The 72089-nt window shown below is 36.8% G+C and overlaps 1 long non-coding RNA gene across 1 annotated transcript; it reads left to right on the plus strand.

Annotated features, from left to right (window-relative positions):
* The first annotated feature begins 24921 nt into the window (after window positions 1–24921).
* Window positions 24922–33404, plus strand: LOC147581778 (uncharacterized). The gene is made up of 3 exons (XR_015250241.1): window positions 24922–26676; window positions 28314–28456; window positions 32342–33404. It is a non-coding gene; the product is annotated as an uncharacterized LOC147581778 (long non-coding RNA).
* Window positions 33405–72089: the final 38685 nt, after the last annotated feature.

Consider the following 72089-nt stretch of genomic DNA (forward strand, 5'->3'; position numbering starts at 1 on the left):
CATGTTTTTTCCCTTAAAAAAAAAAAAAGTGTGTGTGAGTGTGTGTGTGTGTGTGTGTGTGTGTGTGAGCATATGTTTGTTTCACTCAATGTCCTTTCCCCAGCTTCTATTTCATCATCAAGTGGCAAAATCATTCTAAGAATACTATTTGAAAACATTTTTCTATCAACTGGGCAATAATTCTAACTATTCAATAGAATCAGACACTGTATATATAACCAAGTACTGATGCATAGGAAATAGTGGGAAATAGTCATTATCTAATTGTACACTTTAAACTGGCTTATTTAATTTTATTTTGTTTATTTACTTTATATTTGTCTCCATAAATCAATGGAATTGTTGTCTTGTACCCTTAAACACAAAAGCAGGAAGAGTAAAAAGAGAGTCTCTCTGCTTGCTGTTGCATAGATTAGTACATGAAAACCGGATAGAATAAAACAAGGGTATGGTAAAATTCACTTAACTTGGAGGTTCGTATCTGATCAAACCCTTAACCTCACTGTTTCCTTTCCTTCTCTGAGTATTTATTTTAACTCTGAATTTTAGTTTTTGGCCTTCAGTGCCAGAAATATTCTTACATGTTCAGATAAGGCACTTTCATCCAGTTCCAAAAATGTTGAGGGTGAGGGTCAGATCTGAATTCCTGCTTATCCTGAGGCAAACATCTCCAACTGGACAAACACTTGGAATGTCTTGACTGACATCCTTGCAGCTGACAGGGGGCTGTTTGCTGTCTTGTTTTTTATCCTCACCCACCCCCCTTTTCTGAATTTACATAGCAACAGAGATAATTAATTGCTTCTAGATTCTTCCCCTTCCCTCCAAAAGTAAGCTGAGGACAGAAGGCCCCCAGTTGATTTTTTCAGCTTGACCCTACCTGTGTTTGGCTTTTGCCACCGGACCATGTCAGCATTCCAGGACCATGAGAGAATGCCATGTTTGCAACCCAACAGGAAGAGGAGTAAGCCAGGCGTTGACATCACCTGACAGATGTGTTTCTCAAGTGGGAAATTTTATTCAAGCCTTTTTCATGGAAATCATTGATACAGAAAAGGAATAAAGAAAAGAGAGGGAGAAAGAAAGTCGGTGCCACGACGGGCATGTTTTGCACCCCATAAAAAGGGAATTAAAGTGATGCAAGCTCACCTCCCTTTCTCTACACCCCCTCCTCACTCATCCTTTACGTCTGGAAGTAAATGTTTCTGAAATACTATAGCTACCGGCAGAGCAGCAACACATAATAACATGGTAGCAACACATAAAACTGTCAGTCTTCAGGGAAAATAGATGGTTAGGTTGAGGGGGTAAATGGACTAAATCAATTTGAACACGCATGTTAAGGACTGTGAAAGGGCAGAGTTTAGTGCTGCTAGGCTGGAAAACATTTGTCTCTGTCTTCTTGTATTTCCACAGCACTGGGCAGAATCCACCCACAGGCTTCTCACTTGGCTCCAGTCTGACTCTGCGGCTGATTAATGGCAGCTGGAGGTGTCCAGTAATTTCCTCACCTAATAATAAGCTACAAACCAAAATGGAGGTTCCCCTCAGGCCCACAGTTAACATACCTATACTTACAACCAGGAGGTAGCCAATTACCCTGCCTCTGTGCCCACTACTTAGGAAATACATGCTCAAGCAAGGCTGAGGCCGTTTTGTTTACCGGGGACCCAGCTTCTGCCTATACCAGACAGACTGTTCTTGTTACATGATAAATACGTATTAAGTCCAGTTAGAGACAGAAAATGCTTACAAAAATCTCTGGCAGTTCCACAAGATACATTTTTAAATAGCTCACTCTTTTCCCAAAAATGTGGCAAAAAAAACGTTCAGATGATAGACTTGGTCTTCAGCCTTTGGGGGGCTTAAATTTTAAATTACCATTACTAAAATGTCAGGTTGTAATTACAAAGCCTGAAGCCTAAGCAATCAATCTAATTCCCTGTTTCCTGAGGCAACCAATAAAGCTGTTTGTGTTCAGGCATCTCTTCCTCTCAGAAGCAATAAGAAGCAGTCTGTGCCACGAACTATAAGGTGATTATATGGATTAACTCTGTGATATTAATTAAGTGGTTAGCCTCCACATTTGTATTTATAGAAACACAATTAATTTAAGCTAAGGAATAATACATATTGTATACCAAGATGAAACACAGAAGTGTGTGTGTGTGTGTGTGTGTGTGTGTGTATCTACACAAGGACTTTAGTTCCACGTGGGTAGAAGAAGTATGGGGTGATGGAGGCATTACACAGACCTGGATTCATATTTCATTTCTGCTGCTTAATTGCATATATAACCTTATGAAATTATTTTAACTCTTATGAACTTCTGTTTCCCCACTCATAAAATAAGAATAAGAATATTTATCAGGAGTAATGTATGTGAAGTACCTACTTCAACATTTGGCACATAGTAGGCAATCTATAATGAGTTTCACATAGTAGAAGTGAGATTTTTTTTACCTAAAATTTTTTAATCGTCGTAAATACGCATCACATAAAATTTACCATCTTAACCACTTTTAAGTGCACAGTTTGATGGCATTAAGTGCATTCACATCACTGTGCTATCATCCTCACCATCCATCCCAGAACTCTCTAAGTTTATTTATTTTTGAGAGAGAGAGAGAGAGAGGGAGAGGAAGAGAGAGAGAGAGAGAGAGAGAGAAATGCAAGCAGGGGAGGGGGAGAGAGAGAAAGGGAGACACAGAATGCGAAGCAGGCTCCAGGCTCCAAACTGTCAGCGCAGAGCCCAACAAGGAACTCAGCTCACAAACCGTGAGATCATGACCTGAGCCGAAGTCAGATGCTTAACTGACTGAGCCACCCAGGCGGCCCTTTCCCAGAACCCTTTTCGTCTTGTGAAACTGAAACTTTGTACTTAGTAAACAATAACTCCTCATTTGCCCTCCCGGCAGCTCCTGGAAACTACCATTCTATTTTCTATCGCAAGGTGTTTGACTACTTTAAGTACCTCATATGAGTGGACTCATAGAGCATTTTCCCTGTTGTGATTGGTTTATTTCAATCAGGATGGTGTCCTCAAAATTCATCCTTATTTTAGCATGTGTCAAGATTTTCTTCCTTTTCAAGGCTGCACAGTATTCCATTGAATTTCTATACCAGATTTTGGTTATCTGTTGGTCTGTCAGGAAACTGACAGTGAAGATGGGGAGATTATACTTGGATGGATGAAGAGACTGGAGAAGAAAACTATAAAGGAATTATGAAAAGATCAGACAAGAAGAAATAGTGGCAAAGTGAACTAAAGATATCAGATCAAAAACATAAGGTTTTAGAAGGTATGTGTTGGATGTTTGTCAGGAGATTCTAAGATAGGCAGGGTCAGGCAAAGGAAGGAAGGACAGATAAAGGACATCTCCAAGTGACAGAATGTGTCACAGAATGTCATATTGTTGGCATCTGGGTTCAAACTTAGAACAAGGATTTTTTTACTGAATTAATGGCATGTGATAGCAAACACTAGCTAATCTTACTACTTTATGTTTCTATACATGTGCCATCACTCACTGTGGCAGTAGTAGGATCACCTCTAAATTACACTCAGCTAACTAGATGTAATCCTTTGTGGATTTCATGGAAGAGGACATATGTGTGTCATTTTTCATAGAAAAATGCTAAGCCTTCTTAACCAATTCCTGGGATCCCAAAAGAGTGGAGGAGACCTTTAGAAATTAAGGAGCTTATGGGATTCTGGGGCATGCAGAGGTACCTCTGCACTGGGAATTGCTTGACTGTACTCTTGAGTAAAATGCGAGAACTGGGTAGATTCATACTTATATACTGGGATTCAAGAGCCTTCCAATGCGGCTTTGTAAGGAGATCTCAGCTTTCCTTGTATCTTCCATTGAGATGTCTTCCCTGACTTCTCTCCCTGGATGGTCTTGCCCAGAGTGAGCTGCTCTCTACCCACATCGATGCCCATGCCTCCCTCACCCTTCTCAAACTGAACTCTTGCACCTAATCTGAGTCTTACAGGCAAACTATCGCTCCTTTATTTTCTATTCACATCCAACTTCTCCCTTCTTTATCATTATAAACCAACATATTATTTTTAAAGGTGTAAGACCAATACCCTTGCCACACCTATGTTTATCAGAAAACCTGAAAAAAATTTCTGTTTGTTTTTGGTTTTAAGTCGAAATTGTATATTGCTGTCAAAGAAATGGACTGGGAGGCAGTCCCAGTGAAAGAGTGAAAATCCTTAAAAGATCTGTATTAAAAATAAAAAGATAAAAAAGCAAAGGTACATGATAGGGGTGCCTGGGTGGCTCAGTCAGTTGAGCATCCGACTTCGGCTCAGGTCATGATCTCACGGTCTGTGGGCTCTGTGCTGACAGCTCAGAGCCTGGAGCCTGCTTCAGATTCTGTGTCTCCCTCTCTCTCTCTACCTCTCCCCTGCTCGCATTCTGTCTCTCTCTGTCTCTCAAAAATGAATAAAAATGTTTAAAATAAAATTTTAAAGATGCATGACTAAATAGGCATGAGTAAGCTATGTTGTCCTCATAAGTAACAATAATACCAGAAGGGAGTATGTGCTGCAAAAGGGGACCTGCTTTTATGCCATTAATAGATTATAGGATACACTTCATTTTATGTTCTATTTGGCCTCAAATTTTACTGTTTATTCAAGCAAAGGAAAAAAGAAAGAATGAATGAAACCTGCAGAGGAAGACAGACCTCAGGAAATAAAAGCCTACAAAAATCATAGGGTTAGAGAAACACATGAAAACCTCTAAGCTTCACTGATAGTCAAGTCTGAAAACAAAACCTTTGTGAAATCTGGAAGGAAAGTTTAAAGACTTGAGCCACTAAAGGGAAGTAGGTCAGTTCTTGGTATACACATTTTCAAAGCAGTGACCCTTGTATAGTCACATCCAGTGAAAATGTTTTCCGTTATCTCTCTGATTATTACCTGGTGATGTTCCCATGGCCACAAATGACCTGTTGCTTTCTTCCTACCAAATTCTCCTCTCATCACTATCTCCAGCTCCATACAACAGATCCCACCCTTTATCAAGGCCTAAGACTCCTACACCATTTCTGTCAGCTCAGTTGTATCAACCGCTGCTGAGTTGAGATTTAGGGTCATATATTCAGTGATTTAAGGACTGCTTGTTGACTACTTCACATCTACCAGACAGTGTGTTAAGTGCTATGGTGAGTAACATAAACACTTATAAAGTAATAATGAAAGAAAAGGAATAGAACTTAGAGACATTATACAAATTGAGCTACACTGATCACTGAAGCAGAGGTAAATGTCCTTTCAGAGTATGCAGATCAATGTGATCTAGAAAGTCCAAGGAGGTCTCCTTGCTATTGAGCACAGATCTAAAGAAAGAATAGGAGTGACCTAGGTTGTGAGGGGAAAGGAGATGTACATGGTAGGATTTTAGGGTGAGAAGGTGACGTTTGCCAGAAATAATAAGAAGCACAAAACCCCATGGTTGAAGGAAGCATGACTTCTCCCCGGACAATGAAATAAAGCCAATGTGGCTGGAGGCCAGGGAGCAATACAAAAAATGACTAAGTAAAAATTTGAGGCAAGGAGGATGTGTAACACAAAGACAATTCAGATTGCATGGAACATGTTGAGGATTTTAAGCTTTCCCCTGAGCTAGGTGGGGTAGTAATATATAGGAAGCACCTGTACAGATGGAGTCACCATGTTCCCATGGAATCATGGAGTGATGGATAATTGGGATGGTGCACAACCCTCAAGAAGTTTGCAAAGTGGGTTAGAGATTAGTAAAGGAAGGTCCAGAAAAATGACAACTTGAAATAAGAAGACCTGAGTTCAAATCCTATCCTTCCACTTACTAGCACTTTGACCTTGGGAGAATTCATGAACCCCTCTTAGTTTCAACCTACTCATCTACTCTTAATGAAGCTGTGAGTCACAAATGAGGTCATCCAGTTGATAGCAGTTTACGATCTCCAGTGTTGTCAAAATGTAAAGTGGCAATGACTGCTGCAAACATTGGAAAAATAGTTGTTATGGCAGCAATATTTAAAATATGTATTAGAATAGTTTTTGTTGCGATAACAAATAACCCCACATCTCAGAGCTAACAATGACAAGCAGCTATTTTTCACATCAAAGGAGGATGATTGGCTGGCTGTGGCTCTGTTGCAGGCTGTGGGTGGATGGGGTCTGCTCCATTTGTCTTCTCACTCTAGAAACCAGGTTGAAGGAGCAGAGCCCAACTTATACATATTTTTCTCATGGCAAGGACCAGAAGTGAAAGAATTTCTCACAGTTGGCATATACTTTGGCTTAGGCAAGTCACATGGCCAAGCCTCAAGTCAATGGCACAAACATGCATTATCCTCTTAGGGGTAAGAAGTAAATGAATAATTAGGAGCAATCGAACAATCTGCCATAAATACTTGTGCGTACCTGTGTTGAAAACTTTCTAAACCTAAAGGGGAAAAAAAAGAGTAGACATTGCATTTGCAGTCATTCTGGTAAGGGGAGATAGCAATGTGGCAAAGAGACATCATCTATTATTACTTTTTGTGGAACTTAACAAACCAAACTTTTTTAAAGCCAAACATATTTTAACTATTACATGCATTCTTAAACTGTTTTGTAAACTAACTAATAGGAGAGATCACTTAAATACATAATTTTATGCCTTACTTTGAAGCACATAAACTTCCAAAATGAAAATAACCATCCCTTGTTTATCAATTTAGTATGTTGAGTACAAATTTGAGTGATATATACAGTATGCTTTGAAGAAAGATGAGCAAAACCAGACAAGATGCCATCAGGCCTGCTGTTAGGAAACTTGGTGCCATCAAGGCCACCGATGTGGTTGTGCCGGCTGTTCACTGAGCAAGGGCACCAATCAAGAGAAAGTAGGAGGCAAGAGCCAATCCATCCTTCACTCCCCAAGCCATCGTCCCTGGTGAAAGGCTATGTTTAGTCAGAGAAAAGCACAACATTTTTCAACTTGCACAAATGTGTCATTTAGCCCTAGATGAGGTTTCATAGAGTAATCTATGGGGCCAGCTCATAATACCATGTGTAGTTATCATGCCACTGTCAAAAGTTATCTGAACTACAGATTAAACCCCAGACTAATACAATTCAAGAAACTGTAGAGTCTGTACTTCTTACTGTAGTAACATACAGTAACAAATAAAGCTGTAAAAAGACTATATACTCATTTCCTCTGTAGTTTTTCTTTTTTAATTAGCAAGTGCATAGAAGTCATAATAGAAGTCATAATAGAAGTGATAATCTGAAGATGATCAAAGAACGAGATTAAATAAAATTAATTACAATAAAACCTTGGTTTGTGAGCAGAATCTGTTCTGGAAACATGCTTGTAACAAAGCACTTGTATATCTAAGTGAATTTCTCCATAAGAAATCATGGAAACTCAGGGGCGCCTGGGTGGCTCAGTCGGTTAAACGTCCGACTTCGGCTCAGGTCATGATCTTGCGGTCGGTGGGTTCGAGCCCCGCGTCGGGCTCTGGGCTGACGGCTCAGAGCCTGGAGCCTGCTTCAGATTCTGTGTCTCCCTCTCTCTCTGACCCTGCCCCATTCATGCTCTGTCTCTCTCTGTCTCAAAAATAAATAAACATTAAAAAAAAAAAAAAAGAAATCATGGAAACTCAGATGATTCATTCCACAACCCAAAAATATTCATATAAAAATGATTACAATACTGTAACATAATACAAAATAATAAAGAAAAGACAAAATATAAAGAAAAATAAACAAACTAACCTGTATTACCTTTTTTTAATTTTATTTTTAAATGTTTATTCGTTTTTTCAAATATGAAATTTATTGTCAAATTGGTTTCCATACAACACCCAGTGCTCTCATCCCAACAGGTACCTTTGAAAACCTTTGTGGCTGGTGTGAGGGAGACAAGAGAGAGGAGGGTTATTGTGTAGGGCGACTTTCACTATCACTAATGGAATCACTGCTGTCTATTGGCTCAACGGAATCTTTTTCTTTTCGTGCAACTTTAACAAGAAACATATCCAATGACACTTGCTTTTGCCTCCTTTGAGAGGATTTTGCAGAAATGTGACATTGCGTTGTTGTTAAACAGATTCATCCTTTGCACTGCTACGGCCTTATTCGGGTGGTGTCTTGTACAAAATTTTGCACTGTTTCCCATATTTTATACAATTCCTTAATCTCATCTGAAGTGAGGGATTCCTCCGCCTTTTTCTCCTCCTCCTCCTCTGCAAATGAGATGCAGATGTAGACTTCTTATAAAATCTTGCAATTTCAGCCACTCGCATACCTCGTTTATATTTCTTGATGATTTCCTTCTTAATTTCCACCATAATCATCTCCTTCCTTTCACCACTTTTCTTTTCAACCTTTTTCTGCATGGGAGTCATTGTATATGCTCACACAGATGTTGCCTATAGTACAGTATTAATAAACTCTTGTCATATACTGTACTTAATATAACTGGCAATAGGGCAGCAGAGGAAAAGGTCTATATATGCAGTCAGCCTGACCTAGAATGAAGCAAAGCATTCCCAGGCTTATTCTTGTATGAAAAAGCAAAGGACTGTCCACAGGTGCTTTGCAGTGACAAATAATACACTAGCGCCACTTGTGGGCGCACCTTCCAATGTTCTGAAAAATCACTGATTTCTACCAAACACCACGGCCTGAGACTGAGCATCTGAGCATGCATGGGGAGATGATCACCACAATCCCAGAGAGAGAGAGAGAAGAACCGGTTGTGATTATATGACATTCAGCGTCTCGTACTAGTCATATTACAAGACATCACTCATTTATCAAGTCAAAATTTGTTAAAAATGTTTGCTTTCCTTGCAGGGCACTCGCAGAACGAGTTACTCGTAATCCAAGATTTTACTGTAAATTATTTTCATGTTATTAGGAACAAACATCTCTTTTCATAAGTATAGTATTCCCTGGGAGGGAGCATCACCTCATGCTCTGTGCTGTCTCTGGTAGATACTGGCAATCTACAACTCCTCCGTGTCCACCGATCACCCATGATTAGACATATCCTCTCTTCAGATAGATTAACACCTCAGAGCCTTTCATAAAGGCTAATTCATAAAGCAACTAAAGTTTTAACTAGCAAGCAAGAATCACTGAATTTTGAAGTTCTTAATACAATCCATCACAGATATGGGGTTTCTTCTCTAGGCCAACTGGACTGGTTTCCAGTATCTGAGCTTTACTGTAGGCTTTTACTTTCCACATTTAAAAGTTTTCTCTCATATATAAGTTCTCTGATATCTGTGGATACCTAACGCCTAGGAATTTTATACATTGAATATCTACAGCAGTTTCACCCATGGGATATTTCCAATGACATCTTGTGCTTTATAATTAAAAGTTTCCAGGACCAAGAGGTTTCTGTTTCTTAGTATCTCTCACATAGCTATTTCAAAGGGAATTGCTCACACACCAGAGCTTCTTTCTACTTTGTTTCCCTTGGGAAATTCTGTGTACATGTTATTCTTCCCTCATGATTGAGATTCATTTGAGTTTTTTTGGTTTGGTATATATTTTTAAGAGGTCTGACTCCTTGCAAATGGCACAATGGACTTCTTCTTTAGAGATATGCCTGAATGCCTACCACTCTTACAGGCTGTGTACTTGTAAATTTTGGTATTTTAAGTCCTAAACCCTTCCCCTCAAAGTCATACAGGATCTACATTTAGAAATGTACATGAAGTTTTCCTATGCTTGATAGAATTTCAAGTCCTGATGGGCTAGATCTCTGGGATGATCTTCATATATGGTCCCAAATATCTGAGACACATGAAAGTTCTTGATCTTCCAGATAAGATCACCTTCTTCAGTCTCTCCCATAACAATGTTTTAGTGCCTCTTATTAGAAGTATTTGAGTTTCTCCATACTTCTACATTCCCCCAAAATATGCTATGCTAAAATCTGTGAATTCAAAGACCATTAAGAAAGAGAATATCCTAAAATAAGAGAAAATGTAAGAGACAAGATGATTAAACCAAAGATATCCTTTTAGATTGTTCTTCTACAACTATGAAGTCCAATCCACTTTTAGGATTTCTTTGATGTCTTTTTGCTGAAGATTTAAGTCCTTATCAGAACCTGTTTTGGTACATGGATATGCTGTAGTACTGATAATTAATATCTTCCTCTCACTTCCTTGGGAAGAGACCACTTAAGATATCATGAATTACAGGCACATCTATATAGTGGGCCTCTTTGAAATACTTTTTCCTTCATAGATGAGTGATTTGAGAAGTAATATGCTATTCCATTAAATTAGATATACATATATATGATACCTATTAAGCTTTAAAATAAACAATAAATATATTTTTAAATCAAAAGAGAATTTGAGAAAAAAAGGAAAAAACTGAAGGACAAAAAATGAAATGGAAGAGAGGCAAATGAAATATACAACTGTATTTGCAAAATATTTTTCTCCTTTCCTTAATCACATGGTATCAAGCCACACCTTCCCCCACCCCTCCTCCTGCTTTTCTTATAGTTTCCCTGTTATTAAGAGTGACTCCTTAGTCCAACAAAATTACTCTCAGTGACCACCTCTGGTACATGGCAAATACCTTTTTGTTCCAAAAAGCTCAAAGCAGGTTCAACTTTACCTAAGAGCAATTTATTAGACATGTAGATGAAAAACATATTGGAGCAACATGGGTTAGTTTTTTAAAATAAGTTGGCCCTTAGTGCTCATTTTTAATAATTTTCATTACAAGAGCCATAAAACTAGCAAATTTAGAACAATCCCACTCAATAAAAGAAAGCTGAATTTAGTACCCCACTGTTATTGTCTGAACAATAACAATTTTTAAATTAATAAATAAATTCCCAAACCACATGTGACTGGGTGCAGTCACTCATTACAAGAGATCCAATTAACCTTTCAGAACTTAGGGGACAAAATGACTTTACCAGAATATATTGTAAAGGAGGATTGCAAAAATTTCACTGATTCTTCCTAGTCCTTTAAAAACTTAGGAGCAAGTTGATTTTCCAGACATGAGGACAAATGCATATTCCATCTCTTCAGTGAAATCCTGATCCTTTTCCTTGGTATGCATAAGTTTAATACCACTTTTCAACAGAGACACAAAATGCCCATCTTAGGATATTGTAGAGCGTCAAAGTTGACCTACAACACGGCAGGTCGACATATTCAAAGCACTAATTACACCAGCAAGCTCAAAACAGCTTTGCATTGGACTTTCAGGAAAAAAAAAGCACCCCTTTCAAGAAAGACTGTCTCCATTCTAAAGATTGTTACATGTAAAACTGTTTGAACATAAAATTTGGTCTGATTAAACCACAGTATTTTGTCTGCTGGGGTTTAACCTACCACACCTGGTGAGGTTTAAACACAAACATAAGAACAACTTACAAAATCTCCTGCTTTATTTTGAAAGTTAAGCCGATAAGAATTTTTAAAATATGTATTACTATAGCAAACCCAGCAGCAAAAGCTATTGCACTATGATTAAAAGAAAAAATATGGATAGAGCTTAATATACATAGTCCATGATCCTACCCCTGGCTGGTTCTGTGAATTCCAGGCACTCCCATCCCCGCCCCACCCCCACCAGGCTTCCCATCAGCCACACATAACCTGCCTCACTTGCAGCCTCCTCAGGAAGGCCCCAAAATCTCTTTTGTCCTGAAATTTGTATAAACTGATTTCTCCACCTTCAATCTCAGCCCGACTCCCATTCCCCAAATTTACTCCCATATTTCTTTCTTTGACTAATTCCTCTTTGTCCCTCCAAAATATGTGCAGGCTCCAAAACTGCAAGAATGGATGTGGCATTAAAACAAACATCTTTTTAGCCTCTTTGATGGCATGCTCATATCCTGCTTTTATCACAGGATTTGGCTTTGCACAGATCTCTATTTGGGTAAATTAACAAATAAATGGTCCTGCCTGCTGGCAAAGACATTCATTAAACTCCCAAGACCCCTTCTAGTACATTTCATTTCATCCTAAATATTCCACACCGAGTATCATATTGACATTCTAGTATTCAAAGTTATTGCACTTTTACCATTAGATTAGATTTCATTTCCAAAGAAGTCTCTAATTTCATGGCTTGTGGCATATTGGATTTGTTGCTTAAGCAAACAATAATGAAAGTCACCATCTCCCTACATCATAAAATTGATAAAATTATGTTAATCACAATTCTTGTAGAAACCAAACAAAAACAACAACGTTTAATAAATCCTCTTGCTTTTGTTTTCAGTAAGTAGACAAACTTAAGGAGGTACTGATAAATGACCAGTAATATACAAAATAAAAATGTGAGTCATTTTTTTCTGGCTTTATCCTTTATCGAATTGCAATTTCATTATATTGTTGCTCTTTTATATTAAGTTTGCTAGCAACAATCATCATTGTATTTTTTTTTCCATTAAAAAGATATTCCCCTAGTTTAAAAGCCATACTCGGGAGCAGAACCTAGAAATCTGTGCAACTAGTCGTATATCCTCAACGTAAGAGAGGCGGGTATCGCTTGAGTTATACCCAAAGAAAATGGCACACTGAGTTCTTGTAAAACTTTAACTTACTGGTGAGCCTCGTTGCACCTTTAAAATTCTTCACCTTTAAAATTCTTACACCTCTAAGTGTGTTCTAACTCCTGAACACTATTTCTCTGCGCTGGGATCATATGTTTCCCATCCTAAAAAACAAGAGAACAAAGTTGAAAAAAGAAAGAAAAGAGCCTTTCCTCACTGTCAGGACTCAGGCTTATCTCCGCAGCCTCCTATTTTTAACCAGACTGCAAATGGTATCCGTGATCAAAGGCCCAGAGCCCTGGAGGAACTCGGGCAAACAGCACGCAGCAGAATGCTTCCGGATGATCTGTAAGCAGGAAAGGACTTTTGACATGAAAGACAGCTTAAACATCACAAGAATAGCAATAAACCAGCTGTAAAATGCGTAACGTTGCCCTTGAACGAATGCAAATTGTTCCAAATAATTTTTCCTTTTTTCGCAGCCTCTGGATGCCCCGCTGGGGCATTTAAACAGCCACATGCTCAGTGTACAAAAGCTTCTCTAAGTGGGAAAATACAGTGTACTAATGTGTTTAGAATGAGGGAACCGAACACATCCACAGTTCAGATTTGATGCCTTCTTTTTTTTGTTGGAGAATGAGTTCATTAATGGCAGGCTTGTTGTGGGTACTAACTAAGCTTCCAGTCAGTAATGTTGAAGGGTAATTTATTGGCTTAGAAATACTCAATTAACCGTTGAAGTGGTTGTTAATTTAAAAGGTAAATGGGTTGTTGAGCCTTACATAGAATTGCTCATGCAACTGGAATGTATATTTACCTAAAGATTAAGAAGTACAGCGCTTACTTTTTAAAATTATTTTCCATTAGGCAAATGTATGTTATAGAAATGCTATGAATACTACGATGTTTAAATATTATCCATTCTAAGTCATGAGAATAATATTATTATATATTTCATATTTGCAGTTACAAAGCACTTTCATATATATGGCTTCATTTGATTCACAGAAAACATTCTCAAATATATTAAAGTTCTCCTACATAATCCTTTAAATAAATACATAAAACAAAATGATACCTGTTCTAATCAATTATCTTAATTCTATATTTAAACTAAAAATAATAGATTATAAATAAATTTCTTAATACTTGATTATTTACAAAGTCATAGTAGCAAATAGAGTAGTTTAGAAAACACTAGGTTTATAATTAAAAGATCTGTTTATGCCACAAGAAAAAATTTATCTTCAAATAATTTGGCAACTTACTGATAAAATTTAGGCTGAAAGATTTATTTAAAATCAAATGATCAAAAAAAACCATTTAAAGTTACTTAGATGGATACACATATGCTATATTTGATAGAGTGGATGTTTTGCTGTAATATTAAATTTAAGTAAAATATTTATGACTCAAAAAATATAAATTACATTTAGGTTATAACTAATCAATAGGCTATGAAACCAAACTCTTCTACAAAGAATATTTTCCAATAGTAAATTATTTCCTTAACTTTATTAAGTCTCTATTTCCACATTTGTCTAAAAATAATAAAATTGATACAGTTTCTTTTTGTTCTCCCTTAGAATAAACATCCCCACAAAACCATGTATGTATATTGTATAACCAAGGAGGCAAGATATCACTCTGCCTAAATATCAAAAATCCCTTTAAAAGTTAATGTTTTAAAATCAACAATCATGGAAAAGAGAATTTTTCTACAGCCATACCAACTATATAAATATTTATGTTTAGAAGCACCCCATTGGAGACTTCAGATAGGGTCAATTATTACATATTCAATTTCTACATGCTTTTGTGTGAAAGTAGTAACAATTAGTTATCAAAACTAATTTGTTTTTCAGTCATAGAAAAGTGGTACTTTTTAAAATCAGTACTTTTTCGTGTAATGTCATGCAAATCTATAACATTGATCAGTAAGAATACAGTGTGTATTAAAAATGTAATCCCTTTTCCCTGGAGATTTATTTCATATTATACTTTGTTTTTACTTTTATAATTATAAATATGGACACAATGAGTACACAAGGACTTACTGTGTTTCATCGGGAAACTAGCTAGACAACTAACACAATTGCTCTGATTTTAAACCATATTTTATTTAAAACTAATTTTTCATCAGTGTTAAAGGTTAATAATACTGTTATTTCCTCTATTACCTGGATTTAATAAAAGCAGTGAGGCATAACATTCTGTAAAGTCAGGCAATAAGAGGAAAACACAAATGTTAACCTCTAACATAAATGTAATGGTAATTACTCTGGTATAGTTTTAAAATTAATGTTTTTGGTAGTCTCCCAAGTGGCCAAAAAGAAAAAAAAGCTTTCTCTTCAGTCTTCCAGCAACTACCAAGATCCAAGGTCAAGAGCAAATAATGTCATCAGTTAATATGCTTAACACCTTTTGTGCACCATATCACCCTTTAATATACAAGCATATTATATTAGAAATAAAACACTATAGTAAAGTAGTAAAACTGTAATTATAAATTAGCTAAACTGAAATTACTTGTTGAAAATTTAACAAAAAAGAATGTTGAAATACATCTGACTCCATGTCAGGTATAAAATCGAGTTACACAATAGGGTAGATAAATCTCCAAATTAAATACTTAAAAGAGAAAAGCATGCAAAACAGTTTCATCTATATCTCAGCGCTCTGTTTAAAGAGGCACTTAGGAAATTTCCATGGTTTAGTTTGCTATTCTCGGTAAAACTCCATTTAGGTATTTTTACATACATACTTCAGTAATTATTGCTATTTGATAAGCATCCTTTTCTAATCTTTGGCAGGCAAGGTTAACTTTAGTTTTATTACTTGTCAGCTGTATCTTCTACAGCACCAAGAAATGTCAGCAACCTCCTTGGAAACTCCTTGTAGGCAAGTTGATTAAATTCTGTTAATGATCTGGGATCCTCAAGCCCCTGCAGTGAGAACCAAATTGCAGATTTGGCTTTTGCAGTTCTGCTTGGTCCTTCAGCATTTTGTAGGTCTACCAAAGCAAACGTGTTCCGAGTTTTCATCTTTCAAACACCACCACTCATCACAAATTTCAACTATTGTTTCCTGTCATCTTTTCATATTCAGTTTACAAAAGCAAAAATGTGTCTCCAGACTGTTGATGACCAGAGCTTGTCAGAATCATTTCTTCAAAACAAATTCCTGTGTACATGGCTTAGGTCATTCCTTTCTTTTTTTTTTTTTTTTTTTTTTTTAAGTTTATTTATTTTGAGGGAGACAGACACAGCGCCAGTCAGGGAGGGGCAGAGAAGGAGAGAGAGAAGACCTCAGGCAGGCTCTGTGCTGCCGGTGCAGAGCCCAATACGGGGTCGAACTCACAGAACTGTGAGATGATGACCTGAGCTGGCAAAAGTCGGACACTTAACCCAGTGCCCAGGCACCCCTGTGATTCATCTCTTTCATTCATTTCATTTTTGGGCACCCAGAAATACTTACTGATTGACATTCATGCAATAGTAGAACGAGGAAGGAAATATCTTTGCTCAATCTGACATAGCCCAGCCCTACCATATAGTTTTCATCACGTACCAGAAATCTAATTCCTGATCGGCTTCTTGTTGAATAGTTGTGAATGTCAAAGCCAAACACTGAATTTATCTTGTCCTCTGACAATTGGCAGGTAGGGTAGAAACAGCAGTGATAAGTAGTTATCTTTAAAAGACAATTCTAGTAAGACCAATATAATTATAATGACTGTCATCTAAAAAGTACATATCAGCTTTGTCTTTGAAGAGCTTGAAATTTTTATCACTCCTTAAAACACAAGGCATGGGGGGGGGAGGGGAGGAATGGGGTGGACTTCAAACATGTCTACAGGAAATATCAGAAAGGGAAATTTAATATTTGACTGATGAGAAGGATCACCAGTGGCCCAGAGCCATGAACAAGGTCACTTAAACAGACAGCAAACCCTGGGCAGGTGTGGTCCCTTTGTTGTGTATTTACACTGGCTTCTGTGTTGAGAGGAAGCCTCCACGGTCCTAAAAACTGCCAAAAACTCCTGGCTGGGTGAAGCAATAAACACGATCTGTAGTGATAACCCCTGGTGCACTCCATGTGCACCAAGATCTGCTAAGACCGATGCTCCACTCTGCAGCAAGGTAGAATAACATTTGAGGTCAATACTTTGAGGGGGTGCAGGGAGCAACGAGGGAAGCACACAGGGATAGTAGCTAAGGGAAGTGAAGCTAATTGTTTAAAAAGAATGGGCTATGTTGCATCCAGCTGGATCACTTACCAGCTACATTACCAGCTAATTATTTAACTTCTCAGAGTTTGCTCACTCATAAAATTAGGATTAAAATTGTATCTAGCTCATAAAGTCAATAAAATAACCTATGCAAAGCAATGACTGGTATCCAATAACCATGCTCATGCATTGAATGCCCACTAAAAACTATCAAGGAAATCAAGATTGCAATGTAAAATGCAAAACCGAAGTTGTACGTTAACCTTTTACTATCCAAACTAAGAATTCAAGAATAAGTTACTCGATTGAGGAAGATTAGAAGAGCATGTGCTTCCTTGATACAAATAGTAAAGAGTCTTAGAAGACAAAAGCCATTCCTGCCCCCACTAAAAGAATGCTGATTTACCTAATGAACTATCAATAACCAAATGTATGAAGAAACTAGATGTATAGTAACAAATTATAGTTTCCTCTTATAATTTTTTTCTACATGGAAATAAAGTCAAGCCTTTAAAATTTATTATAGATATTCAATTCGGTATGTATTTTTGAGACTATAATAACAGCATCAAAATAAAACAAAGACAAATGATACATGGTCATATGGCTGGGTTCAGAGTCTAATGGGAGAAAAAGCACTTGCATTAATAATAGTAATGATGATAGCTGAAGGCTATAGCAAAGATGTTTTGAAGCTTCTAGAGGAGAGAGTCCAAGGGATGAAGAGGAATTAATGGTAGAGGGAAATATTCCCTGGACTTAGAAAGATGACTTGGGCCAGAAGAAAAAAAATATTTTTTTCATTCCCTGAATGAGAATTTGTATGCAGACTTTTGAATGCAGATTCTAAAAATATAATCAAATAAATGGCTGACTAGGCCACAACAACAAATTACCCAAGTGACAGGGAAAACCTCTCCCATACATTCCACCATTGTCATTATTATTTGAGTATCCAGAAAGAATTTCCGAAAGAAAGATTAATGCTTTGCTGCCTCCATGTAGATTAAAAACTGCTTAGAGTGGGATCGTTTTTTATTCAGCTTTGTATTCTTGGTACATAAAACAAAAATTGTAGACCACTTAAAGAGCTGGTCTCTTGGTCAGAGATTAGAAGTCCTCTAGTTTTACGGCATGACCTCTAAATCCAGAAGTTAATCTTCACCAGTCAGAACTATCTCTGAGGGGCACCTGGGTGGCTCAGTGGGGTAAGCATCCGACCTCAGCCCAAGTCACAATCTTGTGGTTCATGAGTTCAAGCCCCATGTCGGGCTCTGTACTGACAGCCCAGAGCCTGGAGCCTACTTTAGATTCTGTGTCTCCCTCTCTCTCTCTCTGCCCCTCCCCTGCTCACACTCTGTCTCAAAAATAAAAAATAAATAAATAATAAAAACAAAACAAACAAAAAAACTACCTCTGGCCTTTGGGGAACAAACTCTTATTTTAGGAAGACTTTTCCCCCCTGGGATCAAGGTATCCCAACAATCAGTGGCTTTTTTATGAATAAAATAGTCCTCACCTCTACTGGTCCCTCATTTTCTATAAAACTTAGTAACTTTGAGAAATTTAGCACTTTTCCCAGTTATTAACATCCGTTTTCTTAATGCTGTCACTTTAACATGCTGATGGCTTATGCCACTAAATTATTTAAGTTCAGATAAGTGATGAATCCAATGTTATATAAACATTTCAATTTTTATTACTCAAGCTACAGAAATCAAGAGGCATTGATATTAAAATGTTAAGACGTTAGGATGTTATTGTGATGATGGGCAAGAGACGATACCAACTAAGGTGGCCTATAATCAGGATGTAATTTACCTTGGAAAGTTATCTAATTAAAACAGTATAGGAGATAATCCTAGAGAAATTTGTCGTCAATGGACCTTCTGCTATACACTTTAGGATAAGAGTATGCCTAACCCTGGGAAACTTTTGGTTCAGAAAGATTGAAGTCATTCTAGGATTCACTCATTGTTTTAAGCATTTGTCTGCAGTCTTAGAAATCTGCTCTAGGACCTAAGTCCTAGAGCAGTTCATGTATCTAAATAGAGTAAGCCATATCTTTGCAGCCTGAAACAGTCCTGAAATCAGAGGCCAGTCTTTTTTCAAACCTCTATCTCCCAGGCTGGTTGGCAATCAGCTAGGATCCGAAGGAAATAGACTAAAGGCTAATTAAGGCTACTAATAACAGAAGGTTTTTATATGCATAGCTTAAAAAGAGGGAAGAGCAATTGGAGACTAGAGATAAAGTAGGACATTTCCCAAAGGGTTATCTGTAACCAAAAGATGTATTAACTCTAGACAGAAGACTTGACAAATACTAACATGTAACTTAAAAAAAATGAGTTACTTGAGCTTAAAATAAATTAATATCCTAAAACACATGAAAAATTTAATTGTATATAAATATTATTAACAAGCAACATTTGAGAATCAATAATTTACTACAAAGAATTAGAGAGGATATTTGCCCATTGGGCTTAGAATTTCAAGATGAAAGCAAAATGATTACTTTTAAGAAAGAATCCAGAGAAGTTGAAGAATTTCTTTTCATTATGGGTGGGGAAAGAGATGATATTTTCATTTCCTACTTTTGATTCATTTGAAAAGTCTAATGCTTATAAATACATTCATTAAATAAGGCTATCGAAAGCCATTGCCACCACTGGCATAGGGTCTTCTAAAAAGAAATTTAAAGAGTTTAGAAAATTAATTCTGTTAAATATTGCTAATAGAACTATAGTAGCTCATCTTGATGCCACTGTCCCGGGCTTTCCCCATACCACCCAGCCAAAGCAGGTAAGGGATCACAGAGCAGACATCTACTGGGGATGGAAGAACTCACAACTACAAAACATCATTATGAGACCTCAAATTTGTATCGCTCTTTAACTTCAAAAAACAAAAATAAAATGAAAAAGGAAGCTTCCTTAATTTCTCAGATTATTAAGAAAGTAGCACTATGAGACAAAGAGGACACCAGTTATTTTACAGAGCAAGGAGACAAAGCTCACAAATTTACACAACTCGTCCAGAGCTCCAAAACGTAATAACTAGACATCTTGGGACTGATACTGACGTCCTTCAACCTGAAGTCAAAGAAATCTTTCTGCTCTCCCCAACCACATGCCATCTTGTTCATATTCTTCATTTCATGAGTAACTGAATTGATTGGCCTTCTCCCGGCAGTGCTTTCACGGAATCCTTCTATCATTTCAAACAAATGTATTCAAACCTTGGTGAAAGCAAGATAGAATAAACTTGAAATTATTCTGCATCTGTTTTTGTTACACATGATAACCAAGGAGACAAAAACACTCCAGGCCCTACTTCTGCTACCAGTAGTTGAGTATTGGTATTTTGTATCCTTGATGGCCATATTTGATTTTTTTAAGAGACAGAAAATAAACAAAAACTCTATGTGCTGTTTCCTGTGTTTGCAAGAACTGTGACCTTTGGCTCTTATAAATCTATTCAAAGCCCAAGTCTGGAGATTGGGTGTTTCAGGAATGTTCAAAATATAGCTTGGGATTTATAGAGCTGCAAACTTTTCTTGGCTTTTCTTGGTCCATTTCATTTGATAAAACTTAACTGGTAAACAATGTAGCTGTACATCCTCTACAAAACATCCATTAGGTTATCTTGCTTTCTACCAAACTAGAGTTTGTTTGCACAAAGAATTAATGAGAGGGGTTACTGAAGGACTCCAGTCTCTACTTTTCTTCTACTTGGACAAATTGTTTGCAATACCAGCACCGAAAAATGCAAATACAAGTAATTGACATCCTATCGTATAATCCGCTTTCAGGGAATATAGCTCCACTGTTAAAACAAACAAACAAACAAACAAAAAATGTGTTTTCTTAAAGGTCCTTTCCGGGGGCTTGATGACAGAGCAGTTGAAATTTCTATTAGTGACCCAGATCTCTGAAACTTGAATCCAGCAATTTCCTTAAGTCATGTTTCAGCCTTGCTATTTAAAATAGGGTCTCTTAACGCTGAAGATCGTAACTTTCATAATGAAAGTATGGCTGGTATTCAAATTAGTTGGAATTAACATAATACATTTCTGTGTCTAGAAACTTTTCAAGCCTCAGAATCTAACACTTGAAATATATTTCAAGAATTTATCATTAAGCCAGAACGCTTGAAGTAGTGTTGCCTCCCAGGCTACTTGGATAGAAAATGGCCGTGCTGACCTTTCTCGCTGAAATCGTTACTCCTCAAAATAGAGACAGAATATCTCACTCTCACCTTTGGGGTGTCATCCTAAACCCTCATTTGGTAGGCAGCTACTCTGAGCCATACCCAGTGTGGGAAGCTTTCTGATGACCCTATTTCACAAGAGCAGCAGTTTCTAAAGTGGACTTCTTGAGTTCCAGAGGATATACAAGATAGTTCTTTTATATTAATTTTTAGTTTAGAAAATAAGATAGCAACTAAGTCTACTAATATTTAATATCCAGATTGAAACTGGTTACGTCGTTATGGTTATAGGCTGGAAGAGTTTAGGGATTATATTATTTCAGGGTTGTATTACATTGAGTAGAAAACTATTTCCAAAAATGTGTACTAAAATGAGGAGACAACATGAAAATCCTAAGTACCATAAAGAGAGACTGGTTTTTCTCACAGAGAAGTCCTTTAAAAAGTTGGAGAATTTGAAGATGAGTGCATGTTTTTCTCTTGCAAAAAAAACAACTGTCCCAAATTTCTGAACTTTTCTATGATTAAAAGTGTCTGTTAAGCAGTATTTAAATACACACACACACACCCATAATATGTCCCAATGTAAAAGAGGCATTTTTAATAAGAAGTGAGAAAATGATCAGTTTGGAAAATAATTCTTGCTATCAAGACAGAATTTTGAAAACAGATGTTTGGCAATGTTTTCAACATTATGCAACTTTGTTACTGAAAACAATTTAAGTGTGTCAATTATAAAACACCCATCTGCATACTTTGAAAATTAAATATTATATACCTTATAAAAATATATAATATTTGTTCATTTGTGTTAATGCTTTATTTAGAATATTTGCATCTCTGCTTATAAAAGAGATCGGCCTTTCTACCTGCCTTTGGTGAGTTGGTACTTTTCCCTATTCCTCAATTTTTGAAAGTGTGCCCCAAGTCAATGTTATCTCTGCTTTGAAGATTTAGTAAAACCTGTACTTAAAAATGTCTGTTTTTGTGCCAATTTTGTGGGTAGGTTCTTGACTACTGATTAAATGACTATAATGGCTTTAGATTAATTAGTTTTTTTTAATTTCTTGTTAATTTTGGTAATATACAGTTTTCCAGAAAATTGGCCAGTTCACCCACGTTTTAGTATAAAAGTTCCTTATAGAACTTCCCACTCATTTGTAATATTTCTAGTCTACATATGGTCATGTTCTTTTTTTATTCATAATATTTTTGTTGCCCTTCTTAAAAATGGATTTGTCAGAGAAACTTCCTTCTAAAGAAACAGATTTTAGGTCTTTGTTTCTTTGTTTTGTATTTAATTAATTTTTGTTCTTTTTTTGTTGCCTGCATTTACTCTGCTCAGTTTTCTTTGTCAGAAAGATTCTCCAACTTTCTCTGAGTTTTTGGTGAACTCACAGAACATTATTTTTTACTGTATCTTCTGCACTATTATATGAATTACAGATAAAACTCTACAATCCCCTTCAACTGCCTTCCACAAGTTTTGGTATATAGTGTCTCATCGCTGCTTAATTCCACCTTTGATTTTTAATTCTTCCATTGGTCATAGCTGAAAGCACAGGATCTGAGGTCAGATTGTCTGGGCTTTCAGCCTTAGCTCCATCATTCATAAAATCTGGACTTTAGTTTTCTCATCAGCAAAATAATAACAGTAGAATCTGCCTCAAGGGTTTTATAAAGTGTATATACCTCATATGGCACAATACATCATCTGTGCGAAGCATTCTATCGAAATTGGCTGCCACCATCATTATCAGCTAAACAACATCATTATTAAATTAATGAAATTATGTCGGAGAGGGTTGCTTTAAAATTCAAAATATATGAGTTATATTGATATATTCAAAATATATTGCTATGTAACTTCATTGCCTATGATCAGACAATATCATCTTTATTCATTGATATTTGTTGTGATTGGCTTTGTGACCTAGTATATGGTCAATTTTTGTATAATTTCATGAGTGTTTGAAAAATAATCTCTTAATTCTGTAATTGTTGAGTGCAGGATTCTTGATACGTGAATTAGACAAAATATGCTAACTGTGTTATTTAACTTGTCTATATGTGCAATACAATTTATATGTTTGGTATCTATACTTCATAGAATTGTGTTGAAATATTCTATGTGGATTTGTTAATTTCTTCTCAAAATTATTTCAATTTTCTTTACGTGTTAGAGGATATGTTGTTAGTTGCACACAGGTTCAAACTGCCACATATTCTTGGGAAATAGTAGCTTTATCATTATAAAATGCTTCTCTTTAACTTCAGGAAAGGACTTTTAGCTTCAAGTCTATTTGGTACAAAGGTTATATAGTATTTGTCTAATATATTTTTCTATTTGTTTACTTTCAACTTTTCTGTGTCATCGTTTTGCTCTCTGGCTCACAGATAAGCACATGTTTTAAAAAATAAACAGTAAAAAATCTCTGTGCTTTTAACTAGTCCTATGTCTAATTAGTTCGCATCTACTGAGTATTTTGTATATTTGAAATCCTTTCTACCATTTAGTCTTGTGTCATTTTCCTGACATCTGATGAATTGATTGAATTATCTTTATTCTCTCTTTCCAATATTGGAAGTTCTTTCAGTGGAGACTTTTATGTTTTATTTTGCTTTTAAATTCTGGACATATAAATTTAATTATTTGCCTGACCATTCACATGGAAGTATGTGGTAAGTGAATAGAGACAAGGGCCATAAACTTAAGAGGGAGGTAAGTATTTTAGACCAGTATTTTTTATTTAAACCAGTTTAGGTTTGGACATTCACCAGATTGGACCAATTTTTTAGCATTTAAAATAAAATTTTGTGCCAAAATTAAAAAAAAAAAACAATTACTAAAACTGGTTTCCAAAAATTGTCCGTGTAATTTTTAAAAACATAATTCAAGGTTTTTTTTCCACATTTTTTTTTTGAAATTTCATGCTTTCCTTGGCAAATTTATCTAAAATACTACATTTTCACTTTGGAGCTTATTCTTAATATTTATGTAACAAAGTACCCTGAATCAATGTTCATAAAGATACCTTTCTCTAAACTCTAGCGGTTTATACCTTTTCTTTAACATGTATAATGTCTTAATTAAGTTGTGATTCTAAAAAATGTTTTTGAGAAAAATTTATGAATTATGCAACTTAAATTCTTATCCTTTGCTTTCTCTTTCCCCTTTGTACCATCTGGATGAAGAATTGATGAAGTACTAAGGAAGATGAAGTTATCCAGTAGAAAGACCTTGGGCCCTGACACAAGTGTGGAAGACTTTGGATCTTGAAGCTACATGGGACTACCTCATCAACTTTTCTGTGAGCAAGAAGAAAACTTTGTATTATGTTAAGCCATTAAAATTGTGAAGGCCTATTTATTACAGCAGCTACCATGATCTCACTGATACAATTCCATATTTATTTTTAAATTCATGGACAATTTGTCTTTAAATTGATATATATAAACACTTAGAGTGATTATTAATACGGTTGAATTAAAACCCACTATGTTTAATGTTCTAATTATTATATTTGTTCTTTGTTTCATTTTATTTCCCTCTTCCGCGTTCTCCAGTTTCAAGTGAGCATTTTATGCGATTCCATTTTATGTCCTCTCACACCATATCAATTATACTTCTTTAAAAAATATTTTTAGTAGTTGACTTGAAATTTCAAACATGTCCTTTTAACCAGTTTAAGTCCACCTTCAAATAACTACAATGCTTCATGTGTATATAATGCAGTTACCTTATTATAGAGTATTCCCTATTCCTCTCTCCAGTCTCTTATTCACTCATTCATTTATTTTACTTATCCATGTGCTATAATAACCCAATATAACTATTATTGCTATTATACTAAAAATGGAAAAACGATTAGAGACATCATTTTACCTTGATTTATTATTTCTCCAAAACACTTCCTTTCTTCGTGTAGGTCTGAGTTTCTGACCTGTATCATTTTTCTTTCACCCTGAAATGCTTCTTTTAACATTTCTTTCAGGTCATGTTTGCTGAAGATAAAGTCGTTCAAACCTTTGAGAAAGTCTTCATTTCTTCTTTATTTTGAAGAATAATTTTACTGGCAATAGAATTATAGATCAGTGGGTTTTCCTTTCAAAACTTTAAATATTGCCTTCCATTCTCTTTATTTGCATAGTTTCTAATCAGAAGACCATTGTAATTCTTATCTTGTTCAACTGTAAGTAAGGTATATTTTTTTTCTCTGTCTTCTTTCAAGATTTGCTCTTTTTCTTTGATTTTTCTACAGCTTTGGTTATTGTTGTTATTGTTTATGGGGGTGTAATTGATCTTCCTTGGTGTTTTCTGAGCTTCCTAGATCTGTGGTTTAGTGTCTGATTAATTTTGGTAAGTTCTCAACTATTATAACTTCTGCTCTGTTTCCTCTTTCTTCCCCTTCTGGTTTTCCAGTCATGTATATGTTACTTTTTTTTTTTTTATGCAGTTATCTTACTTCTCAAATATTGTAGGGATTTTTTTATTCTTTTTTTTCCTCCTTTACCTTTAATTCAGTAATGACCTATCTTCATTCTCATTAGCTCTATCCTTAGGCATGCCCGATCTATTGATGAGCACTTTAAGACACTTCTCATTTCTATCTTTGATTTCTAGCATTTCCTTTTGATTCTTTCTTACAGGGTCCATCTCTCTGCTTACATTGCTCATCTGTTTTTTTACATTCTCTACTTTTTTTCTTTAGGGTCTTTAATTTGTTAATAATATGTATTTTCAATTCTGGTAATTGTAACATCTGTACCATATCCAAGTCTGATTCTGTTTCTTGCCTTGTCTCTTCAGACTGTGTTTTCTTGCTTTTTGGCATTCTTTGTAATTTTTTTGGTTTGTTTGTTTCAAGTTTTTATTTAAATTCTAGTTAGTTAACATATAGTGTAATATTAGTTTCAGGAGTAGGATTTAGTGATTCATCACTTACATACAACACCCAGTGCTCATCCCAACAATTGCCCTCCTTAATACCCATCACCCACTTAGCTTTGTACTTATTTTAAAAGCCAGATATATTATGCTAATATTTGCTATAAATGTAGGTACCAAGTATTCAATTTCTTCCAGTACTCTTGTTTTTATCTTCCCTGTTGACTTTGGGCTACCCTAAGTACTCTTCTTCAGAGATAGTCTGCATTTTACAGCTCTTTCCATTCTAATCCACTATCATGACATCGGAGCCCTGTTGGTGTGGTGATGAAGTGTGGGAAAAGGGAAGCATTCTATCATCTTATGATTACATCTCAGTTCTTAGTAAGTCTAAGTTCCTGGGCTGTGACCTTCACAAATGCTTCTCCATGGTAAAAATTTTTCCCCCTTAGGTGATCCCAAAAGGCTAGCTGGAGTGAGAATGCCCTTCCTTCAGTTGGGGTGAGGCTCTGGTAAAGTCTTTTGTCCTCAAGCATGTGTCTTTGTTATGGAGAACTCTCTGGGAATATTTCACAATGATTATTCTTTGCCTGTCTATGCCAAAGCCACAAGAGCATCTTTCTTGGCTCTTCCCTGTGAGAATCTGGTGGGATTCCTGGAGTTTAAATCTCATGGGAGACCCATAAAACTGAAACCTCCACAAGTGTCTCAGTCTCCTGCTAGTCCATACTCAACCTGCAGCATTTCCTCAAAATTACCATTCAAGTATCCATGCCAGATTATGGCACCAGCAGCTGCTTCCCTGGGTAAGTGTTGTGACCCTGGCTTTGCCCATCTCCCCAAAATTTGTGGTGGGAGTCTGACCTGCAACCTTTGTTCTCTGCTGGGTCCAAGAAAAGTCATCAATCTTAAGTGTGTTTAGCTTCCTTGTTGTAAAGACAGGGGTGACAATTTCCAAGCTCTTTGTATGTTGGAATGGAAATCACAATTCCTAGTTTTAATTTCTATTCAGTTGATAATTCTTCCCATCCCAGGAACTAACTACTCTCATCTATCACCTCTGTGCCAGCCTCACATGTTTCTAATGTGTCACAGAGTAAGAATACATACATTAAGAAAACATCTCTTAATGTGGAACAAAATTCCCCGCATTGGTCCAGCCTGTGGAGATTTTCTAAAACACAAACAAAAAGCTGTGTCTAGAAAGCAGGGGTGACCAAGAACAAAGCACATGGCCCTGTGAGCCCAAGAAAGAGAAGTGTTGTCTTTTTAAAAACCTTTTTCCTAACTGAGTTTGAGATATTCACCTAGACTGATTTATGAGAGTGTAAGTGGAAACAAGAGCAGGGATTGGATTTCCTCAAGCATATTCCTTGTGCCTTTATATGTTGCCCTTGCCACATTGATTCAGAGCTAAGGGTGTGGCTTACAAATGCTTAAGGCATGTTCCCGTAATTCTTCATTACGTGCCAAGGCAGTCATCATCCCCTGCAAAGTAGCGGTGTCTGGGAACAAGTTATCATTCTGGAATAATAAAGGCTATTCATTTTATTGACATTTAAAATGCATGAGAACATTTATGACCAAACTCATATACATTTCTCACCATGAATATGTGGCATTAATTATCAATACTGCTCCAGGGAAGGATATGTTTGTAACGTTATGAAGCAGATCTTTCTTTCAAGCTAAGGATGGTTACATTTGGTAGGAAATTACCGTGTTGGTTAATTTGGCCTGGTCTCTGATGACATCTTTCTGCAACATCAACATGTTTCTCCACGAGTTACATTTCAAAATTATTTGATATTACATTCTATACCATGCTAGTATAAAGTTATGTTTAATATCATAAACAGTGTAGGCATTACTTGACTAGAACTGGCTGGGTTATATTTCATTTGAAAACAAATGTGGCACATAGTAAAAGAAAAAGAATATCACTTAACAATCCCTGTTACCTCATGCAAGATAAAATGATCAAGTAACTGTATTAGCAAGCATGCCTATAAAGACAATATAATATTAATATTAATAAAGTGATATTTTCGGCTAGCCCTACACTGGGGTGAAAGACCTTTGTCTGCTCTTATTTTTGTAACCCTTTTTAATCGGATAATTTTGTGAGAAGCATTATAATTGCCTTACAGAATAAACTGATCCCTTCAAGTTGACTCCTTTGTGGATTAAAAGGGCAATGACCCTGTATTTATAGATCAGGTGAGAATGATGCACTCTAAAATTTTCAATCCACACAGTAGGATCAATTATGAAAAAGATCAACCTTAAGTGCCAGGACTTGGAAAGTTTAAAATAAAAAATGAGTTGCAAAGCATTATTTTACTTCACTAAAATCCGCCCAATAGAAAATAGATATGAAGATGTTGGAATTGGCTGAGGGCACAAATGTTTCCTGTCATACATTTTTTGTTTCTTGTCCCAGTGCTTCCATTTACTAATTACATGTCTTAGACGAAGTCTCTGAACTCTCTGAGCCTCAGTGGAGGAGATGTCTCCATGTCCTCATCTCTGAAAAGAGGTTTAACCGTATATCTCCCACGTGGGTGGTGATGAGACTTATATGAGGTAATGTGTAAAAAAAAGTTCAGTATAGTGTTCAGCACGAAGCAAACCTTCAACAGCTATCTCAATGCTCAGACTGAATCTCTTTTTTTCCCCTTCCTTTTAATACAACTAATAAAAATTATTTTCAATGTACTAGTTAAGATATTAGTATAAAGTTCCGCTTGGGGCTGCATCTATTTAAAAATGCTCAGATACATACATATTTTGATTAGTGTTTCAGGGAACACAGTCAGGACTACACGTGGTCTCAGCTGCATGTGCCCTAGAGTCTCATTCTACCTTACGATTATCTAGAACTCTCAATCGTCAACACTGGAGCCCATCTTGAGCCAGAAGTTACCATTGCTACAGGCTTTGTCATTTCCCTTCTCTCCATTCCATCAAGTTGTGCCTGTCCTGTGTTCAAGTACAGGATGTGCAAAGTACAACTTGTCAGCTCCTCTAACATCATAATATTTACTAATATAAGGTTAGTGAATGATGAAGTGCAAAATCCACATCATCCAAAAAAAAAGGAGCACTAAAATTTCAACACGTTTTCCTACAGCTATCTCAGAATCCACTAAGCAGAATAAACACAATAAAAACAAAAATCAAAAATTAAAAACTAACATTTTCCATTCCAAATAACAAACAAACACACACTTGAGTTATATGATAACGATGACAAAATAATTGCACGTATACTTATTTAAAACATTATTGGGGCACCTACCCTGCTCAGTTTGTAGAGCATGCAACTCTTGATCTCAGGGTTGTGAGTTTGAAACCCACATCAGATGTAGAGATTACTTAAAAATACAATCTTAGGAGTGCCTGGGTGGCTCAATCGGTTAAGTGTCCGACTTCTTCTTAAGTCATGATCTCACAGTTCATGGGTTCGAGACCCACATCAGGCTCTGTGCTGACAGCTCAGAACTCAGAGCCTGGAAACTACTTCAGATTCTGTGTCTCCCTCCCCTGCCTGTGCTCTGTCTCTCTCAAAAATAAATAAACTCTAAAAATAAATAAATAAAATAAAATTTTCAATAAATAAATAAATATTAATTGAGTTGTATTATAATCTAAAATTATACAACCATTTACTTAGATAACAAAATCTTAACTGTAAAAAATCTCACCTTTGGAGACAGTTTATAATAATTTATGACACAAGCAATTCAAATCACAGGCGGTATTAAATAATCAAATGCAACAGTATTTTCCCTTGAATTTTTAGACTGCTTCAGAAACAGAGGGAGGAATTAAGTTCTATTTCTCAATGTCTATACTGAAACATCATGCTTGAAACTATCTACAACTATTATCATAGAGTACCATTATCTCAAAACAACACGCTTGGAACTAGCTACAACTATTTTGTATCCAAGAAAACCAAAGAATACATACTCTACACGGCACCAAAATGTGAAAGGCTAGAGTTGCAAAAAATAAACATATATGCATTTTTCTCTTGAAAAATATGTTTATGTTAGAGTGTATATTCTTTTAAAAGATGCACGCAAGGCTCATTGAATTTAGTATTTTCATTATACATATCCAGTAGCTGTTAGTAAGCCAAGTTTAAAAACAGTAACTATTACTTATTCACATATTAATAAGTAATCACACACAGAAAGAAAACTCAAACATGAAGTAGAAAAATCACAATGTCCTCTAGCAAGCAACAATATTTGTTCTCTAACATCTGAAGACTTCTAAGTTCTTGTAGAACCATAAATCCATTTTATATCTATGCCGGATTTAGCAAATGTGAGTCAGAGATCTCTGGAAGGAGATTTAAAGATGTGACAAAATCCACCCCCTGATGCCACTGCTAAATTTAGGATCATCAGCTTTTTGCCCCTGAGGGATAAAAATGAGGCAACATCCAACTCAAACGCTTATTTAATACAACACTATTTAATATATTTCAGGAAATAATAGGCATTCTGTGTAGATGCTAAGCCACTGTGACTTTGTATCTTGCAGATTTGGCTTTTTGTGTTTTTGTTTGTTTGTTTATATACTTATTTACCCTTGACAATTTTAAAGTCCTGCAGCACTGAATATAAACTACAAATTATGAAACCTGGGACAAAAAGTAAGTGTTGGTGGTAGGCCCACTGTGTATCAAAATGTCTTGCAGAGATGTACATTCTTTGATCCAGGAACTCCACTTCTGAAAATATAAAGAAAATAATTAAATATAAGCATGTGATTAAATTACATGGATCTTTATGCAGAATATTTACAACAAAGAAAATTTGTTTTCAACGTGTCCAAAAATTAATGATGAATAAAATGTCCAAATATATGAGATAAATAAAACAGACTATTTTGCAACCCCCCCCCAAAACTATTGTAAACATATTTGTTCACATGGGAAATGCCCATTTAATAGTTATATGAGGAGCTCCTGGGTGGCTCAGTCAGTTAAGCGTCTGACACTTGGTTTCAGCTCGGGTCATGATCTCATGGTTTGTGAGTTTGGACCCTGCATCGGAGTTGAAGTACCGCATCAGACTCCACCCTGAAAGCGTGGACCCTCCTTGGGATTTTTTTTCGCTCCCTCTCTCTCTCTGCCCCTTCCTAACTTCACTTGTTATCTCTCTCTCTCTCTCTCAAAATAAATAAATATACTTTAAAAAAAGTTAAACAAAAATGAAGTATAAATAGTTTTAAATGTGATCCCATTTTTATTGCAAAGAATATGTACATAATAGAAACATATTTTATATATGCAATAATAATTTTATAATATATTTTATATTATTTAAATTAAATATTAATTTATAAATATATTATAAAATATTTTAAAATATTTATATAAAATATAAATGTTAATATATAACATAATAACTTAAAAAATATACACTATATATAAAAGAGTGTTTCTCTCTAAGGGATTGGATTATAATTGAATTTAATTTTATTGTTTTCCTTATCTATATTTTCTAGTTTTATTCTATTAACATATTACTTATATAATAAAAAGTTCTAAATAGGATGAATAGAATGTGAAAAAATTAAAGTTCAAAATAGAGAAGTCTTCCTCTTGCCTTTTCTCCTGTACCTTAAATAAATTACTTAAATAAATAAAATATATAATGCAGAGAAAACCAGATTAAGCCCATTTAGAATCAACAGAATCAACAATAAGCACTAAACTAATACAAGTAAAGTTAAATTTGCATTGGACCTAATCAAATCAGTAAAAATATATATGTCGTATCATTTTTTAAAAAACACCAGATTTAAAGGAAAGATAAGTATGTTCATATCTGACTTTCTGCTAAATTTCTGGGTGATCTTGAGTAAGTCACAATTATGGTTATATTCATAGAATAAGATGGGAGGAGTAGGTGATTTCTTGAAGCACTTTCAGGTGTAATAGTCTATCAACTTCTGGAAAATCCTCTTAATTTGGATTATACACTTGACTTCTTTCAGTTATAGCTGAGGCCCCATAACCAGTTTCAGCAATCGTGTGCATGGTCCTCTGGGCAGGAACTATGTCTTGCACAAATACATACCCTTTAAATAAGTCTCCTTTACAAATAACAGCTCAATAAATATTTGAAAATAAATCATTCTTCTTTCTACATTTATATTTTCATGACCTTATTTAGGATACTTGTCCCATATTTTTCCAAAAATTCAATTGACTTGTCTGCATAAGTTGGTCCAAGATCCAGTACTGATCTATAAACTAATTATAGCAAGACACAGTACACAGGTTTTGAGTAAGCTGTTCCCATTAAATTCTCAATGTGAGAGAAGGTGGCCCGCAAAAGTTACTCAACATCGTTATTCTCATACTCTGTAATAGCTCTAAGACATCTCAGAGACATAGCGGCTCTGTTTGATCCATCTTTCTGGTTTTGCCTTCCTTTTGTTCTTCAGAAGAGCAAGAGAATTGTTTTGGTCATTCCATCAGCTTCAGAAGCCCAAGTAAGTGTGCTGGTTAAAATGTTCAGTGCACACATCTGTCAGCATGTTCCACATGAAAAACAAAAGACTACAGCTGCAATCATAGCCTTAGGAGCCAGCAAGCAGAACGAGTAGCCAGAACAACGCAAAGTCAGAAAAGCAGCAAGTGAACTGCATAAACGCTAAGGAGAGAAAGCCCTACAGCAGACTACTCCTCAGCTGACAAGGGACAGAGCAAAGTGAAATTAGGGGAATAGACTGGAAAATGAAGACATACCACTGCTCCAAACTGGTGCAAATCACATTCCTTGTTGCTCCTCTATAACTTGTATGCATTGCTTTAATTTTGGTTTGGTAAATGGAAAATATAATTATCCGGTTCGGTGGAATTTATCAAAACCTTCAAGACTTAGTGTGGTGATCATTTTGCAATGTATACTAATATCAAATTATTATGGCATATGCCGGAAACTAATATAATGTTATATGTCAATTATACCTCAATGAAAAAGAGAATTTTTAAATTTCTAGTTACTGTGTAGTACTTAATGCATTGTTAAATATTTAGTAAAACTAAAAATACTTATTTGACCATCATTATATTTACTCTTGAAAATAAGGATAAGGAAAAAGATCAACTGTTAAAATAGGTGTAGCAAATTATTTTAAGTTGAAAGATATCCTTGCACGGAGGGGAAAAATTTTGTGAAAGTAATTGTAAATATTTGTGGGGACTTTTCATATAAAAATCATGGGTTCAGCTCATGTGTCCCTTTAATACTCCATACTACCTCATGATGGACTTTTGTTTGGCAAACTTTTGTGTTTTAACCATAATCAGCTATGTGAGTCGAATTAGTAATGTCCAAAAATCATCTGCTATTTAATTCTTAACTATTTGTAGAGACTCCAAATACTATCCATGCATATGTGCAAGATACAAATTTTTGCCTTTCAGGAGTATATTATCACTTATAAACTCAAATAAGTGTTCATAATTATGATTATGCAAAAAATATATAATAACACCTCTAATAAAAGCCTCTTTTGAGAAATGAACATTGGTGATTGTATCAAGTTGCATACACATGTGTCTGTTATGTGGCATACATGAGAACATTAAATGCCATGAAGCAAAACAGACTCTAAGTAATCAACTTTAAAATATATTTCATCCTGGGGCGCCTGGGTGGCGCAGTCGGTTAAGCCTCCGACTTCAGCCAGGTCACGATCTCGCGGTCAGTGGGTTCGAGCCCCGCGTCAGGCTCTGGGCTGATGGCTCAGAGCCTGGAGCCTGTTTCCAATTCTGTGTCTCCCTCTCTCTCTGCTCCTCCCCCGTTCATGCTCTGTCTCTCTCTGTCCCTAAAATAAATAAATGTTGAAAAAAAAATTAAAAAAAAAAATATTTCATCCTGGATGCATGGAATTTGAAGACTACAGTTGACCCATGAAAGTCTAGTTAAGATGTCACCTCTTCCATGAACATCCCAATTCATCCCCTGTAAGTGAATTTTTTCCTCCGCTAAGAGCCCTCAAAATTTTATTTTCATCTCCACTCTTCATTTCTAACTATTGTGTTATGCATTGCAGGATTTACTTTTGCATAATTTGTTTTTCAGCAATACCGTAAATTCCTTGAAGGAAAAGAATGTGACTGGAAAATACTTGTCAACCATACACACACATATACACTTTGCTTACCATGTTATAATCACTTAATAAACGTTCATTGGGTGAATTGGTACCTTCTTTTCCTCTGCACAGCTCTAGAGTCAGAGAAGCAATAACCTGTAGAACTTTTATTTGTTCTGATTTTCTCCCCAGGTGGAAGGTCCTGAGATCTCAAGGTCCAGATAAGGACTCCAAAAATCAATGATAAAAGGTCCACAATTTTCCCCTGAGGGATCTGGATAGGAACGGCTCTCCCTGGTCCCTTGCAGTTCCTAGCCATTTCTGTATATGACTTGTGATGAGAACTCACTTTATCATCCAAAAAAGAAATTCCATCACTGTGAAAAATGTGGAAGATGGCAATGACCAATCACCCAGAGCTGATGAGAAGTTTGGCAGAAGGCACAATAGTGAAATAGATCCCATTTCCCCCTGGATTGAGGGCTGGTCCACTGAGGGGTGGAGAGCCATGTTGGTATCCTGATTAGAAGTCAGTGGGGCATAGCAGAAAGAGCCCTGGATTTGGGGTTCAGAGGCCTCAATGCCAGATCTTACTTGGTACTTGACTAAGAGAACATCACTTAACAGTACTGGGCCTCAGAGTGTTTTAAGTCCTCTTATTTTATAAATTGAAGAGGTTACACTCAATATGCTCTGATGCTCTAATAAGCTATTAATTTATTGGAAATCAAATATATCTTAAGACTTGGTGACTATTCAAAGTTAAACCATATTTTGAAGATTTTTTTAAGCATGGTATCTGAGTCTGAAGCAGATGATAATAATAGTGATAATAATAGCTAACATTCATTTATTTAACAGATACTTGTGAGCACAGTGTGTCAGGTGCTGTTCCAGGGAATGAAAATACGTCAGAAAAAAATAGATATCTGGTTTCAGGGAGCTTACATTCTAAGTTTAGGGAGACGACATTTAATAAATAGAATCCAGCATGTCTGATTTCCTTGAGAACCTTGGAGAAAAATAACACAAAGATTGGTAATGGAAAGTGCCAAAGACATTTCAGTGTATACTGTTGAATTCTTATTAGGGGGCACACATTTTACATGTATTCTCTTATTCCATCCTAGCAACAATCCTATAATTATGCCTATTGTACAGATGGGGAAAAAATGAGCACAGAGACAGCAGTTAAATTTCCCAAGATCACAGAAATAATAAGTAATGAAATTCCAAAGCCTGTGCCCTAACCACTAGGAAACACTGTTTTCTGCCAGATGATATCACAGTACAAGTGTTTAATGATTTCATAAGTGAAAATAAGCACACATATCCTGTGCATTTACAGCTTTTCCTTTTTCCCACAATGTTTACCAAATAAAAACCATAGAAAGAATGTCAAAATTTTTAGAAATTACCATCCTGACACATGATTTTGGCTTAAATCCGTGCATCTTGGGCATTATGTTTCAAAGGCAGCATGTGACAACCATAATTAGAAGATCAAACTTGAATAACAGAGAGAAGTTATTACTAAGGTTCCATGTCATGGTCTTCAACCTTCAACCCTGCTAGGCTGGTGTTCTAAACAGACCCTAGAACACCGAAATTACCTTGGTACATTAAGCCTGTTCAAGAAGATACAATGAGTCACATTTCTATGGAACATAACATAAGAGCCTGGAACAGAATCAGATTTCACATAAAGCAGAGACACACAAGGGTCATATTGTAAAGGAGTGGTTAAGTGCATGGGTTTTGTATTCATAGAGACGTGACTTCACATTTGCTCTCTCACTAGCTCCATCTTCTTAAGCAAGCCTACTCACTTCTCTGAACCTTAGTTTCTTTATCTTTAAAAGAGGGATAATAATAATGTCAACATTATATGTTGTGTGAGAGTTAAAAGAGTTCATGTGTGTTAAAGACAACACAGTACTGGCATATAGGAAGTGTACAAGAAATGAGATCTGCTGTTATTATTATGGATAAATGTACCAACTTAAGCAAAAGGGATTTACATATTCAGAGCCATAAGAGGTCTGACACTTAGCAGGACTTAATGTTATTTTTCAAAGAACGCACTCTACACGTGAATATTGAAGGAACCACCCTCTCTCCTTTCTTTCCCAAATTGCTGCTTCAGGAATATGCTTAGACACTAATGGTTATCAGTAGCAGCATTTCCAAAAGGAAAAAAAAAAAAAAAGCAATGACATTACTTATCTTGTTTCTGTACATTTTTATAAAAAACTCAGCCAAGAAGTGCCTTACAAGAAGAAAGAATGAGGATGACTCTACTGGTATGTAAAAATATTCATATAGACTCAGCCCTCATTGTCAACTCACAATAGCCACTGATGATCTGATCATTTCCTCTCGTCTTTGTTTGGATGCCTGGAAGGCACTTCCCAGCAAGTAAACGCAGAACATTAAAGCAGTGTTCATTCCCAATTTATACCAGATTTCATCCCATCATATCAACAGTCCATATAGCCAAAGGAAGGGCTTTCTTACACATTGTTTCCATGGTGTTTATGTGTTTCTACCCTAAACAGACAGATGCAGATTAAGCAATGCATGTCAATCCCATTATGAGGCTGTGAAATGGGCAGAAGTTTTGTTACACACTCATGCAATCACACACATTGGGAACATCCTGTTTATTTGGCTCGTCCTCTGATGATTGGCTGTGGTGTATCAGCACATTACTGACAGCTGGGAATTTCTCCAGTGGAACATGCCTTTCCTATGACAAACATCCAAAGAGCAAGGGGAACACGTGTCTACCCACTGTGTCCATACAAAGCACCACGGTTTCTCCAAATGCAGAGCATGTTGGGTGCTTGGGTTTTACTGGAATGCCACCAAGGGGCCCCCGGTGACCTTTAGAGGCCACATGAGATAATACATTCTTGGACCCCATTTCCGGACTGCTTTGGGCAAGGTCAGGATGGCAAATATCCCACTTCCACAATATCAGATGTTACAGTAATTCCTTTTAGCTAATGTGTAAGAGCAAAGGAATGCCTTCAAACCTCATCTAGGCCCCTGTGGAATCTGTTGAAAATGCATGACAGCTGTGGGCTTTGGCGAGGCCGTCTGTGAATGTATGAGATTTGGAAACAATTCAAAGCTAGAAATAACTATACAACTCATAGCCCTGCACCACGGCTCGCTCGCCCTCTCTCTTCCCATCACTCATTTCGCACACACCATAGCAGGGTCACAATCTCATCCTCAGGACTTTCATGCATTCTTCATGGCCGGGAACCGGGGATAACATCCTCCGCACACAAACACAGATGTGAGGGGAAGAAAGAAGCAGGGGCGGGGGTCAGAGCAACAGAATGATTTTAATAAGGCACAAGAACAGGAAATTGAGAAAGAGCCTTTTTTTTTTAGTATCCAACTGGGAGTTGAGGAGCAGCGGCAACAGCACACCCTTGTTTAAAATCCCATCTGCACTTGGAATCCTCATCGAGGCTTCTAGTGATTTATAGAGGCGCTCATTTTCTTAAACCTGTGTTACTTTTAAAGGCTGTGACTATTTACACTTAGCTCTTGCAACTTTTATATGTATTCTCTGCCCCTCACCATTTACTCTCTCCTAGCCTCTTTTGTGAGTAACGCTTTGAAGAACAACAGGCTGAGTGAGAAAAGGAGCTGAGAGAAATGGGTCCACTCAAACACTATGTTTTCTTAAACCAAATGGCTAATATCCAAATACTTTATTGATTCTGACCTCAGAATTCCGAGCCTTAACATTTGGACTAAATGCCAGCTCAAGATTTCAAAGACATTTCTGACAACCTGATTCAGAAATAAGAGGATATCCTGGAAAACACTGGCTCTTCTCCTGTGACTTCTGCTACTGCTGTGGATATTTAAAATGTTACCTCTGGGCACAATCAAGTTGTCCTAGCAGAGTTTTTCCCTTCTAGTTAACCCTGGCTTTGACACACATGATGGCTGTGTGTCAGTCATTAACAACACACACTCTTAACTAGCCTAAAATAAGCGTCACATTATCATTCTCCAAAGCTTGGCTAGGGTAACTTCTCAAGACGGAAGTTTTAAAAGCGAAGCTAATATTATCCCATCGATGCCGCGAAATGAAACAAAAACATATATATAATATTTAAAAATAACTTGGGGCATGGAAAACAATGTAAGGGGGGAAAAACAATTCCTACTGAGAATTCGCTGGATGCTGACAAGCACCTCATCAGCCAGCTGGAACTATTCAAGTGTTCAGAAGCAAAGAAAAAATTACTCTGGTCCTCCATGCACTAAAACTTGTAACACCTAACCAAAGAATAAATTCTCAAGGAAACTCTCTTGGGGGATGCAGACGCTCACTTGAGGGGCATTCACTCTTACAGTAAGATCAGTCCTAACAAGCTGTATTATTTGGATCCCCGGACCACAATGGATTAGAAACAGTGCATTAAAGAAAGACAGGGTTCTGGTGGAGGAAGAGTGTGCTGGCAACGACCAGAAGTACAGCTGGCCACCACGTAGCACGAGAAAAGAACACTGGTTCAGCACTATGACTGTCCAGGGCATTTAGTAAAGAGGTCTCAGAACATCATAATATCGGTAAGGGATGTGCGTAATATTGATCCTGAGTATTAAGGAAAAGATAGTCTATATAAGAATTAATGGAAGGGATGCCTGGGAGGCTGTCAATTGAGCATCTGACTCTACACTGACATAGTGGAACCTGCTTGGGATTCTCTCTCTCTTTCTCTCTCAAAATAAACTTTAAAAAATTTAACAAAAAATGACTGTATTTAAATATAGAAGACTTATAAGTAAGAATTTAATATCAGTGTCTCTTGTTCTTCTTATGCTCATACTCCACAAAATGTAAATTATATGCCATCTACTTCATTTAAGCACTTTCTAAATTACTTCAAGAATTTTCTACCATGAAAAGAAAATTAAAGAGACAGAGATTATGCTATCACTTAATATCTAAAAATAGAAAAATGTGAAATTATTCTATACACACCTACACACACACATACACACACACACACACACACACCACCACCACCACGACCACCACCACGACCACCACCAACACAAAGGACTGAAAGGAGTGTGTCTTCCATGTCAGTTTCACAGAGAGAAGGGCAGAGAACTAGACAAGAGTGAGGGGACAGGGAAATTTCAAATATGGAGCATCTAGGGCAGAGTCAAGCAAGAAGTAGAAATTCCTAGTAATTTGTTTGTCCTCTTGTTTCATTATCTCTACTTACTCTCTTGTCTGGATTTCGCACTGGTAACTGCCTGACATTGAAATTCCCATGCCTCATTACCACCATCAAGGCAATACATCAACCTGATTCTCATCCTGTATCTACAATGCTACCTGCCTGTAAATTCCTTTCATTAATTCTACAATGGGCACCAGCACTACACCCTCTTCTTCTGATAACTATCCTTTATCCCATTGTATTATTTTCCTAGTGCTGCCCTTACAAACAACCACAACCTGTGGTTAATACAACAGAAATGTATTCTCTTACAGTTCTGGAACTAGAGGTCAGAAGTCAAGGTGTCCGCAGGTGATGCTCTCTCTGAAGGGCTTTAGGAGAGAATCCTCCCTTGCCTCTTTCAGTTTATGGTGACCCCAGGTACCAGGAGTTACTCTGGCTTGCAATAGAATAACTCCAATCTCTGCCTCCACTTTTTCATGGCCTTCTCTGTGCATCTGTGTGTCTCTCCTCTTCTTAAAAAGGACATCAGTCATTGACTCTAGAGCCCTAAATCCAGTATGATTCATCTCAAGATCCTTAACTAATGACACTGCAAAGACCCTATTTCCAAGTAAAGCCACATTCTGAGATTCTAGGTGGAAAAAAGTCAGAGGGCACACTATTCATCCATTACACCCATTCACATAGTTACTTCCAAATCAGCCCCATTTAATAGTATGATTCCAGTACTGTTGGCTGTGCATGAACCTCATTTGTGCATAAACATTCCTCTGGCTGTGCATAAACAGTACCTCTGGCTGTGCATAAACATTCCAGTGATAGACATCTGTGGAAATAAGCTGGTCCTCATTCAACCTCCACTCTTCTCCTCTTTTTCTCTAGTCTTAGATACCTATCTCCAAAGCTAGCCACCTAAAGATCTAGATACTTGCATGTCCAAGCACCTTGCAGCCAGGAGTGACCACATGATTCCATTCAGCCACTGAGACAAAAGAGGAAATACAATACGGACTTGATTTATAAGGGAGCTAATAAAGCTTATTAAGCTTATGGCCCCATACTCACAATGACCCAAGCCAATGTCCTGGGCTTAATTGTGTATTTTTAATATTCTTTTTACTTTCTTAAAAAGAATCCCCAAGGGGCGCCCAGGTGGCTCAGTCAGTTAAGTGTCCAACTTCAGCTCAGGTCATGATCTCATGGTTCATGAGTTCAAGCCCCACATTGGACTTTGTGCTGACAGCTCAGAGCCTGGGGTCTGCTTCAGATGCTGTGTCTCCCTTTCTCTCTGCCCCTCACCTGCTCACACTCTGTCTCTGTCTCTCAAAAATAAATAAACATTAAAAATTTTTTTAAAGGATCCCCAAAATTGTTCAGGCTCCAGTAAACCTGAAATGCAGTAGTTTCCATCTTGACCAAAAGGAAATGTCACACAGAGAATTTTCTTTTCTGTCTCTTTTTGTTCTTTCTTCAGATGTTGCCATAAGGATGTGATTATTATAGTAACAGCAACCATCTTTCTATCATGTGTTCAAGGCTGAAAAAATCCTAGATATTCTGCCCCTTGACATAATTTAGCACTGAACCAGCTCTGGAGCCATCTCTCTCCACATATCTTATTATTTGAGAAAAATATCCAATAAGAGGTTATTTAGATTTTCTCTGTCATACAGCAAAAAGTATACGGATATAGCATTTGACCTAGCCTGGGCCAATTAGAGCCTTGCCCTGAATTTTTGGACTTAAGACCCAGAGAGTCTTATCAGTGTTCCTCTGTAGGCTGAAGTCATGAGCCATAAAATTCTGGAATGTTTGGCCACCTAGATTCTCATCACATGGATAAAACCACACTATAGAAAGAGAGAACTTGATACGTGGAGAGAAGCATAGCTAAAGATCAGAGAAGGAAGCCTGATCCTCTAGGCCCTGATTCCTGATGTTATGAGAGATCATAGCCTTTCTGTAATTATGATTGTCCAGTTATTTCATAGTTTATCCTTCCATTTAAGTCCTCCTTTTTGTTTAAACCAATTCAAGTAGGATTTCTTTCACTAATAATTTAAACAGACTAATTAATAAAGCTTCCTTCCCTTCTCCCAGATGTTACCATGCCCTGTGTCATTTTCTTCTCTTATTTCTCTTTACTGTCCGCCAAGGAGCTGAAATCCAATCTATGGCTTCCAATGCCCTTGGTGATTAAGGGCAAGCTGTGCAGTCAGACATACCTGGGCTTACTTTCTGGTTCTGTTTGTTACATGCCAGCCATGAAATATTGGCAAGTAACCATCTCAAAATCTCATTTATATTATTTCAAAAAGAAGGGCCATGGTAATATCAGTCTCGTGTGGTTCAAAGGAATAAATAAACTGGTATGTACAGAGCTTTCGACAGAATGTTTGACATGTGGTAAACACTTATGAAATATATTATCATCACACAGGCAAATATTATCACTATAATTTCTGAACCACCAAGCAAATATCTTTCATAAACCTCAATCTATACCTTGCATTCTAATCCTACATCTCTTATTTCCTTTTGAGCCTTCTCATTAATTTTCACCACTTTCACCTTAAGCTAAACTGTTTCCTGCTCTTCTTTCCAAAACTGCTGTCCCACCCACACTGCCATTAACATTCACAATTCAATTTGTAACACTATTATTATTCTCTTGGTCACCCAGACTCGGACCTCAGTCCGGTATTGGTTTTGTTAATTACCCTGTCACAGGTATATATAATTTATTCCTAACTAAAACTAAAACAAATAAAAAACCCAAGGATCATGAATTGCAGTTAATTATATTTTTCTTTTATTTAGTTAGCTAGCTGTTCGACATTTTTTTAAGTAAATTTGAGACTTTACAATCTTGAATCTATTGTGTGAGGCACAGGTGGTGGTTTAAAAAACAAACAAGGTATCTTCCGTTGGTCATAAAGAATTTGTTTTCTCTATAAGGAGATGTGACACTGGTCATAAAGAAGTTGTTTTCTCCATGAGGGCAAACTATTGTATTTATTATATTTTTCCAGGCATTAGGGAATAGAAATGCAAAGTGTTTAAGGATTTCAGAATTATAGATCACTCCTATCCTATCACACACTTTCTTTTAGAGAGTATTACATTTGGGTAAGAAGGATACCTTCCTTTGGGCCCCACACTTTAGAAAGCCCTACACATTATAAATATAGAAACTAAATTTAAAAAGGATACATGAATGCCCTGACCTGGAATCTGACAGAAACTGATCCAGCCCAACCTTTAATTTTAAAATCTGGCTCTCAGGTCAAACCTCTCGGTTCCCAAGTAATCATTTCTTCAAATCTCTTGCTGTTTGCCCCCCAAACAAAAGATGACCGCATCTGCATGCCATTGACCGGCATGAATTCAGTTACTGCTGACTTTAGAAATCATACTGCTTCATTACGTGGGAAAGATCTAAGAGAAAATACAAATTAATTAACTTCCCATGTCCTTTTTCTCAGCATGGATGTGAAAGATTCTTGCATAATAAAATATCTTTCTTCAGCTGCTGCTGAGGCATCATTTTCTTTTCCGTATGTTCCAGGTATGGCATGTGGACATTTTTCTACTACAGCAAATTAGCATGTTTGCAATAAGTGGACATGGAAGCTGAGGAACCGTTTGCAATATTAAGCATTTCAATTTTTTTTAATTTAAATATATGTAGGTCTAGAAATAATATGCATGGCCTGTGACACTGATTATTTATATCGCCATATGGATTTAGATATTGCTTTAAAATAGAATAAAATCAATATACTATTGATACTATTTTATTCAAGGAAGTTAAAATACTTAAACAATATTTTCTGTGATGATGATATTTCTCATAAATCTCCCTATTAAAATAATTGAACATATTGTGTAAAATTTTTGGTAATTTAGAATCAAACACTGCTTTAGGAGTTTTATCAGTAGGTCCCATTATGATAGCCTCAATAGGATGCTTCAATTGTAATTTAAAAAAAACAAAAGTCTAAGCACTGTACTATCCAAGAAAGGCTATCTAAATTAGCATCACCCACCAATATAACACAATTATTTAAAAAACAACAAAAACAACAACATAAACTTGATTATAACATTACTGATTTTGCTGAAATGAAGACAATAAAAATAAGTAATTATGTAATAATTTATTATGTTTTTATTTTATTAATCCTCCAAACAATGCCAGATGATCAACACAGAATACCTAGATATGCACAATAATAATAATAGTAAATTTAGCATTGTTGATAGTATGCCAACTTACAGATATATCAACACCATAGTCTTACACATTTTTTCAATTTTGACATTATCTAGCTTTCAAGGCTTTAGCTAGATTTATATCTTTTAAATATTTAGACAAATGGTTTGTGAATCTCATCCATATTTCCGCCCTAGGCCTTGCAAATGCTAACAGCAAGTCTGCTTTCGCAGGTACTTAATGGGTCAAGGGCAATCTGAACTTAGCTTTGAAATGTAGGTACCAGTTGAGGAAATGCCAGACAAAACTGGAATGGGGCAAACATATGAGGGAACAGCACCAAAGACAAACAAACATGCAAAGCCAAGGATGTGCTAGAATACAAGGCTTATAGAACACATAATGTGTCTGTTCTGTTTACTGATATATCTTTGGAGACTTGAACAGCACCAAGCACATAGAAGACATTTATGAATATTCGTTGAATGAAGGAATGAACGAATGATAAGAGTCTAATTTGACTAAAGCATGAGGTATATAAAATAGAATAGTGGGAAATAGGCTTACCGGAAGAGATGGTGGGAGTTTGAAAATAGTTCAAATGGTGTTTTATTTAATGCATCAGAAAACAGGGATAGTTTTATAATAGTGATTGACAGATGTCCTTTCCCCTCTATCCTCTCTGCAAGATGAGGAAACTGTTCTAGGGCGTCGAAGTTTTCATTGAATGGAGTAAAGAGATTATTGGGAAAAAGAGAAAAAAAGAGAAGAGATGAAAAGAAAGAAAAACCACGTATGAGGGATCTTCAGGAGACTTTGGGGTAAGTCTAGACAGACCTCCAAAGGTTTTATTTGTACAAGACCTCAACATGCTTCTCTGCTTAACAGTAAGAAACAGTGAGAAGATGCTTTGGCAATGACTGTGAGCTCCAACATCGGGACATCTAAAGAAGGGAGAGGGATAGAGGCCGCCTCTTCACCTCCTGGGATGTGTTTCCACAGAACACAAGAAGCTCATCTTGCAGCGGGGGCATGTCACCAAGCTGTGACCTTGCACCGTGATCAAAACAGTGTTTACAGGAAGAGTACGTTGGAGTGCAATATTGCTGAATCCATTCACTGAGCCCTCTGATTCAGTCCTCAGAGGAACTCTGCTTAGTTCCCCAGAGAAGAAGAGCTTTGGAGAAAAAAAAAATGAGAGTGATTCAAATTAAAGAGTTATGACATTGAAGGTGAAGGAAAATATTGAGAAGTTCCTCTATAGAGTCTATCAAAGAATTGTAACACAGCATAGAAGAAGAATCTGTGTGCAATCCAGTAGTTAGAACTATGGAAGGCAGAGAAAAAGAGCAAACTTCGTGAAATGTTCACTCCTCCCAAATATTCTAAGTTAGTTGTTTAAGTTTTAAAGTTTTCTGTTCAGCCACCAAGTTTCTGTAGAATTCTCATAAATATTTTTCTTTTAGTTCATAAATATTATTCTTGCTAAAATTGAGGCTTCAGTATATGCCTCTTGACCTGGGTTCACATTTTATAGCTGAAAAAATATATAAAACCTCAAAGGAAATCATAGCCAAATTGTTGAGTTTTAGTTGGTTTTAGGTCAGAGGGCAAGAATCCATTGAATTTTATGTACTTTTCACCTAAAATTAAGAAATACCCAAGTTTGCCTAAAGCTTGGCCATAATTCCCCACTATATCTGGAGCCAAATTTTTCAGTTAATCTGGCATAAATATAGAGTTTTTAATGACACCTAAGACCAGGTGAATTTTTTAAATGATTTTGATGCTAAAATTTCATAAGGCTGTAGAAAATAAAAATTGTCCATTGCCCAAGTATTCACTTGATGATACCAAAGGACAGAAAATGAAGTTTCTTAGAGTAAACTATCATACAGCACAATACCTTTGTTCTTGAGACTGGTTGTTTCCCCAAAGCAGGCATATAATAATTACATGCCTCCATGTGGCCGAGGTCTCTGTTAAGGCTTTGAAACATAGAATCAAAGTTCAAATATTCCTTTCCTAGTTAGTGATTTCTTCCATCCAAATTTCATAAGCCAAGGTCAATAAGAATAAAATGTATGAGTGAATGGAGGTTTTGAAGCAACAGATTATTTATACTGTGGCTGTGATTAAGACATAAGGTAGGGAAGTAAAATGGAATTCTATAAACTGACTTCATGAAGGTTAACAGTTTTTTTAAACCCAGAAACTAGATATTCCAATAGGAACATAATTTATCTTAGTTTTAAAATGTTACTAAATTGCTGAGAAATAGAGTTTTATTCCCTAAAAGGGGGAAAGTAAATAAATTTAAGCCAGGCCATCCTCCTCCCAAGATATACTTATATTCTAGATATTTTCACTGGACATTAAGTTAACAAATCTTCAGAAAGCTATTTCCATATTCCCAACATATATACCATAGGTGACATGAATTTTGTCCTTCAAGGTGTACAATTTAGGTTAGCCAAGAAAGCCCAAGCAAAATAGATAAAGAACTACCAGAACACAAAATATTCTATAATCCAAGCACTAGATTTAACAGAATAGAATTGAGTTTTAAATAATGTAAAAAAAAAATGTTAGCTATATTTTAGTAACAAATAGGTCTTGAGTTAGAGACTCATTGACTCATATCCCACTCTTAATGAATGACTATTATTTACTGGCACTGTGTGAGGTTGTATAAAGTCAAAGATTTTGGAGTCCAAGCCTTGCACATAAAAGATCAATGGGGGGGCACAAGCATATACAGAAGGAGAAAAGACAATAGAATTAAGTAAGCAGTAGTAGCATGTTCATGGAGCAATGACGGGACAGAAGGAATGTACCAGCATGGGGATGGGTGCCGGGTCCACTTGAAGGAAGCTTGGACACCAGACACATAGAAAGGAAAGGGAAGCTGTGTTAAGGGGAGAAAGCATATGAACACCAGAAACAATGGGTTGCAATGAGCAGATTTCCTGGCTAGGAGTAGGGTAGTGATCAAGAAATAAACAGAAATGCTGTTGAGAAGCACTGGGAGGTAAAGATGAATAGTTGAGCTGGGGCCGGATATGGATAGCATAGTGGGTTGAGTGGTAGTTCTTTACAGATGTGTTCGTATCTGAATCCCCAGGATGTGAATCCCAGACATTTGGAAAAATGGTCTTTGCAAATATAATTAAGGATCTTGAGATAAGATATCTTATCTGGATTATCTTATATGGATTATCTGGGTGGACACTAAACCTAAGGACAAGTTTCCTTATAAGAGTTAGGCAGAAGGGTATTTGACACAGAAAAGAAAGCCCAGAGAAGAGGAGAGGGCTATGAAGATTGATGCAGAAATTGTGATTTTGCAGCCATGAGTCAAGAAATGGCAACAGCTACCAGAAGCTGGGAGAGAGAAAGAATGGATTCTCTCTCTACTAAAATCTCCAGACAAAGAATGACCTTACTGACACCTTGACTTTGGAATTCTGTCCTCCAGAGCTTCAAAAGAATAGAATTCTGTTTTAAGCCGCCCAATTTGTGGCAGTTTGTTATGATATCCCCAGGAAACTAATACAGAGGGCCTGGTGTTCTACATCAAATCTAGTCTTGCTATGATGGGCAATTATTTTATTTTGTTGGAGTGGTGGTTTGAAAGTAGAATACAAGATTGATAGCGAATTAGGGCAGTGATTGTAGGGAAGGAAAACTGTTGGTAAGTTATTGTAATAATTCAAGAAAAAGGTCATAAGATTGTCATCAAATGGATAATTTTCAAAAACCTTAAAACAGCAGAATTCTCATACAGATACATACTAAAGTTTTACTGAACTACCGACAAAGAAATAAGCAGGAAGCAAAGCCGGTTTATCTTGTTGGCTCATTATACTGAGATAGACTGCCCAATGTATATACAGTCAGTGAAACAACAATAAGAAATCTGAAATGAGATTGTTAAATTAGAGCAACCACAACAAAAAGAACAGATTATTTCCCTGAAGGGTCAGAAACGATGAATTTGGATTATCTTCTTTACTGGGCCCAAACTATTTGCATTGCAACCAGAAAAATAAAAGGGCGCCTGGTTGGCTCCATCAGTTGAGTGTCCAACTCTGGATTTCACCTTGGGTCATGATCCCAGGGTCATGGGATTAAGCCCCACATCAGGCTCCACACTGAGCAGGGAGCCTGCTTGAGATTCTCTCTCTCTCTCTCTCTCTCTCTCTCTCTCTTTCTCCTCTCCCCCACTCATGTTCTTGCTCCACTCTCTAAAAGGTAAAGAAAAAAGAAAAAGAAGTATGTACACCTTCTCAGTATTCTATAAGTTAATATCTGTGGTTACCAAGTTGTAAAATGTTCTCATGGATACCAGTAAACATCAAGAAAAGTTAAACATTCTTCAGACGGATAACCTTTAGGTGAGCTTATTAGAAAATGCCATAGCTTAACAACAAAAGTCATACAGTTACCTTTTTGCCTTATTTTCAACTTTCAAATAATTTTTCCTTAATATTTGAGATTCAAGTTGAGTCAGGAATAGAGAGTTTAAATGTCTGCATTTTAGAGACTGTACAAAGGAAGAATTTACAAGACTAATCCTTACCTCATCATTAAGGAGAATTAAATAGTTAATACATGCAAAACCCTTGGAGAAGCACCTCAAATATTCTCCCATTATATTAGATTATGTTGATATAATTTGTATGTGAAAACTTCTAGGAGGTATATTTTAATAAAATACATCTATATTCCAGAATTGAATAATATCTGAGTAACTACTGTGTATGAAATTACATGATACTTTCCTTCAAGGCTTTTATCATACTGCTAAGGTCTGAAAGTGTTCAAGGTTTAACACACAAAATAACACAATAATAAAATATAATATAGTAAATGTTAATTTAATTTTATCAAGTGTAAAAATATATTATTCCCTTCTTACCTAGGTCTTAAATCTTTCTTGGAGACTTTTCATGTACTAGGAGAAGTTTATGAGACAAGATTGCAAAAGCTAACAAGATACTAGATGTCATAGTTGACCAGGAAGGAGAATCCTGATTTTGCTTGAGTAGAGCATAGGAAAAACAAAATTAGGGCTTGATGAGTTCCATTCACATAATTTGTCTTCAAAACAGACTTAATAACAACATGAACTTCCTTGGAAATATGATACAAGCAGAGGTCTTTGTTGGCAGCTGATGAAAAAATATGATCATAATTTTTTGTTACATAAAACAGTTCAACAATTTTAAAAGGAGCTGAAAATGCACTAGCAACTTCTATTCTAGTGGCTACACAAAAGAGAACTTTATGTCAACTCCTATAATTAAATTTTGATTTTTAACATTGGAATCTGTCCAGAACTATACATATGATGTGATAAACATGAGAAACTTGTTTCCAGGATGCTGCTTCTGACCCATGAATCCAATGAGAGTGCTTAAATTTAGTTCCCACAGTGCCTGCCTCACAACTATTATAACATTTATTGTATTATATTATAGTTTTCCTTACAGTCTCCCACAATGCAGTGTTAGTGTCAGAGACAGAAACACAAAATTCATAGCACAGCGCATGACCCACCCTAGATTCATAATTAATAAATGTTAAGTTATAAAGGAATATATTCATAAATAAATTAAAGATTTGGGGACATATGCCACAAAATGAAGTTAACTTTGCCAACATTATATATATAATTATACCTCCAAAGGTGATTTACCTCACTTTGTCCCATGACTATACAAAAGTTTCCTCAGAAGAAAATATCATTAGGAATTTATAATTTAAGTGACACCTGGTGGCTTAGTTGGTTAAGGGGCCAGCTCTTGGTTTCAACTCAGGTCAGGATCTCACAGTTTGTGAGTTTGAGCCCCAAACTGGTATCTCCGCTGACAGTGCGGAGCCTGCTTGGGATTCTCTCTCTCTCCTTCTCTCTCTGCCCCTTCCCCCGCCAAAAAAAAAATAAATAAGTAAACCTAAAAAAAAGAATTTATAATTTGAACATCAAAGCATTAAAATTTATGTGTGTGAGGGAGAGAGGAAGAAAGGGGAAGAGGGGGGAGAGATTTGTGAAAACAAGAATATGTTACCCCAAAATACGCCTCCTTGGAATGTTAATTATTTTGAATTAAAAGCACTTAAAGAAACAACATGTTCAAGGACACTCTACTGCCTTTTTTCTGTTGTGTCTTTTGCATATCCCCCCTACTGATGATTTCATGTTCATCAAACAATCATCATGGTTCCAAGGCACATGAAACTGCAGTATGCACTCTGTACTTAAAGAATAGCTGTGCAAGAATGGAGAATTAGGGCTCAAGATGAAGATGTTTAAGCAACAGCCAACAGTCAACATGACTAAGTCAAACCTTAGGGATCATATTATTCAAGGAAAGGTAAGGGATTTGGAGAATTCTTGATTAATCAAGTAGATATTAGAGATCAAAGTAGAACTAGAGAAGTCCCCTGGAATATGCAGGAGGGTCAGAATCGGGAAATCTGGCCGGAGAAATATATATGGTTATTGCTGTTTCCTAAGGAGGCTTTGCTATGTGATGAAATTTTCTTAGAATTTGGGGAACTTGGGGAATCTTAGCATCGATTATCCACAAGCAGGGAAAAGAATGGGTGTATATCTGTGGCAATGTATGCGTACACAGATAGAGAGGGTCCACAACATGAAACATTAAATGAAGTCTAGGATTGAAGGTGAAAGCTAAGTGCTAATTCTGATTCAAGAATACCAAAGCATAGCTCTAAGGAATCTGAATGAATTTTAAAAAGTGATTCTTTTGATTAGCTACATATGTCAAAGTCCAATGAATATCCATTAAAAGATACACACACGAATATTCCAGATCTGGTTTGAGCTACACATACACTCGCCTGAGCTAGACGGGTTGTTATATAAGCTCATCTTGAATCCTCCATCTCATTTTACAAATCAATTCACTCAGCTCAGAAAATAAAGATGACATAACGTGATACAAAATTTTGTTATTTAATCAGGAAAGATTGAAATCCCTTAATGGGACCAGCACAGAACAGGAACTCTTAACTGAGGGACTCCTTATAATAAGGTGAAAGGAAATGGGCAAGTCAGACTTAAAGAGTTTAAGTTGATAGCACAAATTTAAGGAAATTCAATTCCACTGACCATGTGGTAAATACACAACACTTTGAACATGGTGTTTCCTCTACATAGAATGCAGTTCTTGACATACTTGCTTCTCTGTTCAAGTAATTCTTACTTGCCTTCAAATTTCAGCTCAAGCACCTTTCTTTTCCCCAGGGAAGCCTTATCTTATTTTAAGTAAATGTCCTTTTTCTGTACTCTCACACAACCTTATATCCTTTGTATCACTTGTTTCCACTTTTAACTATATAATCCTCTGTACAACTATTTATTAATGTCTTTCTCCCCCACAAGACTGTAGAGACTATGTCTATCTTTGTTCAGCATTTTAACTCTACCACCTAGAATACAGCTTTTCACATACCAGGAATTGAAAAATATTTCCTGAGTGCATGAATGAATCAATGTCATCACCAACGGAAGCCACTACTATACTTTTAAATCCAACGAAAACAAGTAGAATACAATCCATTTGTCTAAAAAGATTGTACAAGTATAAAAAACAGCACAGAAAAAAAATCAGAGGGAAATGAAAAAGAGTCAAATACAGACTATTGCTGAAATTTCCACTTTCAGGAGAAAAAAGATCTATTAAGATTGGTGGCTTCCCTCTCTTCAAGCAATGCTTCCTGTAAACCCAGTTACTGAAACCAAAGCACACAGGAAACAGGGTGGGACAGTACAGTAATTAGCTGTGCCAGTAGAGGATGCTTTTAAAGGTGGTTTTAGTCATGTTCCCATTACATGCAGCAGTGGTGACCCTTCTGAGCTCCCAATAATTTTTGTGATGAGGAGAGTTGGAGAAAAATCAGTGGAAATGAGTCAAGAGCCAGGAAACAGACACCATGATGAAAACCTGAAGGAATCAGGATTATTTCATTCCCAGAAAAAGCTGGCAGATTAAATAATGGAACCGTATGGATGGTGAGCAGCTGTTCTTCATTCCCAAGGAGCATAGGTAAGGGAGGAAGGATTCCAGCTCAGCATAAGGAAGGACTCATTCTCCCTGCTGTTCCGGCCCAACATAACCCGCAGCCCACCGCCATATGTCTCAGGTGGCCTCCACTTCTCAGTGCTAAATCTCTTCTAACTCTTTACTCATGGGTCTCCTTAAAAGTCTTTCTTGTTAAAAACTTCTTCTGACTACAAAAGTTGGTGAAAACTCTCATGCCACTCTCATTCTCTGCAGCAATTATTTGAATCTATTGTCTCTGAAACCTTTTCAAAACATTTGCTTAAGACGAGAAGCCTCAAAGGTCTCAGATTTCTTTAACGTCTTAGGTCAAAACCAAAAATGGATTGGCATAGATGAAACATATATTTTCCATAATATTGGGTACAGACTTGACAAGACAAGATTTTTAAGGGGACAGATGCCAGGTCATGTTGTTGCCTATTGGCTCATATCTAAATCCATTTTTCTATCTTTTTAAGTTCTCCATCAGTTGCAGTCCTGAGTAGAGACAGGTGACTGAAGATGGAGAGGATGAGGTTATACCATCCTTACAGACTCAGAACAGTATGTCCTTGAAATAGCATAGGGTCATCAGAGTTTGCTGAGCTGCACCTGATAACCAACTTACTGCATTAAATTTCTCCCCAAACCTGGGCTTCTTTTCCCCTTGCTGATACTGGCAAGTACCAAAATGACTACAGAGAAGCTCAAAGCAAATGATGAATGGTATTCAAAAGCTTTATCTGGCTTCAGTATTTGTAGCCACTGATAGACCTGAAGGATATTTTCAAGCAAAATGATTCTTTTCCTTTGCTGATTCAACATCCCAAACTATCATCAAAAATCAGTAATCGGGGGCACCTGTGTGGCTCAGTTGGTTGAGCATCCGACTCTTGATTTCATCTCAGGTCATGATCCCAGGGTCATGGCATCGAGCCCCACATTGGACTTGGCACTGACAGCATGAAGCCTGCTTGGGATTCTCTTTCCCTCTCTCTCTGCCCCTCCCCACTTGCACACTCGCACGTTCTTTCTCTTTCAAAATAAATAAATACACATTTTTTAAAAATCTGTAATTTGGGGTTTTATTCATACAGTGTACAAAAGAGTTATTAATAAACTGCATTAAATTCATGGTCTTGTATGAGTTATTTTTCCTATTAAATAATACTACCAATCTCATACTCAATTAGATATAGAATTACTACTAATTGAATCTAATTAATTACTACTAATTTAAATTCATTATAAATCTTATGCCTAGTGCAACAATTTATATAAAGTCCAGCAACATACATGACAAGAACTCAAATAAATTTAATATCAATAAATAAATAACATATAAAACTAGCAGAGAAATAAAACTCTTGGCTACTTTTGTCTAAGAAATTTAAAAATGAAATCCTTAGCAGAGTCACAGTTCTTTATGAGGACAAGCTAGAGGACAAGCTTAACATTTTAAGAAAGATTAATGTCTTGAATTTTAATTGCATGAGTACTTATGTATGTATATGCACGTGGGTTTTAAGTAAAGAGAATAGGTTTTATGTGTTCCCACATGAGTCAAATTAAGTTTTGAAAATACATAAGATCTATCTTTGCACCCAAAAATTAGAATCCAAAGGGGAAAATATGGGGGAAAAATCAATTAAGAGGGTGTTATAGTAAGACCTGATTTACAACCTTAAGTGCACAGTTCAAATATTCTAATAAGCCACATACTTCCTTTGTGTGATTTAATTTCATCACACAGAACTGAATAGAACAAAAGTTATGAATAACAAGAGCACCCCACCATTGCTCAAGTGAAAATAGACACCAAAAAATTAAATAAATAAACAAATAAACACTCCAAGCAAATTTGGGGCTCAGTGCTAGCAATTTATTTCACATGACCAGTTTTATAGCATTTTTTCCTAGAACCAGTGACTTTAGGACTGTCACAATATTTCATCTTTTGGTCTGCGTTTATAGAGCAGATTGGGGGGAAAATGCCTATGTCAGAGTCCAACTAGAAAGAATTTGCACAATGCTTCCAAGTTTCTAATTGTATAAATATTCATGTTTCCATACTGCATGTAATAATTAAAGTAGTGTGTTCTACTTCAAGAAAGCCCATTTTTCATATCGGACGTTACCCATGGTAACATGGACTAAAAGTGCAGTTCTGTGCTCTGTTACACATGCTTTTCATTTAGTGTCTAAAAATGATATAGTCATGTGATAGACAACCAAAAGAAGCAAGCTGATGGAAAAGGGCCTTGGAAGTATAGTATCTCTTATAATAAAGGTTTTTATTTATCAAAATAGATTAAATTTAAGGCCAAGGCTCTTTCCTCAAAGCAGCATAAGGAAGTTTCATCCAAGCTCATATAAGAGTTATAAACGTACAAGGAACACGACTGCCTGCTGGGCTGGATTAAATGCACTTCCCTATGTGAGAAGTCTTCAGAGAATCTTACTGGCAAATAAATAGCTAAGAATCTGCTAATATCCCATTGTTCTCCACAGTTTTTCCCACCCTTGTTATTCTCTTCCCACTCTTCTTCTACATCCACAGTCAAATAAGATAAATGGGAGATGATCAAGCCACCTAGTACTTCTGAATAAACAGAGCTAAAATTGCCACATGTGGGAGAAATGGGACTATTTTTCATAATAGCTTCTGTCAGGCTCCCACCAAATGTCAAGAAAAAGTGCTGGACATATCACACGTTGTCGCTAATTCTCCTTGCCACTAACAACCTTGTGATATACATAGCAGAGACAGCAGCAGGAACCGGGTCCTCCCGTCTTCAAAGCCCACGTTTTTGTCCCTCCCTGCCAAATTTCCGTCTGTGAGACCTGTGCTGGAGCTCCAAAAAAGGCCCAGGTTTCTAATGTTCCAACTGAATTAAAGAAGTGAGCAAAACAGTTGTGCACAGTCAACAGAGCCAAAAGTGGGAGACAATCTCTTGCCTATTTGGAAGCATTTCTCTTCAAGCTCAGTTGTACTCAACACAAATCAGATACAATGACTTTCCAGAATAAGATCCCTTCCACACAGATAAAAGAAGCTAGTTGATGTAAAGGGTCACATGGCAAGACATCACCATGGTTGCAGCTATATACACAACGGAAAAGCAGAACTCTAGTCTCAGGATGCTTCAGTGTGGAAAGGGCAAAGAGGATACACAGGTATCCCCCACGTGAGGCCTTTGCCTGAATCTTGTATCTCAAGCGGCCCACCTCCCAATCAGGTGTCTTCACGATTAGACCGACCCTACATTAAGATAAATTACAGGCACTTCTGTCTACAGCTCTGTCCCTCCAGGGCTCCAAGATTTCTCCCTGTCCTCCAGATGCAGCATCTGACAATTGACCCATCTTAACAGACCAAACAAGTAATTCTTGCATTCCAAACACTTCTGCTCCTATACAAGAGGAGTTTTCTTATTTCTTATTGAGCAGAATCTGGATATTCTTATTAATTTTCTGAACACTAGAATATTATTATAATTTTTTTCTAAGACAAATATTTGCAAAAGAAATTAATGCAAAAGGCAACCTTTCAGTTTGATTTATAAGACAATCTACGAAAACAAGTATGCTTTAATACCACTCTAACCATGTGAATTTGCAGATTATAGTAAATTGGCCCAGTATAATTATTGAGGTTTATTAATGAAATTCCCCAGGAATTGAGCCTTGGTACTATATAATACATAGAATAACCCTGCATATGAGGTTTTTCGTAATTTATTCCACTGTGTTTTTTTAAATCATTCACTGTATTTAATAGCAACATTAATATGTTGTGACAATTTGCCATGTAAATACACTCATTATTATCATATAAACACACACTGAGAGCTAATATTAGTGTAATCTTCTCACACTGAACAAGAATCTATTGTCAATTTTTCAAAATTTTTTTAACGTTTATTTTTGAGACAGAGAGAGACAGAGCATGAACAGGGGAGGGTCAGAGAGAGGGAGACACAGAATCTGAAACAGGCTCCAGGCTCTGAGCTGTCAGCACAGAGCCCGATGCGGGGCTGGAACTCACGGACCGCGAGATCATGACCTGAGCTGAAGTCGGCCGCCGAACCGACTGAGCCACCCAGGCGCCCCAATTGTCAATTTTTTTATAAGCAACAATAAAGACAACAATTTATTTGACCATTAAATGTGTTCCAGCTACATATAGTATTGATATCATGGGTAGAAAATATCTGTACAAAAGTAAGCCAGACAGCAAGATATGGAGTATATTTAAAACTCCATAATATGAAATGCTATGGGAATACTTTTCTTGGACATTGATTTTTATATAAATATTTTCAAACATTCATGTCAAGTATATTTCTATTATCTACATTACTTGAAAGAAGTCCTATATTAACCTCTGCAAAATTTTGAAAAAGATTAAAAAGTTCCTAAGTGACTATGAAAATTAACATAACTTCTGCTGTCTCCAATTTTAACAGCCAGATTCACAAACCTCATCTGATTTTTAACAACGGATTTCCTAGGTTTCAAAAGAAATAGTCCTTATTGTAGCAAAGGTTTCCAATAAGCCGGTCTTTAGAGGTCTGGTTTGATAATTACCCCAAGCTCCATAAGTGCGATATTTCTGGGGCGCCTGGGTGGCTCAGCCAGTGAAGCGTAGGACACTTGGTTTCAGCTCAGGTCATGTTATCTCCGTTTGTGGAATCAAGCCCTGCGCGGGGCTCCTCGCTGACAGAGTGGGGCCTGCTTGGGATTCTCCCTCTCCCTCTGTCTCTGCCCTTCCTCCCCTCAAAGTAATAAATTCAAAAAAAAAAAAAAAGAAAAAGAAAAAGAAATGCAATATTTCCAAGACACATCAAATAGCACACCGCTGTCCTCTGCACAGCCTGGCCTCCTGTATTCTCCATGTGAGTGTTTCCAACCCCGTTGTATCTTTTGCTTCTCCTCCATTCATAGAAGGACACAAATGGAAACGTTTTGATGTATGTTAATTGATGTTTGTCCAAGCATTATGAAGTAATAATCCACAGGAGCCACAGAAGCTTTTACAAGGCAAAGTCAAGGGAACAAAGTTTTGAGTGGATTATTGCAAGTCCTCACCCAGGCAGAGCTGAGTTGTAGCTTTTCATCCTTCTACAATGATACTATAAATAAAGCAAAGAAATTTTTGTTCTCATCTAATCCCCTCTATTATGTGGTCTTGTATGCCGTCTCACGCAATTGGTGCAGTCTACACTGCAGGCTTGCATTGAGTCGGGGGTGGGTGACGTGGCTGTCTCCAGGCCTCACAACGTAACCCGATGGGACCTTGAAGGCCTGGCATCTCTCTGGTAGACAAATCTCTGAAGTATAAGAAAAGAACTCATAAATCCAAAGGGAAAAAAACGGGTTTGGAAAGTTGAAGTTAAAAATGCATTCTCAGGAAAAACAGAAACAACTAAATTTAAGCTGTTGATCAGTGCAGCACTCCGGGTTTTGCTTCCATTTAACAAAAATAAAAATAAAAAGTGCTCATGTATATAACATGGTATCCTATGCTTCTCCTTCGAACTGTACAAAGAACAGGCTTCAGCTGTCCATAGATAAGGAATGAGCAGACTTTAATCATCAGCACGACTGGTGTCAATTGTTGTATAATCATTTTAGCTGCAGCGATCAGTGCTTTTGTTGCATAAACTGGCTCCCTACCATGTGGTCCTTTGTTTACACACAAGGCCTCAAGGCATTAACAACTTTGTGTCTTCACTTAGTTTCTTGGAATTATATAAATATACATATGATGTGGGGAAAATATATTAAACAATACCTCCAGGCTATGCTCATTTCAACTGCCTTCAATCATTACTATTTTGTCCTTTGAAAAGATCAGAGTGTGAGTGCACGCATGTGTGACTGTGTTTTTGTGTTTTTTTTAATATATGAGATTTATTGTCAAATTGGTTTCCAGACAACACCCAGTGCTCATCCCAACAGGTGCCCTCCTCAATACCCATCACCCACCCTCCCCTCCCTCCCAGCCCCCATCAGCCCTCAGGGTGTGTTGTATACAGGCCTTCTACCTGGCAGGAAGCCCACCTCATCATTTATTCGGTCATGATACAAAGCTAACAAATCATGCTTGGTTTAAGATAGACAATAAGGAATCAACATATTAATAAATGGCAAATAAAAGTTGATATGGGAAGTATTTAGCCTGTTCCCATGCCACCACCCTGGAAGAATGGGAGATATTTTATAAAGGTGGTTTAGAAATTGCTCACACCAGGGGTGCCTGGGTGGCTCAGTAGGTTAAGCTTCCACTTTGACTCGGGTAATGATCTCATGTGTTTCACGAGTTTGAGCCCCCACATCGGGCTGAAGCAGAGCCCACCCTCTTTGTCCCCCCTCTCTCTCTGCCCCTCCCCTGATTGCTCTTTCTCTCTATTGCTTGCTCAAAAATAAATAAACATTAAAAAAAAAAAAAAGAAATTACACCATGCCATAGAGGATTAGGGTTTATGACAATAAAGTTAGCACTAGGCACACTGGAAATATAAAATAACTGTTAAATTAATAAATAGACATCAGAGAGACACAACGGTGTGTGTGTGTGTGTGTGTGTGTGTGTGTGTGTGTATGTGTGTGTGTGTGTGTGTATGTTCTCACTCACCTGAGTCTAAAGAGCTAGGATGGAAGACGTTTTAAAAAGATTATTCCAGTGTAAGAGTGGATAGGAAGAATCAATGTGTAAATTACTGTCTATAGACTGTAGCTCTCCTAATTTTAAAAATAATCTGGAAAAAGAGATTTTGCTTTATCACTGATCGGCAAAGGGATTGGTTGTCCTAGGGTCAGATGTGCATCCCGTGACTGGGAAGTTGGGAGAGGTCATGGGGTCATGTGGCTTTCCCAGGACTGTGGTATGACAAGCTTTCCCAAAAAAGATGTGAGCAGGGCAGGCAGTGAAATGGATTTACAAAAACATTATCAAGATCAAGTTTGAAAAAAAAATGGCAGAAATGTTTGCTCATAAGTTTGGAAAGAAAATGACCAACCTTTGCAGGAAATGTACAAAGCTTCTTAGTAGGAGCAGCTTAATACCCAGACAAACATTTGATGATTTGGATTATCCCAACAGTTCAAACACACACAAAGTGGACTGTATTTATATGTCACCTAGAGAGGCCCTCACTTAGAAAAAGTCTTTAGTTAATAAGCACTCATCTTCACCGAACCAGTACTCCATGAATGAGAGTCATACTGATTCTAAAATTATGCAGTAAAATTGGTAGAAAAACTCATCCTGCCTGGCAAATGTTGCCAAAACCAATACTGGTTTATTTGGCAAAGGCCAAGGATTTTTCTAATGTCAAAATGGAATCAAATTTTCTCTTAAAATCAGAAGCTGCCCTGGCTGCTGAGCCTGTCCACCTTCAACTCCCAATTTTATTCCTGAGCAGGAGTTAAAGAAGGATCTGGGAGAGGTGAAGGTATTAGTACAAAGACTGAACCTGGAAAAAGGGGGTCCTTACTGTCTATAGACTTAAACCCAAACTCTTTAGCATGGCATATAAAGCTAGTAAATAATCACTTCCTTCCCTTCTTCTGAATATATTCTGGTCTTTAAATCTATCAGAAATCCATTTTTCCTCCAATGCACCATGTACATTCACAACTCCATGAATTTTTTCAATATAATCCACTCTGCCTGGTTTGCCCTTTGCTTCTTTTTCCAACCAATGAATTCCTGCTCATCTCCCAAAGCCTCAGATCAAGTACCATGTCCTTTCTCTACCTCTTCCTTTTTCCCCAGGTACTTTTAACATTCTTTTAGCATTGCACTTTCCATATTGTACCTGTTATCCATTTGTGTGCGTCTGTCCTCTGAGACACTGAACACTCAAAGATCAGGATGTTTTCTTACTTATCCTTATGTTACTAGCATGGTGCCCACCATATTAGTAGGAGCTCAGTGGATGTTGGTATGATGAGGAGAAGATAGGATAAAATACAGAGAATTGGGAAAATATTCATAATAAAAATTTACATGGAGAGAGGATTTTAGGCAATTTTAAATGTTTGTCAAATCCCTCCACCTCCCAATAGAACATGTCTACATTTCTCAACAGAAAAAGGAAAGTATCTGTTTTAAAACATAATAGTGTGGGTGTGGTTAAAAATTTGTGAAGGGGGGAAAAAAAGCAAAAGCATCATAACACTATAAGGGAGGACACTCCCTCATACCTGTAAGAGTGTTGACCAAAGAAAGGAGTCCTGAAGATAGGTGGTGCCACTGAATGAAGGAAATCCAAGTTAAACATCATTTTAAAAAGATGAGTGTCAAGATGACAATAGGCGTGACAGCAGAAATAGCCTTATAAGACTTCCAAGAGACAGAGAAACTAAGAGCAAGAGCAACAGACAGTGGCAAGGAGACTGAAGCAAAACAGATCCAGTATTGCAGTGTGATTTTCATGGCCATCACCTTACAGGGTTTGAGTTAAAAACACGGAGTCTAAAGGCACCTGAGTGACTCAGTCAGTTAAGTGTCAGACTCATGATTTTGGCTCAGGTCATGAGATCAAGCCTCTTGTCAGACTCCACACTCAGTGTGGATTCGGATTCTCTCTCTCCACTCCTCCCTTTCTCTCTCTCTCTCTCTCTCTCTCTCTCTCTCTCTCTCTCTCAAAATAAATAAACATTTTTTTAATGTGGATGGGGCACCTGGGTGGCTCAGTTGGTTGAGCATGCAACTTTTGACTTCAGCCCAGGTCATGATCTCACAGTGAGTGAGGTCGAGCACCACATAGGGCTCTGCACTGACACTGCAAAGGCTGCTTGGTAGTCTCTCTCTCTCTGCCCCTCTCTCTCTCTCTCTCAAAATAAATAAATAAATAAACTTAAAAAAATAAAAAAATAAGGGGAATCTGTGTGGCTCAGTCAGTTAAGCCTCCGACTTCGGCTAGGTCATAATCTCAAGGTTCATGGGTACAAGTCCCACATTGGACTCTGTGCTGACAGCTCAGAGCCTGGAACCTGTTTTGGATTTTGTGTCTCCCTCTCTCTCTGCCCCTTTCCCTCTCATTCTCTCTCTCTCTCTCTCTCTCTCTCTCTCTCTCTCAAAAATAAATAAACCTTAAAAAAATAAAAATAAGTAAAAATAAAAATATGGAGTCTAAAGTCTGAGTTGAGTTCTATCATTTGTTAAATGTGTGAACTTAGGAAAATTACTTAGATTTTTAAAGTGAGGGTAACTGATAGTATTATCCCATTAACCCTCATCCCATTGCTGTGAGGATAAATGAGGATGTATATGTCAGGACTTAGAACAGTGCCCATCAAAAGTTATTCGGATCATCTTCCTTTAGGAAGGCTTGTCCCACCAAAGTATAGATTGCACGTGTTATAACACCATAGTCTTAGGAATATAAGACAAAGATGCACATCCATAGAGTAACCTCTGCTTTAAACAAACCAACCAGGGATTTGATACCCAGTGAATCCCTTAAAACATGTGCTGATTTTCTTTTGTATGGAGGACTTAGAAAAAGTAAGTTAAGTCACAGGGGCACTTTGATGCCCAAGTTATGAAGCAAAAAAAGTCAAGTTCTTCAGTAGACCTGGATAGGAAATATTAGCAGGCAATGGTGTTCTAATAGCTTTACCATTCTTCCATTGGTGCACAAAATCAACGGTCAGGTATAGAGGGAAAATTTGGGCTTTGAAACAAAGTAGACCTGGATTTAAACACCAGGTCTACCAGTTACTGTGTTTAATAATGGACTTTGAGGGATGCCTGGGTGGCTTAGTGGGCTAAGTGACTAGCTCAGGTCATGATCTCACAGTCTTGGGGTCAAGCCCCTCATCAGGTTCTTCACTACCTGTGCAGAGCCTGCTTGGGATTCTCTCTCTCCCCTCTCTCTGCCCCTCCCTTTATCTCTCTCTCTCTCTCTCTCTCTCTCTCTCTCTCTCTCATTCTATCTCAAAATAAATAAACTTTAAAAAAATAATGGACTTCAGTTCAGTAGGCTTATAGCCTGAACTGTCTATAAGATATTATTCTTGGAAGAGTAACCTTTGATTCACCTGGTTCCACCATAAGCACTCAAAAATCTGCTGGGGTTATTTAGTAACAGTGATTCCAGATTATCACATAGAGTTTTTAGAAAGAAAGAAAGAAAGAAAGAAAGAAAGAAAGAAAGAAAGAAAGAAAGAAAGAAAGAAAGAAAGAAAGAAAGAAAGAAAGAAAGAAAGAAAGAAAGAAAGAAAGAAAGAAAGAAAGAAAGAAAGAAAGAAAGAAAGAAAGAAAGAAAAAAGAAACTCATCTGGCAGAATCATCACACTGTGTAGCATGTATTGCCTGCACCTGTACCTCCATCTGGGTGTGCACTGTGTTACCTCCTGCTTTGTGTAAATTGGTACCATAAGCTTCTACATCCTTTGTGATTAAAGGAACTTCATATCCTTTCACTTACGTCTTTGGTGTTTCTCCATCAATCATTTCAATACAGTGTGATTGCACTATTGTGACAACCACATATTATCTATATGACCCTAGACAAATTACTTAAACTTCAGAGTCCCAGTCTTTCATCTGCACTACCTGGCATGTAATAGCAGCTTGACAAATAATAGCAATGATTATAAAATGATTTTTTTACGATCTCTCAACTTTAACATCTTTTATCTTTGTTTGCACTCTTTCTTACTTCACATATTTAATCAGTCACAGAGTTGCATCAATTTATCCTTCAAGATATGTATTCTATGAGCCTTCTTTTCCACTTCCACAGGTTTATAAAACACTATATACTACATTCATCACTTTCTTGGAAATTTACAATGCATATGAATATATTAAAGATTAATACTTTCTAAAGGAAAAAACTTCATTTAGCTCAATATTCGCCAAATGAAATTGCCTCTGGAAATATTTTTTTTATCTCCAATGATACATCTCCTCAAAGCTTTCAAAACTTATGTTCCCGGGACACAATTTGGGGGAAAAAAAACAAAAAACAAAACAAAACAGGTGTACCTATTGAAGCCAAAAGTACCTAAGCTGTAACCCAGTATCCTTTACCTTGACCCTCTAGTCTGACCAAACTATCCTTTAGATACTTATCTACTTTCCTCCATAAAATCTCTACCAAACTTATTTTTTCTGAATAGACTCTACATATCCTACAGCCTTTGCAACTCATTCTACAAAACCCTCAGCCCCTCCCCACCCAATCCTGGAAAGCCAACACTCCTCTCCCCACCCATTCAAATCCTGCCCAGTCCCTGAGGGTCTGCTAAACCTGACTTCCCTCAAACACTAGAGTCTGAAGGATCTTCTCCTTCTATGCTTGTAGAACATTTGACTCTTGAGTAATTAATCCTTTGTTATTTACAACATGAGCAATTTGACATAGTCTATCTCTTCACCCAAATTATTAACTCCTTGATCACATCTTCATCTTTTGTATACCTTACAGTATCTGACACTGTACCTAATACACAATATTAACTTAAAAATTATCTGCTCATCTGCTTTAAGGAAATTGTCTTCTCTCTTATAATGCAAACAGGTGTGTAAGAACATTTGCTACTGCGTGAAATAACATATTCTTAGCACTCTGTGGTAGCTATAGTAAGACAACAGGAAGATTTGAAAGCTGGGTTGGAAAGCTTTGAGAAGATATTGAATTATTCTGAAGGTTTAGGTTCTTTCATTATCAACTAAGAGCAACTAATGATGCTTCATTATCAATAATAAGCTATGAAAAATTTTGACTGAAAGAAAAGATTCAGGATAAATGAAGGTGGTTTTTTATTTAACTTTACAACGATAAATAATAATACCAAATATTGATGGTAGTGAGAGTAGTAACTGTATATTCCTAAATGACTTTATTTCCTAAAATTCGATTAATTTTTATCTTGATTTAGGTTATAAAATGAAGTACTATACTTAAAATTTATACTTTCATTTATACTGTAAATTTTAAAACTCTGCCTCTGTAGAATAGAAATACTACTATCAGTGTCATTCTTGCTTTTCTCCCCAAACATGGCAAAATTCCAGAATTTTAGATCTAGACAGGAATTCCAACCAATGATTTTAATGTAAGCTATTTGGTCACCAAGACAAATGCAGATCTGTGGCTCCATGATCTGTGGAGTGGCTTCTCACTCCACTATGTGTGGAAAATCAATATAAACCTAGGAAAAGTCAAGATAGCATATTGTCTTTATGTAGTTGCATGTTAAATATGGAGCAGTTATAAAAGTAGATACTATGGGGGCGCCTGGGTGGCTCGGTCGGTTGAGCTCTGACTTCCGCCCAGGTCATGATCCCACCCTTCGTGGGTTTGAGCCTCGCGTCGGGCTCTGTGCTGACAGGCTCAGAGCCTGGAGCCTGCTTCAGATGCTGTGTCTCCCTCTCTCTCTGCCCCTCCCTCACTCTGTCTCTCGGTCTCCCAAAAATAAATAAACGTTAAAAAAATTTTTTAAAAAAGTAGATATTATGCGTGTGGGAAAGTATGATGAGTCCACAATGGAAATGAAGGTTGTTACCATTCAGAGATTTGGGAGAAAAGTCAAAGATAAAAGAAGGTGAAGTAGCAGTTAACTATAAATTAATGGTTAATATATTTGTAGGAAAAGTTAAATAGTTGCAGTTTTTGTGGGATTAAGAATTTGTTTTTGTTTTAATTCTCACCGTTAGCTTATAAGCAGGAAATTTCTGCTGGTTTTTTTTTTTTTTTTTTTTTTTTAGCTAAATTTGCCCTTCTAAATGTGTTGCCTCATCATATAACTAGTTTAAATGTTTCACTACAGATTGGTACACAAAGTTGAAAAAGCAAAATCAGTTCAGTAGTACACTAACAACGAAAGACTGAACAACAAATAAAGGTTGAATATTACCTTACCTTACCCTACACGTGGTACTTGGATATAATCTACACGATACATTACTTAAAATAACTTTCCTCTCATATGTTTGGGAGTGATTCATTTATATAATCAACTTTTACTGAATATATTCTTTATGAGAGCTGTTGTTTTGGGGTTACATGGTCTTAGTAAGTCTGGTAGAGAACCTCAATTTAGCAGCAACCGTGGCCAACAGAAAAGGCTAGTTAAAGCAGGGAATCATAAAAAATGATGCATACATACCTTAAATATTTTGTTCTAACTCAAAACATATCATATAAATGTAAATTCATTTGCCAATCTTTTCATGTTGGGCCAATTTCTTTTTTCTTTTCTTTTTTTTTTTTTTTACTTTAAATCCATCCTTTTTCTTTCCTGCATGAACCACACTCAAAATGCATCATCCAAGATTTCCATTTGTGCTTTTTAAAGTGAAAACTTAAAAATATTTGAGAAGCAGTATAAGTATATATCTTCCCTAGATGTTTACAACATCTTCCAATATTTTACAGTTGTCTTGGTTACAACTAGTTTGGCAGCAATTTTTTAGTATCTGTCTTCATTGTATCTTTCAAAGCAAAACTTTTTTCTTTGTTTTACATTCATATCCCATTAATTTCTTTAATCTCTAATTAAATTACAAAAGAAAATATAACTGAGAAAGGTTGATCTTCAAAGACACTATCAAAGCTGGCATTAGACATGTAGAATGTCATTATAAAGCAGAAACAAGATCCTTTCACGTGTCTACAAAGCTTTTATGTAGGGAGCAACCCTATCTCGCATTTCATGTTTCTTCCTTCCATAACTATTAAATTTCCAGAACACTGGTATTTAGTAAATAACTACTGACCTAATAAAGACACACAGGTATTAGTTACTGCACATGCATGAAACTAATGTGTCTACAGCTGATCCTTTTAGCAGGCAACATGATATACTAAAAAGAGCACAGATATTGTAGTTGAATGTGGATGCCAATGTGTATGACTTCTGGCTAGTTATTTAACCTAAGTCTTAATCTCTCACCTCTATAGAGCTAATAATACCAACTTAAGGGAATTATTATGAAAATTAATGTACTGAGAAGGTAGGTTTTCCAAGAAGCTGACCCTGAGATGGAGTTAGAATGTAGAACATTTATCAGAATGCTCTTAGATCAGCACCTATGGGAGGGTAGGAAAAACAGCAGGATTGGGCACAGGGAAAATTGAGCTTTGATGTGGGCCTGATGACAGCTTTAGCTGGCCCTATAGAGAGCTTTAGAGTTGAAACAGGACATCAGAATTCCTCCAGTTAAGTCCAAAATGGCTAGATTTTTATACCTGCCCCTTGATCAGTCATTGAGTGTGGGTCTCCCTGGAAGGGTGTGTCTGTGAGCAAGGTGGCTCTGTGCAGCCAAACTTGAAGGGACTGACAGCAGGAGGCTGCCTGTGGACAGCTTTCCCACAGGCTGGGCAAACAGACTTTCATCTGCAGAGGATCTCAGCACCCAAGTCCATATTCATCCCAGTGGGCTTGCCAAATGGTAACAGAAAAACCAAAGGTAGTTCTCTTTCTTTCGCTTCCCTCTAGTCATCAATCCCCCCTCCATCTAGACAAAGTACCTATTCTTCTGAGCCTTCTCCCAAGTCACATTCCATGCCTCTGTGCCCTCCACTCTCAGAGAAATTTATCTACTTCTCAGTTTTTTAGCATTGGAAGCATCCCCTCCCTGAACATTTACTACTTTCCCTATCTCGGCTAAAAACATGCACTTTCTCCCTCTCCACTGAACACCTTACTGAAAGCACTTATATATTTTCTCAGATGTGACGTCAATTGTTTTACAAACATATTTACAAACATATTTATATTTTTGCTCCTCTGAATGATCTTCATTTCTCTATTTGTATTGCCCAAGAGGATCTTAAAGGGCAATATTTTCTCTAATACGGGGTAACATTTAAAAATCTTAGCATATGCATCAAGAGGCTGGTACTACTACTCCCGCCCTCATCAAACATCTGGTACACACTCCTTGAAGACCTAAGAGAAGTCCATACCTGAGCCAACAACTTCCAACCAGAATTCACGCTGCAATCAATTTCAGAAAAAGGAATATAAATTGAGCTCTTCCTAACTACACATTTTTCTAATAACTGAATTATCTGAGTTTTTGAGTTCAGAATATATCAGGGATTTTAAGAGTCCTGCAGAAGTTAAGGTTGCATAGTCCTAAGGTGCTTGGGATCTACTGCAGTTTCAGACATGGGTCAGCTGGTCACCTCATAAATGACAACCCTGTACAATAGTCCTCTCCCCTTCTATCCATGGGGCTTTCTCCTCTTATGGCCTTACACTAACTCTGTAATCCCCCTTACATTTTAGTTTTGGGGGTTGAAAAGGAGGGATGAAATGAAGACCATGGAAGCCTTCAGAATAATCAGAGGATAAGAATATTTCAGAAAACTTGCCCCATTCCCCTACAATTGAGATTATGACACCCTTATTTATGTGGGAAAATAAAAATTAAAACCGGATCAAAGTAATCAACTACCATACTATTTCTGAAAATAGTCGAGCATATGGCCGAACAAGAGGTGGTTTGGGGCCTTTCCACAGGTAGTAATGACATGACATTATCCTCCTTTGAATGGCTACTTTGGTTGTAAGGGAGGAGAGTTCTATTTGCTTTTGGGTTACTTATAGTCAGTGGGCTGCTTTAGGACTATGTGTGCTTCTAACGAGGCACTAGACAGCTTTTATTGTGAAAGAAAGATCTAGAATTTTCAATAATGCAGTTAAACATTAATTTTTAATCCTGGTTGCCTTTATGTGTGTGAACATTCCCCATCCTGTCCTGGGAAGAGGAATGGGGGGAAGAAGGGAAGAGGAGGGTAGGAAGGAGAAGGAAAGTGTCAGGGAGGAGAAACAGGGGAGAGGAAGAGAAAGGTAGGAGGAGAGAAAGAAGGTATTGGCAAAGGGAGGAGGAAGGAAGTAGGAGGAAGAGAAGAGGGAAAATGGTCTCAGAGAAAATCAGAAGTAGAATGGAAACTCCATACATGGCCAAAGACTTGGAATTGGCTATGTGTGCCCACACCTGTGTTTGTCTACACATGAAATCTTCTGGATTCCGTATATAATAGAGAGCTAGAAGAGGGTGGAGAGAATGAATATGTAATGGGCTCTCCTGGGTACTCATTATGTGCCATGTGCTGGACTTGGCATTTTATTCTCAGCCCACAAAACAATCCGATGAAATAGGCATTGTTGTTATCTCCAATTTACAAGCAAGGAAACCAGGGCTCAGATAAGTAACTTGCCAAGGTCATCGAGATTGCAAATATCCAGTTCTTTTTGACTCATAAATCTTTGCTCATAATGAAGAATGACTAATGCTAATTATATAGATTTTATAATTTCTCTTGTCAGTTCATTCTAGTTTATATTCTTAGTCATGAAATAGAACATGTGGCAGTAAAGATTAGACACATGTAGCTGTATTGAGTCAAATTTCCTAACACAATGACAGTTGCACCCAGGATAGTCTTGTTGTAGAATACCCCTTCTCTTAGATATTGGCTATGTTATGGTTGGTTATGTCTGAGGCTATTAGGGGTTTTCCTACCTTTTTGTGTCTAGTCACAACTCTTCACATGGTGGGAAGAGATTTCTCTCTTGTGGACAAAAACCAGAGCTCAGTCTCTCTGTACCTGTCACGCAGTGTTTCCGTCAGAGGCTGGAGTGAGAGAAGCAGAGCAGACGCTGCCTTAGGGCTCTGCTCTAAGGCCCTCGAAATTTCCTTCACCAAAATGTGTATCCGACTCACCTGATAGTTAAAATCTAAAGTTCCATAATTAGCATCTTGACCCAAGCGAGAAACAAATTGTTTGTAAGAGAACACAATAAAATTATGAATTCCAGTTTACATGGTTCCAAAACTTCCTAACCTCTCAGTGTGTACCAGTGATGTGGATGCTAAAAGGACATCCCTAAATTTAGTAATACTGTCAATCACCATTTACTAATGTTCTTCCTCTAGAAACTATGTTTTTACACATTTTAAATATTGTCTAAAATTTCCTCCATATATAACTCATATCTTAAACTTTTTACCTATTCTTGGTATTAAGTTCTTTACCATATTTTTGGAGGAGTTTGGAATGTCACGCAGAAGAAAACTAGAGTAAAGAAACCCAAATGTTTAGCTGGCATAATCAAGGTTTGAAGTAAAAACCTTAATCAGTATTTCTACAAGACTTTGTCATTACATCCTTATAAGCTACTCCTATATTTAATTAGTGTGATTGGTAAATAGTCTTTACTAATGAATGACAGAAAAACTGTGAAATAATTCATTGTGAAATAACTGTGAAAACTGTGAAATAATAATAACATTCTAAAGATGTTTATATTGTGTTCAAAACACCTAATAACATTTTTATTTTTTATTTTGAAGATAAAAGACATATGATTTTTTGGCTGGGCTTTTAAAAAATATTTTATTTTATTTTATTTTATTTTATTTTATTTTATTTTATTTTATTTTATTCTATTTTATTTTATTTTATTTTATTTTGGAATAATTCTAGACTTCCAGGAAAGTAGCAAAGAGACTACAGAAAATAGCCTTCACCCAGTTTCCCTTTATGTTAGTATTGACAGAACCGTGTTATATTTGTCAAAACTAAGAAACAAGAAACTGGTACAGTGCTATTAATTAAACTACAGACTATTTGAATCACCAGTTTTTCCAGTAATGCCCTTTTAGTATTCCAAGATCTCCAGGATACCATCTACAATTTAGTACAATTTTTATTAAAGCAGAATCTGGTTCTTTTCAACCCATGAAATACATGGTGGACAGATAATTGGTTTAACTGGCACCAGATTATTAGCCTGCCAGGATGTGTGTGATTCTTGGTCTTGTCCTCATGAGGAAAAACCTATAGGAAAAAAATTGAAAGAGGAGCTTCAGACATTTCACAAAGACAGAGAGAGCACATAAGCAGTGCTAACCCCACTTTTATGTGGAAAAGTGGAACTCACAGCACTTAGCCTCCAGTTATACTCTCAGGTGGGACCCAGGCTTCTAGCACCAACATCGTGACCAGCTTCACACAGAATTGTCATCCAGCTGCCTTCCTGTTCGATCTATTCTGATTTTCCATGCTGGCTTGTGAATTGTCTAATAACTCATTATCTTCTATGAATATTTGAGTTGTTTCCAGTTTTGATCTATTATAAATAGCACTGGTATGAACTCTTACACATGTCTTTTAGTGAGTACATATTTCCATTTAATATATACCTGTGAGTGGAATTGCTGGTTCATAAGTTAATGCTAGTATATAAATTATTTATATATGAAAATAAGTTTCATATATAAAACTTCAAGAGATCTGACAAAATATTTTTTCAAAGGATTATACCAACGCACATTCTCACTAATAATACATGACAGTTCCGGGGCGCCTGGGTGGCGCAGTCGGTTAAGCGTCCGACTTCAGCCAAGTCACGATCTCGCGGTCCGTGAGTTCGAGCCCTGCGTCAGGCTCTGGGCTGATGGCTCAGAGCCTGGAGCCTGTTTCCGCTTCTGTATCTCCCTCTCTCTCTGCCCCTTCCCCGTTCATGCTCTGCCTCTCTCTGTCCCAAAAAAATAAATAAACGTTGAAAAAAAAATTTTTTTTAAATAATAATAATACATGAGAGTTCCACCTGTTCCGTATTTAACCAATATTTGACATTGTCTTTTAATTTTAGTCATTCTAATGGACATGTAGTAGCACAGCACTGTGGTTATAATATAAATTCCTTAAAGAACAATGATGTTGAGTACACTTATATGATCTATTAGTTATATAGATACTCGCTTTTATTAATTATCTGTTCAAGTCTTTTGCATGTTGGACAGATCCATTGAACTTTCCATTTAAATTTTTAGCAGATCTCTACACATTCTGGAATAAGGTCCTCTGTCAGAAAGATGCATGACAAAGATTTTCTCCTAGTCTGTAGCTTGTCTTCATTTTCATAATAGTGTTTTTGAAAGAATGGGTTGTAATTTTAGTGGGATCTAATTAACTAATTTTTTCCTTTAAATCTGGCTTAATAGATTTACCTAGCCTAAAGTCAAAAAGATATTATCCTGCTTTATTCTAAAGCATTATTGTCTTATTGTCTTTATTGTTTTTTATTGGCACAAAAACAGACACATAGATCAATGACAGAATAGAAAACCCAGAAATGGACCCACAACTATACAGTCAACTAATCTTCAACAAAGCAGGAAAATTATATCCAGTGGAAAAAAGTCTCTTCAACAGATGATGTTGGGGAAACTGTACAGCAACATGCAGAAGAATGAAACTGGACTTCATTATACCATACACAGAAATAAATTCAAAATGGATGAAAGATCTGAGTGTGATACAGGAAACCATCAAAATCCTACAGGAGAACATAGGCAGTAACCTCTTTGACCTCAACCGCAACTTCTTACTAGACATGTCGCCAGAGGCAAGGGAAACAAAAGCAAAAATAAACCATTGGGACTTCATCAAGATAAAAAAGCTTCTGCACAGCAAAGGAAACAATCAACAAAACTAAAAGGCAGCCGACAGAATGGGAAAAGATATTAGCAAATGAAATATCTGATAAAGGGTTATCACCCAAAATCTATAAAGAACTTATTAAGCTCAATACCTAATAATAATAATAATAATAATAATAATCCAGTTAAGAAATGGGCAGAGGACACGAATAGACATTGTTCAAAAGAAGACATCCAGATGGATAACAGACACAGGAAAATATACTCAACATCACTCATCATTAGGGAAATACAAATTAAAATCATGATGAGCTACCACCTCACACCTGTCAGAATGGCTAAAATTAACAAAACAAGAAACAGGTGTTGGTGAGGATGTGGAGAAAGGAGAACCCCCTTGGACTGTTGGTACGAATGCAAACTGGTGCAGTCACTCTGGAAAAACATGGAGGTTCCTCAAAAAGTTAAAAATAGAACTACCCTACAATCTAGCAATTGCACTACTAAGTATTTACCCAAAGGATATAAAAATACAGATTTTAAGAGGTACATGCACTCCAATGTTTATAGCAGCATTATCAACAATAGCCAAACTATGGAAAGAGCCCAAATGTCCAACAACTGATGGATGAATAAAGAAGATGTGGTATATTTGTACAATAGAATATTACTTAGCCATCAAAAAGAATGAAATCTTGTCATTTGCAATGATGTGGATGGAGCTCGAGTGTATTACACTAAGCGAAATAAGTCATTAAGAGAAAGACAAATACCATGTAATTTCACTTCTATGTGGAATTTAAGAAACACAACAGATAGACATATGGGATGGAGACATAGACATATGTGAGACATATGAAGAAAAAAGAGAGAGGGAAACAAACCATAAGAGACTCTTAAAGGGGCGCTTGGATGGCTCAGTTGGTTAAGCATCTGACTTCAGCTCAGGTCACTATCTCAAGGTCTGTGAGTTTGAGCCCTGTGTTGGGCTCTGTGCTGACAGCTCAGAGACTGGAGCCTGCTTCAGATTCTGTGTCTCCCTCTCTCACTGCCCCTCCCCTGCTCACGCTCTCTCTCCCTCTCAAAAATAGACATTTAAAGAGACTCTTAAAGACAGAGAACAAACTGAGGTTTGATGAAGGGAGGT

This window comes from Puma concolor, chromosome B1 (genome assembly GCF_028749965.1).
Source record: "Puma concolor isolate L17-30 chromosome B1, mPumCon1.1.hap2, whole genome shotgun sequence".
Taxonomy (NCBI): Eukaryota; Metazoa; Chordata; class Mammalia; order Carnivora; family Felidae; genus Puma; species Puma concolor.